The sequence below is a fragment of the Juglans regia genome, chromosome 13 (assembly GCF_001411555.2).
Source record: "Juglans regia cultivar Chandler chromosome 13, Walnut 2.0, whole genome shotgun sequence".
Lineage (NCBI taxonomy): Eukaryota > Viridiplantae > Streptophyta > Magnoliopsida > Fagales > Juglandaceae > Juglans > Juglans regia.
This window is the reverse complement of record NC_049913.1, coordinates 13,837,739-13,909,827: the sequence shown is the minus strand read 5'-3', so window position 1 is coordinate 13,909,827 and position 72,089 is coordinate 13,837,739. Positions and strand designations below refer to the sequence as shown.

The window sequence follows — 72,089 nt, the reverse complement described above, 5'->3', positions numbered from 1 at the left end:
TGAGGTCTTGAATTTTTCTTTCTCCGTCATTGGCCTTGAGAGCATTCGCATTCAGTGTCGTAGAGGATGTTTTCCCCTATATTTTGAAAAAAAAAATTAGAATTATGATCTCAAACCCTCCTCCGTCGTTGGTCACACGTCTCCTTCTTTTCGACCATTGGGTGCCCTCGTCGTTTTCGCCCTTCCTTCGCATTGTAGCCACTATCGACGGCAGCCTCACCATCGGAAATCAATGTAAGTCCTCATCCCCTCTCGATTTCCTCTATGGTTGGATTCCCCCTTCTCTCTTGCACATACTGATCTGTTTGACTTCCTCCATGTCTTGACTTTGTGAGAATCGGGATCCTCCATGAATGGCCACCGAACTTCTCTATTGCACTAATTTGTTCTTACTTGTGTTGGTTTTCATATTTCTCTTGCAATTTATAGAGCTCAGAGATTGGGATTTGCTATGCACTTATTTGGAACTATTTGGTGCACTGATCTATGAATTGCTTGCTCGAAGAAAAAAAAAACCTAGCTTTTTATAATCATCTGCTGTTTGATTGAGATTTGCTATTGCTGTAATTTTGTCTATTTGATGCACTGATATGTTCTTACTTGTGTTGTTTCCAACTTTTTGAGGAATTTACAAGCTTGTGATGTTGGATTGAGATTTGCTATTACTGTGATTTTGTCTATTTGGTGCACTAATCTATTCTTGCTTATGTTGTTTTCGAATTTTTCTTACAATTTACAAATTTGTGCTCAGAGATTGAGATTTTATTTTTGCTGTGATCTTGTTTTTTTCATGAACTAATTTGTTCTTACTTTCTCAAAAAAACCCTAACTTTTTACAAATACTGTCATCAGCTAATTAATTTGTGGGTTTGATTTTTAATTAAAAATTGATAAAAACTTCAATTCATAGCTTTCTTTGTTCTTTTTTATTTGTTATTGCTAACTCAAAACCCTAATTTTTTTTAAGATTGAGATTTTTGTGCACTAATCTGGTTGGGTTTTTAGTGCTCTGTTTGCACTAAAATTAGTTTTGACGGTGTTATTTTTGCATTGTTTATACTATTGTTGTGCTATTTTTGCGCTATTGTCAAAACTGTTGCTATTCCATAGTGCTGTTTTTGCATTGTTGGTGTGTTGTTTTTGCACTAAAATTGGTATTCAATGGTGCTATTTTTGCACATAAATTGGTATTGGTTTGCTATTTTTGCATTGAAATTGCAATCGAGGGTGCTTTTTTTTTGCATTGTTTGTGCTATTACTGTGTTGTTTTTGCATGTGTAGTGCTATTACCAAAACTGTTTTTACACTGAATTTGTTATTTCACTGATTAGAAAGTTGGCAACCAGTCTAGTGAGTATGTTTTATAATTTAATTCCTCAAAGAGCATGATTTATACTGATTTCCATGTCCTTTAACACATTTATATTTCTTTTCATTCTGAATTCCACCTTTCTTAGGTCTTTTGCAACATTTGGTATTGATCAATAATTATTTCTCTAGAGAGGGTGCATGTCTATTATAACTTATAAGACTGTGATGATGGTTGTAATTTCTATTTAGGAGGGGATTAATTCATAAATATTAATGGACCTGATCGATATGACAGGGCTTAAAATTATTAGATATTAATTTGGTTAAATCTTTTAACCCTGAATATAGATCATATATTCAATGGTCAAAAGGAGACTTGCAGTGAGCTTGAGCATTATGTTCTGGGTACTGGACAGTGGATATCTCGGTATAACATGGCTCGGTCCCGCGTGAGAGAACCTGTCAGAATTATGTAGTAGTCCTAATTTGTGTGTCTTTTCTGAAGACAGCTTTCTTTGAAGATTTTATATACCAAAGATTCTCCTTAGTGAAGTTTGCCTGATACAGCTTGACTTGTGCAGAACGTGATTTCTGTTGCTCAGAACTAATGGGACACCACCAATTATTGTGAACTTCATCAATCGGCTAGCTCAGGTAAAGCAAATGTGTATTCAAATCCAGAAATTATATTACTACTCACTTATAAGTTTTATCAAATCAAGTGATTTACATACCAATACACTTGAAAAATGTCATATTGGCCAACGTCACGACTATGAATAATAACATATATTTAAAATAAAGAAAGAATATTAACATTTTTTATAAAAATATAGATCTTATTATAAAAAAAAAATGAATAATTTCTTTCTTAATAATAGTAATGATAATAAAACTTGAGGCTACTATAGATTTTTAAATACAAAAATTGCCTCTCTCTGCTGTGCAATACTCCATCTAGATATGTCAACTATCTCCACAAGGTTTATAAAAATATATATTTATATATTATTATTATTATTATTATTATTATTATTATTATTATAAGAATAATTGAGTAATCATTGGTTGGTAAGCTTGCATTCCACAAGGTTTAGTGCTGACAACCAAAAGAAAAGAATACATACCTATTTCAATGATCTGACAATTTAAAATTAAATAATAAAATGTTAAATTATTTGTTTATTTCTGAGCTTATCCTTTTTGTATAGTTTGGTCACAGCAAAGCCAAAACCACAAGCCATCTGCATTTACAAAAAAACCACTGACATCGCATCATTGTCACCTTCTAATTTAGAATTTAGATCTGCTGCTTCATTTGACACAGAAATTTGTTAATTCCTTTATAGCCTTCAAAAATAGAAAAAAAAAAAATTGCTATGGCGCCAAAAACCAGTACATGATTGTTCTGAAACTTCCATGTGGAATTATGAAGGCTGAATATGATTATGTTATGCTAACACAACACTGCGACATGTTCCATATCAGAGTCGTGACAAATGCACCACTAAAGAATGGGCCCACCTCCAGGGCCCCACTTGCAGCGCTCTAGGACAGGCCCACCACATTCAATAGCCTATGTCATGCATGGAAACGATGAAGGCTTTTGTTATATATTCTTGAGAAATACTTTGGTTCCAAATTTAAGACTCAAAAAATATCTTGAATGAAATATTTTTTTTTTACTGAATAATTAAGAAAATATTTTTTAATAATGTTATAAATTTTTTATTTTTTTAAAAAATATTTATAATAATTAAAATATATATATATATAAAAAAAATTATACTATTTAAAATATTTTTTGAATTCCGAAACCGTAACAGTACTCTATATTCTTTATCCCAAGGAGTTTCGTAAAGAGGTCGCTTCTCCTTCATCGCATTCGTCCTTGCAATTGTAATCTCTCTTATTTTATTTCTTTCGAGTAGGAAATACACCTTGTCTACACATTCTCGTACGCATGAGTGTGACATTAAAAATCCTTAAATTGGAAATAATGAGTAATATTATTTTTTATTTTATTATTTTTAATTATATTGACTGACTTTATATATCAACTACTTGTATAAAAAGTTAATTACTCGCATTAACTAATGTACGTGAATGAGGAACGTAATGAATTGAAATTCAAGATAAGAAAGCAGTAGTTTTTAATACACAATACAGTTGTACCTAAAAGCTAGCAAAAATGTGTCTTTTGAGGTTTTCATACGATATCAAATTAGTATTCAATGAAAGAAAAATACTTCTTGAATGAGAAGAAATTATGAATTCAATTCACTTAATCATTATCCTTAATTTCTTTATATCATCATGCATGCATATACATGAAAACTGTTGCATTCAACGTTGAAGTAATTCCTAAGAAAAGGAATCTTGAAATACACATCTCCCGAAGAATATACTCATCAACATACCATATTACATATATCTATCCAAACATCCAAAAAAAAAAAAGAAAGAAAAAAAGAGGAGCTAGCTAGCACAGATTATTCATTAATCACGTTCATGAATCATGAACACGACTTAATAGTTTTTTGTCCCTCCGAATATGCGGGCAGGAACGTGTGAAGTTGGGTATCGCGATGGCGAAACCTCACAAAACCAGGTACATCACTCATCACGCCAAGAAGCAAGTGTATGGGGACTCTGAGAGTGACGCATGATCCAATTCAATCGGACCATTAGCCAACTTTCACGTGGCAACAGGCGTCGGCGAAGAACTAGGGAATGTTTTTTTTTTTTTTTTTTTTTGCCTTTCTTTTTTCGTGTATCATGCATGGCCTCCTGATGATCTGTACGTACGTAGTTCAATGATCAATCTTCCCTAGAACAAGACAAATAGCGCACCCCATGCTATGCCATATATATTGAATTAATGGTTCCAACCCAACCAAAAACGTACACAAGGTGGCATGCATGCATGTGAGGGTGTCGCTGGAGAAGGAAATTAACACACATGGGGAGGGGAGGGGAGCAGACAGATGCAATGATATTAACTACAGTTCGATGGTTTTGGTCTAGATTTCGGCCTCCCCATGTGAAGGCCTAGCAATCCAACACCAAGCTTATCATATCATCATGCCTTATCTGTCTCTTAGTCAAACAACATGGAGATGGACCATGATCTATACATGACCTTAATACGTACATAACCATTAATTAGGTCCACCTACACGATCTATTTATTTGCCTTTTTCCTCATCTTTCTAATTTGCCTATATATATGCATTTATCCTAATCTGTTAAGGAATTGGTTTTAAATCTTTATACTTGCCTCAAGTAGTAGTACTTGCTCTGAATTTGACAGTATAAAACAAGTCTTGCGAATATTTTGGTGTTTTTTTTTTTCGAACAGTCTGATCAAGCCCTCTCTTTCCCGAATTGTTGGAAGATTAACTGAACAATATCATCATGCATGTATTCAAGTTAGCATGGTTAGCAACTTCTCTGGTGATGTGAAATTTTCCCACTTCTTTTTGTCCCTCTACTTCTTTCCCATTAAATTTCCACAGTGGAAAAGATCGATCCGGCCTCCCTCGATAATAATTTTCTGATCATCCCTTGCTAAGGGAAATAAAAAGAAAAAGAAAGAGAAAGAGAAGAAAAAGCTGCAGTAAGTGTGTGGAATTAAAGCGTATGTAGATTCTTCTCAAGAGCACAAATTGAAATTGCAACTTCCTTTTAAAAAAAAAAAAAAATTCTGATCTTTAACGGCATAATATACTAAATAACCCATCATCTCTTTGCCATCATTCTCACGTGACACTGAAGAAGAAAAGTACCATCATGTGTATATACTTTTGTCATTGTAGATTCTCGCGCAACATTAATATTATTTAAAAAAAATGGAGTTATTTTAATGACAAGTACTGAACAACAGAAAACCTAAATTCATGGGTGTTATAATATTTGCCTTCTTCGTTTAGAATCTAAACTCATTTAAACTCATTATTAAATTTTAATACAAAATATAATAAATAATTTAAATTTTTCAAATTCTAAAATAATAATAATATTTTATTATCTCAACTTATTTAATTTTGAAATAAATCTCATTTCATCATGTAGTACTTTGAAGGTCCACTGGATATATACTTGATCATTCGACAGAAAGGAGGAACTAACTTTGCACATCAAAGTACTCTGTTTTTTTACCTTTTTTTAAATATGATTTTGCCATTAATCAGAAAGTAAATCTTTATAACCTTTTTTATTTTAATGTAGAATTTCAGTCTTAGTGGTAGTTGATTCTTATATATCCAAGTATCTAACATCAAGAAAAACAATAGAGAGTTTATATTAATGAGTAATGATATTTGTAGTTTTAAGATGTATAAATTTTAAATATTTATTTTTAAAAAAAGTAAATATAAATAAAATTCAAATGAAAAAAATAAAATTTAATAATGAATTTATATTTTTTAAAAATAAAATATGCAAAATTTAACTACTCTAAAAATATATTTAGCATCATTATGGAGTGAATAATTCAGAATCAAAAGTTATACAGTAAGCTATGGTTCGCATCCAAAGACTCAAAAGTAGAGGCATATTCGTTAGCCCATGTTTTACACAAATCAAGGCAATAAAATGGGGGCAAAAAGCTGTTGCCCACAGTTCTCAATAGGTTAATGCATCTAACACTTTAAAATTGTTGCTCTGTGCCAAAGTAAATATTAAAAGGATTCTGGTACAATTCTCAACTGTTTACAAGGACTTGAGGGTTTTCTTTTCTTTTATTATTCCCCTTTCTTGCAACTCTAAGGTTTCATTTGGAAGTTGAGCTCATCTCAATTCATCTCAATTCATCATTACAATTTTTTCAAATCTTAACATAAAATATAATAAACAATTCAACTTTTTCAAATTTCAAAATAATAATAATAATAAACAATAATATTTTATCATCTCAACTCAACTCACTTCAACATCTAAATCCACCCTAAATAAATGTTAATAAATATTTCTCACCTATCAAACACTCCATGTGAGCATTCACATTCACATTTGCATATGCATATATAAAATAATATTTGTATAATATAAACTTAAATTTTTTTATATTGAATTATGTATTTTTAAATATTTATATAATTATTAACAGTAACTATATAAATTTGAAAATTTATTATTTACTCTATAAAATATATTTTACTAATCAATGTAAAAGTTTTACTTAATGATAAAGTGGATCTCTAAAAAAGATAATTTTACGTATGTATATGCATAAACTAATATAAATACTCTAAGATAGGATCTACATGAAGTGTTTTAAGAGCTAAAAAAAAGGAAAAAAAGGCGTTAAAGATAATGTGTAAAGTAACTAGTTTGGATATAAACGTTGATGCGGCAATCTGATAACAACGGCACAAGGCGAGAGATCGGAAACTGCCAAAAACTTTTGTCATAAAAAATCAAAGAAGGTCACATGGGGGGGGATTTTCAGGCCTATTTATTGTCACCATGTTACCCTTCGATTTAGGGGGGAATTGGATATCATATGCCATTATAACACACTTTTTTTTTCTCTAAGTTTCTATCATTATTGCATTTTCACTTAATTCACGGGGGCATCTTTATTCTTTTACACCAGATTGCTCTTTTCCTCCAACCTTTCATCAAAAAAAGGGTCTAGAGAGATGCTGTAACGGTAGAGTAGTAGTACTGCAATAAGTTGGTGGGTAGATGGATAGAAGAGCTATATGGGCGCATTTACAACAATAATTATATATCTAACTGGCCTTTGCAATATTAATTTCATCGTGAGCTGCGATTCTGCATTGCAATTTGCATCTTGATATTACAAATCTGGATACTGTGCCCAATTCTTCCACCGAAATGTAAGTTGGTCGAAGGTGGCTGGCTGGCTGTCTAGCTTATGGGAAACCCTAGTCTCGGTCTAGCCTTTAAACGGCACCCTTTTTTGGTCACCCAGTACTACTGTCACGTGAAACTTAACTGTGCTTAATTACGCTATACAGTACTAATTTTACACTGTTGACTTCCCTAGACCCCTAATCACATGCTCAAGATTTAGGTCATTCCTTGTTGGATTTACTACCACGACGTTAACGTAAAAGGATGAAAACGGGAAAAGAATACGAACAAAAAGATTCTGTTTCTCATGTGCAGCGTTCTCGTCGTCTTAATGCACACCATGTTACAGTTCATGTTTATTATATATTTATGTTTTTTCATTTCATAATGGATAGCCATTGTTTCAAGCTTTTGATGATAAGTAGTTACGAATGAATCCGAGTCAAACCCTCCAGCTTTAATTAGATCTTCCCGGCCTTCATGTACCCACTTGGCATCTAATCATTTCATTATCTATTATCCGTGTCCACTATATGATGAGTCTAGTAAAAAAGAACATTTGTTATGTATTCTAAAAAAATAACACGTGTCCATACTATCTTTAACGAAATGATGAAAAATTATGTGTTCTTCATCCATCCATCGATCCATGTTATCCACCTCTATCAACGTTACAATTAGATGTAATATTTTTTTGAAACTCTCTCTGTTTGTAGAAAAAATTACGAGATATTTTTTTAAAAAATTATGAATTTTATTTTGATTTTTTTAATTATGAAAATCGAAATAAGAAAGAATTATTATTAAAATTATAAACTTGGATTCAAGATCACATTTCTAATTAGAATAGTGAGTTTTTGTTTTTATTTTTGTCTAAAAATATTTTGGACTCTCCAAATAATAGGATACCGAATAAACTCTAAAAAAATGAGGATTTTTAAAGTGCCTCCAGGAGGGAGAGCTGCTCTTATCAATCATGTTCTAAAAAGATTTTGGTTGCGTTTGAATGTTGAAGTGAGTTGAGTTGAGTTGAGTTGAATTGAGTTGAGATAATAAAATATTATTAAAATATTATTTATTATTATTATTATTATTATTATTTTGAGATTTGAAAAAGTTAAATTATTTATTATATTTTGTATTGAAATTTAAAAAAATTATAATGATGAGTTGAGAGGATTTTTAGTTTCAAACAAAGCCTTTTAAGTGATCAATCACTGTAGAAAGGGTAAGATGTTTGATAGAATGTGCCACCAAAAACCGCGGTTTACAGTTGGCTTTGGCTCTCTCTCGGAAGTTGAACGACAAAAAAATAAAAAAAAAATACCTCAACATTTAAAAACCCCACTGATCAATGCCATTCTCGACAAAACTTAACTCTAAAGTCCCATTCACGAACGCACACTTCCCAACCTCTGCCGCCAAATTACTACACGAAAGAGCAAACCCCACCCAACGCACGACCGGCACCGGTTGGATCAGTGGCTCCGACTGCCACCTAACCAATGCTCAAACTCTGATCGCTTAAGAAAATGTCTCTGAACAAACGGTTCTCTTCGAGTCCACCACAACCCGCCGGGTGGACTCACGATCTGAAGCACCGAGTAATCACCTGCCTCAACAAGCTCTCCGACCGAGACACCCTGGCACAGGCCACCAACGAGCTCCAGTCGATCGCCCGAGCCCTCAGCCAGGACTCCTTCTCTCCCTTCCTCAGCTGCCTTCACAACACCGACGCCTCTTCCAAGTCTCCGGTGCGCAAGCAATGCGTTCATCTCCTGACTCTCCTCTCTCACTCCCACGGTAACTCCCTGTCTCCCGTTCTCTCCAAAATGATCTCCACCGTCCTTCGACGTCTCCGTGACCCCGACTCCGCCGTGCGATCCGCCTGTATCGATGCGGTCGCGGCCATGTCCTCACAAATCACGAAGCCGCCATTCTCCGCGCTCTTTAAGCCATTGATGGACGCTGTCACTCTCGAACAGGACCTCAACTCGCAGATCGGGTCCTCTCTGTGCCTCGCCGCGGCGATTGAGGCCACACCGGACCCGGAGGTTGAGCTCTTGCGCAAGAGTTTGCCGAGGCTGGGGAAACTGGTGAAGAGCGAAGGGTTTAAGGCCAAGGCGGCGCTGTTGGTCCTCATCGGGAGTGTCGTTGGAGTCGGCGGGGCGTCGAATCGAGGAGTGTTGGACTGGTTGGTACCGTGTGTGATTGACTTCTTGAGTAGTGAGGATTGGGCGGTGCGGAAGGCCGCGGCGGAGGCGTTGGGAAAGGTGGCGGTGTTGGAGAAAGATATAGCTGCGGATTATAAGGCGTCCTGTTTAAATTCTTTGGAGAACCGGAGATTTGATAAGGTATGCAATAACTTATAAGGTTGATTCTGTTTAGTTGCTGAGAAAAGGTGGGCAAAGGAACCAGTGGAACTTTAGTCATATCAGTACATGGGAGTCCCTTAGGCTATAGAAGTGGTTGCCTGATATATGACATTTTGAAGATAAGGAAATTACAATAAGCTAAAGCAGAACACTAAAAAAATATGGTCATTTCTCAAAATTATTTTCTTCGGCTTCTCGGAAAATTAGATGGAATTATAGTGGATACTTGTTTTATTTTTTTATTTTGAAACTTTTGATCTGATTAAATTTTGTGTAACAGGTGAAGGTCGTACGGGAGACCATGAATCATACCTTGGAGTCGTGGAAGGAAGTTCCTTGTGCGCCTGAGGAGGTCTCTGTTTCATCTTCTAAATCATCTTCAACAGGTAAGAACTAGTGGCTTTAAATTGTTTTTTACCTGCTTGAGAATCTTATATTTCAGAAAGATCATCACTTAATTGATTGCAAAACAGCTTCCTTGTTCAATCCTTCAGTACTGCTTGAGAGACAATTAGATGGATTATGACATAAATTTCGCATTTTTAAAACCCATTTCAACACGGTATCTAAAGAGTTTTGTATTCTGATATTTATGTAGCAAAAAAAAAAAAGAAAAAAAAAAGAATCATTTTGCGTTCACAATGATTAATCTATGGATCAAATTGCAAAAATGGGAGTTTTCACATAGAAACATAAAGGTTTTGCAATTAATTTGTCAAATTATAGTATTCTAGTTCTGGGTTACAGTCACCGGTTCTCTTCTTCTCTTTCAACTTTAGCTGTTGAAATTGACCCACCACTGCTCAACCTATCTAAATATCAATTGCATGTTTTGGGGGTTTTCATATGGGGGCAGATAACAGTACTGGCGGATGCTTCCATCCCATCTCCCAAATTCCAAATAATGACGTCTTTAAGACTCCAAAACCAAAGAAAACAGTCCCCACAAACAGGTCCCAGCCCTCTGCTAGTTTTGTGACCTCCACCAACAGAGACTGTCATCAGAAGAGTAATGACAGGCATTCAAGTGCAGACATGTTTTCTAAGCTGGATCACAAGGAAACCTCTGGTTGCAAAATTGAAGTTGCGGTCCCAAACTCTTCCTCGTCGAAGTTGGCTTGTGAAGATGGTATGAGGAGGAGTTTTGTCAGGAACTTGGAATCAGGAGAGAAAGAGAACGGTGGGAATTCCAAGCCAGAAACAAAGCGTATGCTCTTCAGCAAGCCCTGTGATGAAAAAGTGCATAAATTTGGTAGTTTAAGATCTGGGTCACGTGTGGTACCGTTTCAAGATGATGAGAACCATGACTTGAATGCTGTAGTCAGCGACATAGTTGAAGAGTTTCATGAGAATAATAAAGATGTTGAGGACCTTTCTTTAATCCGTGAACAACTTCTTCAAATTGAACACCAGCAATTCAGTTTGTTAGAACTTCTCCAGGTACGATTCCAAAGGATGATTTCAGCTCTTTGTCCTCCGGTTTTTAAAAACCCGGAGTCATTTCACTTGGCATATTAATTGCTTGAATGTCATTTTAATTAGAAGAGCACATTTAAGCCTAGGCTGTTATTTCCTTTTTACTGTGAATGAGATTTACAGGATGTCAACTGAACTTGAGCATGTTGTTTCTTGCCACTTCTAAATAATTATGCTACTTGTGAAGAATGCCGTCAACATGCTTATTTCTGTTACAGCCTTGTTTTTTCGTTTTCTTCAAGATTAACATATAATTGCGAGAAAAGTAAGCTACTGAAGCAAAGCCTGCCTTTCACTATGGTTTTTTCTCCTAACCTGTTTTTGCAGTATCATTTGGAACATACAATAGAAACTACATACCCCAACCCCAACCCCCCCCCCCCAAAAAAAAAAAAATTATAAAGGGAATCTACGTTATATAGCTGGCAAAATCTTTTCGTATAATGAAAACATACAACCTTTTTTACAATCCTTTATACAACTATGTTTTAAACGAGGGACATTTTATTTTTGTAAAGTAACTTATAAAAGTAACATCACTTTACATAAATACCCTCATCTTAAAACATGGTTGTATAAATGATTGTACATGTATCAGTACTCATGAAAGAATGGATAAAAAATAATCAATCTTAAAGAGTTCCAAAGAAAATGCCCAACATTTCACAGAATCCATTGACAGATACAAGTCGGTTTTTCATTATAGTTTCTAGTCGTTTGTCAGTTTGTGCATTTCATCTGCCTTCCTTGACTAGGGATAGGTTGAAATCAGTAGTAATAACAGAGAAGATATTTCTACTCTGCCGATTAATATCTTTTTTCTTTAATCAAATCTAGAGATTCATGGGAAGCTCTCAGAGTGGAATAAATTCTCTAGAGACACGTGTACATGGCCTAGAGGTGGCACTGGAGGAAATTTCGTATGATTTGGCAATATCTAGTGGAAGGATCCCAAACATTGACTCTGCAGAAAACACGTGTTGCAAGCTGCCTGGTGCAGAATTCTTGAGTTCCAAATTTTGGCGGAGAGCAGAAGGCCGGTATTCTACTTCAAGGTTCCTTTCTTCCGATCCAGAAAGTCGACGATTTCAACCCGAAAATAGGATTGAAAATGTTGTGAAACCATTGGAAGATGGACATGAAGACTCGAGGGGGAACTTAAGACGTTATTCAAACAGTAAACCTAATAACATAATCCAAGATGTTGAGAGGGTACAAGTTTGCAATGCCAGTAGATTCAATGGGGCTTCACTTTCTAGTTTTACCGCACATTGAACCTGAGCGACAGGTAATCTTAATGTTTGATTCTAACCTCTGTATTGCAATAATTCTTGTCTACTGATCTGTTTGGCATGATAGTTGACTCATTTTTGGTTAATATCAGCTGTGTTTGGAGGGGGAGGGAGTATATTATGCATTTTACATCCTGAAATTGGTATTTCTGTTGAAGAACATTTCCATTGTTTTGATTACTAAAGATTAATCTCTCCTTTTAGGATGTATAGACTTATTGGTAACCATACTGTGATAAAATAACACTACGGAAGCTATTACATATTTTAAATTTTGTCAGGGTTTGTTTGTCTTGTGAATTGCATGTTACACCCAAAAGAACTTGGCTTTGAAATCAATTTGATTGACTGCCATTGCAGATAATGTGCCTAGTTGGAATGGAGTTTAAATGGCCAATCTCAGCTGAGGCGCAGGCATTATGGGTCATCAAAATCTCAAGATGACCAAGGAAAATGCACCAGGCTATTGATCAAGTCTTCCGTAGAGGTGCATGAGTGCAACATTTCTGATTCGATGAGGGGGAATTGGGTTTTTTTTTTTTTTTAATTTTTTAGATGCAGCATTCAGTTTAAAATGCCATACTAGAGTAAGTCTTCTTTGCATGTGTGAATTTATATCGTATCCGTGCCATTGCCCTACCCGTGGAAAGGATTAATTTGTACATAAATAAATGCTCACACATCACACATATTTCCAAGGCTTCCTCTTTCTTGTTCTATGTAGTAAATAAGCATCAATATATTGGGATATAGAAGGCCTGCTGGGAGTATGCTATTTGCTCAATCTTAATGTCTTTTCCCTTCATATGAAAATGTGAGACAAATCTGACAAGATTTCAAAATTCAAATGCGATGTGGTGGTGCTGGAAAAATACAGCGAGCAACATCTCTAGAGGCATGGAGACCTGTGTTGATTTGGTGACTTGGCAAAGGGTGAGAAGACTCTTATGAATGTTTTCTTGTCTTGTCATATATGATGAACCTGATAACCTGACCCTCATAATGGCCCAGTTCGAACTGGTACTCAAGTTATAACCGAACGAGGGACTTTTGGAATTTATAAAGGAGATTCAAATTACACTTGGGTGGCATTGAGACCAAATATAAAGAATCTCCAATAATATATCGAGTTTCAAATTTACCCTAATGTAGGGTCTTTTGGGATGAGCCATTGATTCAAATTTCATGTGTGAGAGAGAGAAGAGAGAGAGAGAGAGAGAGATGTGTAAATTGAAGGCGATGTTGCAGTGGAAGGCAGGGACCACGAGTATGGGTCATGCTAAAACTATAATTTGTGTTAATGGTGCATTTCGATTGTTTGTTGGCGTTGGAGATCATCAAGGACTGGAGGGACGGTGTTGCAACCATAAAAACATCGATGATGACGGCTGGCTAGCGAAGACGGATGGCAAGCATTAAACTTTAGGTTGCGTTTGGATGTTGAGAGGAGTTGAGTTTTTTATGAATAGTAATGAGTTGAGATTGTTGAATGAGTTTAGTGGAGTCCACTTAAAATGAGTTTAAAATATGTTTGGATGTTAAGATGATTTTAGATATATTTTTATGAAAAGTTGTAAAATAAATGGGACGCACCAATATTTTATACTGTTTATGTTACAGTAAAAATGGAATACTGCACGAATCTGGTGCCAAGAAACTCCGGTTTTTAATTTGACTCCATTGGCACTGTAGCCAAATGCCGCCAGCCTTGACCATGCAGGCCATGGAAAATTGCCACGGTTTTTTTTTTTGAATTGTGAATAGTATCCGTATTCTTTGATTATTGTTATTTTTTATATTACTTTTTCTTTAATTTTTTTTTTATCCGTTGGATTTTGAATGAAACGGTAGTTTTAGGATTGTTGGGGAAGAAGGACGGGAAAGAGAGAGGGAGAGACAGTAGAGGAGTTGTAACGGAATGAAAAAAAAAAATTCAAATGTGCAGACGAGTCAGGAATCTCTACAAAGTAGGAAAATGTCACTTTCATCTACAGTGTAGAAATGAGTTACGGTTTGAAACTCGGCTCAAAAGTACATTTGGATGGCAGACGAAGTTTAAAAAGGAACTAATCTGAGCTGCTTTCAGCATCCAAACTTAGTGATCTGATTCTGGCAGAACTTGAGCAAATTTGAGCCCAGAAAAAAAAACAAGCACAAAAATTAAGCTAGAAGATCCATGAGTTTGATGGGAGAGGGACACCGGATACGGGGTGATGGAGTGCTGCAAGCTGGAAACTTCCTTAGAAGGTATATAAATAGAAAATTCTCTGGTACTTAAAATGGAACAAAAATGAGCTATGTAGGTAGTTGCCAAAAAGGAAAAAAGTGACGAGGGAAAGAGAGGAGGAGGAGGGCGTTGCATGCTGTCACTATTCACTCTTACCACTTATATTTATACTTTTTTTTTTTTTTAAATGTGGAGATTTTTTTATAAGATGTGAAGTGCAGAATAGTAAATAGTGACTAATAATAACAATTTTTCTGGAATTTTTCATCCATGAAATGTACTTTGATTTGCTTAAAGGTATACTTTCTAAATTCCTAATTTCCATATCCTATCAATTTATTGATTTCTAAATGACCATTAAAAGCGCACTACTATAAAAAGGTTATACCAAATGTGACAAAAAAGAGTTCACATGCGAAGGATGCTCACCCACAAGCCAACATGTACTCATGCTCTAAAGCCTAATCTCTTCCTACTCCTACCTCTGCCTCTGTCCACGGTATTATTTTTACATCTTCCTTTTTCTCCTTTGGTTCGCATGATTGCCAAATACAGTAACTTGCTTACAAAATAAGTTACGAAATATAGTAACTTTTTTTTTTTTTTAAGAAGAGCCGGAAGCCACCCACATAGCAGCTCCGTCCCAATTTTATTAATAAACCCTCACTTGTGGCGGAGGAATACCGTGATTACAACCCGAGACCTGGGGCTACAAGAAAACCAAAACCAGGTCCCCAAAAAACCAAATAAACTCAACCACAATACAAAAGGCAACAAGAAACAAAATAAAGCAGAACTACAAGACCAAAACCTGCAAGAGAAACCTGCACAAACATAGAGTAAGAAAAATTAAACTGATAGCAGAAGAAGAAACATACCTGGAGAAACCAACGCTTTTAATCAACTAGCAACGTCTTCGAATTTTCCCGAGATAGGGAAGACCCCCTCTATCCAACCGGATATTACCTCTAATAGGAACAGGCAGCTCAGATAAAGAAAACCAAGAGCCAGTGTGACCCTTAGCACCCATTTTAGCAAATCCATCAGCAACCGAGTTACATTCTCTATAGCAGTGCACAATAGAAACATTAAGACCAGCTATACGAGTCTGAATTTCATCCCAATAATCTTCCATATACCATAGGCCACATCTCTTATTCCTCAACCAGTTAAGCACTAGCATGGAGTCAAGTTCTATCTCCACAGAAAAAAAACCCAACAAACCAATGTACCGAATCCCATGAAGAAGGCCCATCAGTTCAGCATAGTTGTTAGAATTATGCCCAGTGGCTTCAGCAAACCCGCAAAGCAAATTACCTTTAGCATCCCGAATGATACCTTCAGCACTCGAAGGACCCGGATTACCAAGAGAACACCCATCCACATTTAATTTAACCCAACCTGGCTTAGGCGGCTTCCACGTGATCGGAGAAATAAACTCCTTCCTCAGAACATTTAAAGGCATATTGAAACATTGTAAAATACCTTCATCACGCCGAGTAAGTTACTATATTGAAATATAGTAACTTGCTTGCAAAATAAAGAAAAATGATAAACGTGTAATATTTTTTATAATTATGTTTTAAATAAAGAGTATTTTTTATAAATTAACTTATAATATGTAAATATCCTCATTGTACCACTATTCTAAAATAAAATAACTAAAGTAAATTGCTTACAAAATAAAGTAAAATAAATAAAAAAGAAATCTATACAATTTCTTACTATTTACATAACTTTTATACACTATATTTTTTTAATTTTTTTAATTTTTTGTATTAAATATTAAATATATAAATAATAAATAAAAGAATTGAATTAGTTTAAAATTAAAAAATTAAAAATTAAAAAAATATAATGTGAGAAAATTAAAAAAATTATGTAGTATTGCTCCATAAATAAATGGAATGAGTACAAGTGAAGTGGACGGCCAGTTGTCGTTGATTGGAAAGTTGAGCTTAACGTGAAGGCCACTTTTGTTAGGAAACCAAGGGAGCCCATTTTTTAAAATGAAAATTAAATAGAAGTTGGGTTAGAGCTGAGTAAACTAGCTAATAGCTAGAATGCTTAAAAGGCTGCTGCACTCAGGCTTAGCTTGGGGCTGAGATTCCTTTTGAATTCCCAGCCTGCCCAAGTCCAGGGCTATTTTCCTAGCCTTTTATTTTCCCCCTTTTACCTGTTTTTTGTTTGGGCGTAAAATGGACAGCAGATAAGAAAGATGCGTGAGACCAAAACCAACAAAGCAACAGAGGCCTCGATATGATATCCACAAGAGGATTTTCTTCGGAGGGAAATTCCAGGGGGTTTTCTTACGTGTTTTTTCTCAAGAGAAATTATATTCTTAAGTCTCATACACTACATATTAATATTTTTATAATTTTTTTAATTTTATTCTTTTATTAAATGTGTAATATATAGATTATGAATAGAATAATTCAATTATTTTAAGAATAATAAAACCATTTAATGGTATGGATTTATCCCTTTCTGAATTATAAAAAGTTATTGAGATAAAAAGATTTTTTTAGCGAATCCTGGTCTCGATTCAAAGGCGAGACAATGTGCAATTATCTAAACGGTACAAAGTCCTTAGAAATTTTTAAACTTAAGCCATTTTTCATAAACAATGATACGTTGGAATTGGTGTAGTACTTAGGGACTGTGCAGGGAGGTCTTCATGACAGTAACAAAAAGAGAGGTAGTAGTTCAAGAATCTTCTGATATAGAATTGTTGGCTATCTTTAGAGGTTTATAGTTATGTATACCACTTGGATTACATCATTTGATCATTGAAAGTGATTCTCTCTTAGTGGTGCAAGAAGTTCAAGACTTACAACAATCTGATTTATTGTTGAAAAATATAGTTTTAGATGTACGACAAATGATGCAAAGATTTCAGAATTGCACAATAGAACTTGCTAGATATGCAAGATATGTTCAGGATTTAATGGTTTGGTGGGAGTTTGTTCACCCTTGTATTCAACAAGTCATTTGGACTGAAAAGTCTGTATAATTTTTCAATTTATGAAAAATGAAATTATATCTTTCATATAAAAAAGAAGAAGAAGAAGAAGAAGAAGAAGAAGAAGAAGAAGATATTCTATTAAAATATGATTGTCACTCAGAATTCTAAGACGGGTGGTCCTGCATTTAAATTCACATATGCATTAGGGTATAACATTTAATTGATTAGTCTTAATATTCTCTTTAAATTAAAGAGAATAATATTATCTTTTAACTTATATAATATAAACAATAAATCTTCCCAACCTCCTAACACTCCACACTCCACATTTTTTTTAATTTTAATTATTTTTTTCTTTTATCAAATATTTATTATATGAATAATGAATAGAAAATTTAAAATAATTTAAAAAGAATAAACTCAAAAAATTTTTTAAAAAAAATATTAAAAAATTTAAAAATTTAAAAAGATGTGGAGTGTGGAGTGTGGTGGAGGTTGTGTAGCAAAACTCTAATATAAAATCTACTGTGCCCTTTAATTTATACCACTCATTTTACCTTATTGACGTGACACCACAATATGATGCCACGTGACTTATTAAAAAAAATTAAAAAATATATATATTCAGAACAAAATGGCTTCCGTAAATACAAAAAAAAGGACTAAAACATTATATTCCATTTACTCTTTTATATTTATGTTTTTAATATTTTTTATTAAGTCATATGATACCACATTATAGTGTCACGTCAAAGAGACAAAATGAGTAATATAAATTCGAGGGCATAATAGCATTTCTCATAAAATTTCTTCCACTATACGAAAATTGATATAATACCAGAAAACGTTGATATAATAAAGGTAGCTAAGATGAAATCTCCGTGTCAAGATGCAAGTATGCTTTGTCAAATGATTAGAAAGCAGGGATTTGGACGTGGCCACAACTCAATATAACTGACAAATCCACCTCCAACCAAATCCTTGCCTCTAATTTGGACGTGGCCTAGGCTGCTGTTGATGATAAAAACGTATTTTTAAAGCCATGGAGTTTTGTTCTTCTGAAACTACATCGTCCATTGTTTTTTTTTTTTTTAAATTTTTTGTAAATTAAGAATTAAATAATATATGCAAGAAGGTATGCTTATTAAGTGAATAATAATAATAATAATATCTATTTAAATCTCTAGTTTTTATTTAAAATTAAACTTATTAAATGAGAAAAAAAAAACATGTTTAATCAAGTTACTAATTATTTCTAGTTTTAAAACACATATTTTAAAGAGAGAGATAAATCTGAATAGAAGAGATAATGATCACCAATTTCATTACCACCCGGTGAGATTACAAGAAAAAGAAATTGAGTTCACAAAAATGGAAAGTTGCCTAGCAGATTCAGATGCTTGAAGCAAATCTTCAACCTTTTTTCTTGGATTTTGATAATACATACTATAAGAATCTTTGATATATCTTTAAAACATTTTAAACTCAAGAATATTTAAAAAAACTATGGGTATATTATATATATATATATATATATACATATATAGCTAAATATGTTAACCCCATAATTTAACAATAAGCTACTCGCCAAAAATGATAAAATATTCTTTATATTCCCCGCAAAAAAAGAAAAAGAAAAAAAAAACTATATATAATATTGCAAACATAGAAAAACCCAATGATCAAAACTAAGAAGAATAATGCTAGAGTTCCGGCTGGGAGCTTCCGCGGGGAGCTCCTGCTGGAGCTCTAACATGTGTTTTTAGATGTTTTTTTATATAGATTTTTTTTAATAATTTCAAAAATTTTAAAAAAATAAAATTTTTTTACAATATTATTAAAAGATACTTTCTTAATCACGTAGTAAAATAAAAAATATTTTTTTATTTTACTTTGTGATTAAAGAAATATTTTTTAATAAATTTTTTAATTTTCTAATTAAGGAATTATTTTTAATGATATTTTTAATTTATTTTATTTTTTAAAAATAACAAAAAATATTAAAAAATTTATATAAAAAATAATTTAAAAAAATACATAAAAATACGGGTGTGTTTGGATATTGGAATGAGTTGAGTTAAGTTGAATTGAGATAATAAAATATTGTTAGAATATTATTTTTTAATATTATTATTATTTTGGGATTTGAAAAAGTTGAATTGTTTATTATATTTTATGTTAGAATTTGAAAAAGTTATAATGATGAGTTGAGATGAGTTGAGATGATCCAAACTCACCCGTTAGAGCTCCCACCAACCACCAACTAAGAAAGGCTCCATTTGGGAGTGAACTACGTGGGCAGGCAGCAGGCTTATGACAACTCAAAAGTCAGAAATTATTATTTTTTTTTTCTTTTAGAATACTTTTCTGTTTAGATGGATTGGTATGTTTCAATTATAAGGCTATGAAGTAAAGGCAAGTGGCATGCCACTCTATTTCAAAAAATTATTTTTTTTAAAAAAAGCTGTTACTTATGTCATATCGTTTTCAATGATTAAGAGAGGGTATTGCACGAAATAATCAAAGAAGATTCCGCTGATCCACTTCATATCGATCATAATATTCTCGGAAATTATTATTTAAAAAAAAATACTAATAACACAAATTTATCCATAAAATTAACGAAATGTCCTTGTCTACCCAGAAGCTCACCTTCTCCCTTCACTTTATATAGAGGTGGACCCATGCTCTGCAGTTGCAACTATCCTAGCTCATCCATTTCCAGAAAGAATCTATTCATTTATTTTTTAGAGAAAATATATTTACAATCGTGAATTGCATAATCGCTACATAATCATTTTTAAAAAAATAAATAAAATATAAGACCTACATGAAAAAAATTAATTTTTTAATAGTAGACCCCACTCTTTTTTAAAAAAATTATTCGGAGATTACGCATTTCACGATTGTATGTAGAATTACTCTTCATTTTATCATCATATTTTCGTGATCTCATAACGTGATATTAGATGATAAATTCACAAATCAAATATAATAAATAATTTACAATTATTTAATACCACATCATAAAATGATAAAATAAAGATAAAAATTGAAATAATAAATAACATTACTCTAATCACAATCAACCACTTAATTTTATATTTTTTTTCTATTTTTCCTCTCTTTTATCTTTTTAACATGTTTATTAGCCCCTAATACCTTTTTCAGAAAGAAAGAAAAAAAGGAAAAAAAAAAAAAAAGAGGAGAGACATAGGAGAGTAAGAAATGCCTAAATTGTGGGTGAAGAGTTCAACAGTACCATACTTGTCTAATAATCCTCCTTTTGAGTTGTTATGTCCCAATAATTCCGTGAATGTATGCGGAGTGGTGGGTTAAGATTATACGCCTCCAAGAGATTAATCAGCAGATTATTTAAATAAAAACAATTAAAAAGAAAAATTAGAAATGCATAAACCTCCCCAGACATGCAATTTCCACCATATATGAAGAATATTCTTACATGTGACCACAGCACTAGCAGGGTCAATTCAAACCATTAAAGAATTAGAAAAACAAAAGGAAAATAAGGAATTAATGATTTAGGAAAAATATTTGCATCAGCCTACTATTCATCACACACTTAACACACTTAATGTATTGAGGTTTAAAAAAAAAAAAAAAAATTTGAATGCATGGTGTGTGAAGTGTGTAGGTTGATGCATAGAATTACCCAATGATTTAAATCTACTATCTTTCTAAAAATGGTGTGAGAAAAGTCATCATTTAGTTCCATTTCCACGTCTTGCCATACTTGTTCCTAAGATTTTTAGGTTTAAAAGCATCCATTTTACATTGTAGACCTAAAATGTTAGGCTTATTTCATTTACGCGTTTTGATAGACTCTTAAAATGTTAGGTTTAAACTTGGAAGAGTTTTTTGTTTTTGAAAAGAATATTATATGTACGTATAACCTTACGTATTGTGTGATAGTTTTATATTTTCAATTTTTTTTTTAAAAAAAATTGAATTTCAGATTTTAAAATTTTCGTCATTTCAATAGCTGACACGTCAATACGTATGAATTTGTATATAAAATTGTATATATAGATGACATTTTCCTTCTAGAAATAGACATGAGATGGAGAAAACTCCATTAACTTTGTGCAGAAGTCATTTTGAATCAGCCGCCTCCACACGGACCACACGCATGATTCTTAATGACCTTCGCACAAAATCAACTTCTCTTATTTTACTGAGAACAAAACGCACGCATGGGGGTGGGTGGCTATTAGCTAGGGTTTATTATTATTATTATTATTTTTCTTTTTTGTTGGGTGCAAGATGGTACCATTGCCAATATTTTAGAACCCAAAAAGAAAGGGAAAAAAAAGGAGGGCTTAAACTGGACGTTACCTAGCTAGCTAGCTAGCTAGAGACATTAAAAAATATAAGAAAATGCATGGGCCATACCTACGATTTAAAGGGTTTAAAAATTAATAGATTGACCAACAAAAGCCTATGTCACTGCGTCTATCTGCCAGTGAAGTTTTTGGCCATTTCAATGGAGGCAAAGATGAAAGATGCCAGAAATGCTATAAAATAGTGGAAAGCTTATGGACAAGACAAAGGAGTTGATACCATACTTCTCAAAGAGAAACAAAGACAGCTTAATACATGAGTGGTTTGGCGCTCTTGTATGGACATAGATACCTTACCCCATCCTATATGCCAGCTATATTAATATTAATACTAATATATGTATGCACCAAGTGGGAGTTCCATTTCACCAGCATTATTTGACAACATATGAACTCCTAGGATGAATTTGGGTGTTATCTACCTTTTTGTGCTAAAGACTACACAACTCATAATCATTTACTAGAATAATATTGTTCGACCTACCTTTTATCTTACAATATTTTCTCTCTCTACAAGGACACTATCAAATATTACTAGAATACTATTTGCAATTTGGTTTTATTGGTAAAAGGAATAAGATTAACTTGGAATATACATGAAATGAACTAAAATGTGCACACCTCCAAAATTGGGTTTTTTTTTTTCAAATTCCATTTCACTGTTCTTAACTTCTACCCACGTCACAAAACCCAATACCCACCCTCACGGCGATACCCACCCTCAGTTGCCACTGTAGTTACCCTTAAGCTATGTTTAGGTGTCAAACATATCTCAAATCAATCATTGATAGAACTTACTACTTTTTTAAATTTCCATAAAAGTTAATCATATCTTAACCTACTTTATACATTCAAATGCATATATCAATCTAATTCATACATTCAAACACTTCTCAATAAAATCTACAAAACAAATCTATTTATAGATAAACTCGGATCATCTAAAAATACCTTAACACCCAAACGTAGCCGTTTTAGAGGTAATGACACACTCGACATGGTCTCGCAACCTCCTCACTTACCATCATAGTTGCCGATACTCTCAGAGATAATGACTTGCCAAACATGTTGATTGTTTTCATCTCTTTTTTTTGGCTCAACGTTTTTGTCTCATGTTTGATGCTCTTGTTGGTTCGAAATTCCATTTAATTCTTATTGTTGTTCTAAAGAGCAATGCCTCCGGCAACTCCTAAAAACATGTGCGACACAAGCAGATTCATAGATCGAAAATCGTTCGGAGGAAAGTGATGGTTTTGCAAAAATCATCGCATGTGGTTCTCCCGTGCCGCCCACATCTACGCGTGGTCCTCACGCGCCACCCTTTCTAGTAGCTCTTATCGACACATGCGTCAGATCACCGAACTCACCGCCACCAGACCTTTCAGATCTGACATTTGTGGCTGAAAATAGACAAGTGTGTTGCCGTTGCAAATTCCAAAGTCTATCGGAGTTAGTCCAAAATATAATTCATCATTTTTTGCATATGTCTTACTATTTTTATTTCCTTATTGTTAATTAAAATAATAATAAAAAAAAAAAAGAATTTTTCTCCCGGACGTTTGAGGTTGAATCATCTCTTTCTATGAAGGGTGATGTTGAGTTTTTGTTTAGACAAAGAGTGTTGCCTCTTAGACTTTTGTCTGTAGAGGGTATCATTAATGGTGAAAACTATACTAGTCACAAAAAAAAATAGTATAATGATGGAGCTCCAAATGTATTATTTTGATTTATGATGTCATGCTTGATATGGAAACATTCCAGAATATATCCGATCATGAATATAAATTTATCTAATGAATGAATAATGACAGTTCTCCTTCGAAGAAAAGAAAAGAAAAGAGCAATGCCTTGATTTTCTTAAATTAATAAAAGAGTAATAAAATCCTGCTGAAAACCAATAAAGAAATCAGGAATTTATAAAAGGCAATAAATCTCATGGCAAAGGAAGATGTTTACTTCCTTCCAAGCCGATAAAAGTTAATGCCACGAAAAATTGGCAAAACGAAACCAATAGGTCCAAGCAGCAAAATGGAAAGATGTTAATTACCATATTCGTTTTTATAATTTCTCTCAACTAATCTCATTTAATTATTATAATTTTTTTAAATTTTTATATAAAATAAAATAAATAATTCAGCCTTTTGAAATTTTAAAATAAAAATAATATTAAAAACATATATTTTAATAATATTTTATTTAATTTTTAACTTTAATCTCAATTTATCTCATTTGTAAAAATAAATTATGCCTAAATTTCTTTTCTAAAGCCAAGCAATAGAATAAAAAATTTATCCAATCTGGCTTTGGCTTCTCTTATATAATAATGGCTTTATTGGCAATTATATATATATATATTTATAGAAAAAAAAAAAAAAAAAACAACAACAAATAGGTGTAAAGTCAAAGTACGCACCTTCGCACTTGGTTGGCCAGTTGGGTTTGGACTTGAACTGCAGCAACTCATTGAATTAACGAATACTCAACAGCCCACACCAAGCAAAATCTTTCTTTCCTCCACCAATTAACGCGTTCCAATCCGACACCCAAGAAAAGAATATAAATCCCTGTCGGCACGGCATCACATTTCCACATTCTCTCTGTATTCTTCTTTTTCTTTTTATTATTCACCTTCTTCTTCTTCTTAATTACTTCTTCTTCGATTCCGTTTAGCGTTTGGGTTCCGATCAAGAAGAGAAAGAGAGATGGATTCGGAACAACGCCGCAAGCGAAAGCGTATGGGCCGGTCGTACTCGCAGGGACACTACTTGTCGCTTAGATCTTTCGTTCTTTGCTTGTCCTTCTTTGTCTTCCTAGCCTTCTTGTCCTCCGATCGCTTCTCGATTGGCGCCGTGTCGTTTCGACCGGTTCTCAGAGCCTCCTCCACCTTAACCCTCTTGTCCTCGTCCCCCAGCAGTTCCATTCTTGATTCTTTCCACGACAAATTCTTGCCCCTGAGAGTAGAGGATAGGGTTTTGTTCCCTGATCACCTGCTCCTACTGGTGTCTAATAAACTCCATGAAAGCGAAGAGTTGGAGTGCGTTTACTCCACATTCTTGAACGGTTCCGGCGAGCTTCTTCGAGATAAGAGGAGCCAAGAAGTGGGTATTCGACCTGTGCTGTCCACTGAACCGTACGATGCGCTTCGGTCGATTGTGAGGTGTCCGCTACCGCCGGTGAATTACTCGACCGCCGCCGTAGATCTGCGGAGGCTTCGGAGCGGCGAGGCGGGCCATTATGAGTGGTCCGTGGGGGCTAACCAGACGGTGTATTGGTGGGAGAAGTTGGCTTATGAGGCGGTTTTGGACGGAGATACGGTGGCTGTGTTCGTCAAGGGATTAAATCTTCGGCCGCATAAGAAATCGGATCCGACCCAATTTAGATGCCATTTTGGGTTTGGGAACTGGGGGAGCGATGAAGGGTTTGTGTTCAAAACTCGAGCTGTTTCGGCTGCACAGGAAGTTGTTCGGTGTCTGTTGCCTCGGAGCATTAGGAACAACCCGGAGAGGGCTCAGGGAATTAGGGTAGCCATTAGTCATGCCAATGCCAGAGCTCATCATGTTCATGAGCCTATGCCTTCTGTGGCCAGAATTCACGACACCAAGTCTGAGGAAAACAAGCAAAATCGGAGCAAGTATGAGCTCTGTGTGTGTAGCATGGTATGGAACCAAGCGCCAGCGCTGCGAGAGTGGATTATGTACCACGCCTGGCTAGGGGTTGAACGCTGGTTTATCTATGACAACAACAGCGATGATGGCATTGACGAGGTGATTAAAGAGCTTGACTCTCAAAACTACAATGTTAGTAGGCAGAGCTGGCCGTGGATTAAAACCCAGGAGGCTGGTTTTTCACATTGTGCATTGAGAGCAAGAAATGAATGCAAGTGGGTGGGATTCTTTGATGTTGATGAATTCTACTACTTCCCTCGTTCGTTTCGTCACCCAAAAGGAGATGGTCTTCCTGGTCAGAATTCGCTCAAGTCCATGGTTGCCCATTTTTCGTCTTCCAATTCAATCGCAGAGATCAGAACAGCTTGCCACAGCTTTGGGCCATCTGGGTTGAGTTCACCTCCAATACAGGGGGTAACCGTTGGGTACACTTGCCGGCTGCAAAGTCCTGAGCGGCACAAATCTATTGTGCGTCCAGATTTGCTTGACACTTCTCTTCTCAATGTGGTGCATCACTTTCAGCTTAGGGAAGGATTCAGGTACTTGAATATGCTAGAAAGCACTGCCGTTTTAAACCACTACAAATACCAGGTGTGGGAGACATTTAAAGCCAAGTTCTTCAGAAGGGTTGCTACCTACGTTGTTGACTGGCGGGAGGATCAAAATAAAGGATCAAAAGATAGAGCACCTGGGTTAGGGACTGAAGCCATTGAGCCGCTGAATTGGAAGTTACGCTTCTGCGAGGTTTGGGATACTGGCCTGAGGGACTTCATTTCGGCCTATCTTGTTGACCCTCTTACCGGTTTGCTGCCTTGGGAGAGGTCTTCTCTGTAACACGGATACATAATCAGGGTGCTTTCAGCTTAGCTCCCCATGTAGACAGACATATACGAGAGCCGCCACTGATTCTTTTCATTGTTTTGGTCTTCTGTTCACTGATTTTTTTGTTTTTATTTTTTAATTTTTTTTATACATGCCACGAATTTATTATAGGGATCACACACATGTAAATTTGTGACAACATGAAATGAAAGTTTTTTTCCATTTTTTGTCTATAATCTTGTTGAATGATTCATCGATTTATTTCTCCATTTCTTTCTTAACGTTCGAGATTAGGACTACTGATGGTACTACTGATAGGCAAGATATATAATCCACCGAATAGTTGGGCGAAAAATGAGTGAAGCATGTACTGGTAAGTGGGCAATTAATGGACTAGTTTCACATCATGAAACGTTGAGGAGAATGGTCAGGATATATGACCTATTATGCAATTTCAAGTGAAGGTGATGTTTAAAGCATACTTTTCAATACTTTTCAGAAGTACTTACAAATGAATCTGATTTCCTTATCGCCCAAGTTTGGAAGTGTCTTCATAAGATAAGGTTCGCCAGAAGTTGAAAGATCAGTTCAACTTCTAGTCAGTATAATCACACAGATAAAAAATGAAAAACAAACATGTTTTTATACCAGAGATACATAAGAATGTTACTTGCAATTCTTTAAAAAAGGGGATAATTAGAATAATTCAACACTTATTTATCCTGTCGTGTTGGAACGGGGAATGCATACTTTTTAAAGGAATCCGGCCCTTAAAACTCACTAGGATGAGCGTATTATTGAACCAAACAAAACAAGAAGCAATAAAACCAAATACAGATAAGGAACTAAAAACTATTAGACAAGTAAGCCTCTCCAGACCATACAAGTGCACAGTGTGCCATGCAAAAAGTTCGGTTAAGACAATGCCAAATCGCACCATGTATACAAATGGAAACTAACCATACATGCTCTGAATTATGCCTTCCAAATTGTCCACACTAACAATCCATTCATCTCCTCCAAATAGAGATTTTAGAAAATGTCCAAATTAACACTTGGGCTGAGGGTCAAGTTACTGTTGCTCGCAACATGAGAAAAAGCAAGATGCCTTAAAATGAGAGAGAGAGAGAGAGAGAGAAGGTGAGGATAAGAAGAGTAACCCAAATAATTTTATGTTCTAACTACAAGATAGGTGGAGCAAAATTAGATCTGGTGATCACAAACCCTCGAAATGGAGGCACAATTAACTTAATGTGGATATGAGTCTTAATTTTCCTTTCCCTTTCAGGAGGAAACCATTTATATCTATCACATTTGGGGTAAAGTTAGTCATGCAATAAGCCACAATAGAAAAATAATTTTAAACCTATGTTCAAGCTTAGGGATTTGACGTTGAACTGAATCTCTGTTTTGCCGCTGATGTTCCACGCAAGCTATTCTGTTATAGGCACCTCCAGACATGGAGCAAGGGGAAAGGACAGGGTCAAATATATACATTGCTAACTTTCAGACTACAAATCTGTGGTACATAGAACGATATACCGGAGTTTAAAATTTTGATATCAAAGAGATGTTTTAAGAGAATTAAAAACTGTACCCAGTTGAACGACACTAATACCCAACATCTATCATGCCAAGCATCCTCTGATAGCTAGAATTAACAATTCGAAAGAAGGGAATGAAAAATAAAAGGAAGAAAGCAGCTACACAGTTTAACTCTCCTCAATCAATGATGAATTACCAGAGTTTAAAATTAGCAATCTGAGAGAGAAGCGCCTGACCAGAAGTAGTAAAACCCCTAATTGTGTCACCACCAACAATTGCAATTCCTTTCTTTCCAAGTGGCTGCATAATTACCGCCAGCAAAGTGAGGCTGGTATAAGTTTCTCTTTGAAAGGAACATTTTTAAAACCTTGCACTTGCCAAGAAAAGTCAACTTCAGTCCATGCATGATACCTGTGTATTTGAAGGCTGAAATGGCAGCTTAGACTTCCCAGGATAAAGAGATAGGTTGGCCAGGTAGCTCTCTGCAAAATCAGGTAAAATGATGGTTTCCAGATGATTTGTTTTGGTGGAAAACTTAAGAGTTTATGACACTGTCAAATACTTGAAAATTCTAATAGGAAGTTCGTTTAAATAACTTCAAAGCTCCAGATTTCATAAGATTCTGCTAGAGTTATCCTTGCATTAGTTTATTGGCATCCACAGCCACAGCCTCATCACACCAATAAAAGATTTAGCTGTGAAACCAACTTGAAGGATACAGTGTCTATCGTAAACAACAACTAGCGTCCTGCAGCATGACACATCTGACAGAGATTCCCACACCTTGAGAATGAGCAATGAAAAGCAAAAATTAAGCAGACTGAATAGTTTCTATACGTGCCAATTACAACAAAGGTTTCTTCCCCTCTCCTTGACAACCAACAGGGCATAACTATTCTGTATATTTGCAAATGATATTTAGACAACTCCCAATTTAATAAATAATTCTACCATTATATTAAAGGAATTGGGGCTAGTGGCTCTGAACTATAATGTAAAATTGAGACATCCATTTTATATTCAACTTGAACCAAACTCCATCTTTTGAAACTTAGCATCGTAAAGATTACATTGTCTCTCTGTATGCATCATCTTCCATTTGACAATCTGACATAAAAAGAGAGGTTCTCATTATTTTGTAACACTAAAAGGTTATGAATCTTGCGAGAAAGTAGAAACCAGCTGAGTTAAAAAAATAAAGCAGGTGCATAAAGAATAAAGATCACTGTGAACATCGTAGGAAAGGCGATATAATGCGCATTACCACATTAATTAAGAAACTACAGAATCAGGGAGATGAGGGCATATTCTCTGGCATTTAACTCCTTCAGGACTTACCTGAAATCAAAACATAACCAATAAAAACGAACCCTAACTTGGAAGGGATAGAAATTTTTTTTTTGATAAGCTGGAAGGGATAGAAAAATAGACCTGACCAACCAACTAAAATGAGAGAGAAACTAGGTTTCAAAAGCATAAGGGAAACCACCACAGATATTGACTTTGGTTGGATTGACAGCCATACGAGACAGGTTAGGATATTGGTGACAGCCAATCCAAGTGTCAAAAGATCAGCTCTTGACTGTGAACTGCAGGGTGGATAAATATCACATGAATATGACCATTGAATATTAAAGTTTTAATCTATAAGTGCTTGAGAAAAATGTAAGACAGCAATGATGAACTCAGAACAGATTAACTTTGCGGGAGTTCCATAAAAATAAATCCTATGCTACTTGAAATTCGAAATAAGAACAAAAAATTGAACTTATAGACCTCCAACAAAGTAAGCAGTAGGCACTAGCTAGACTTCAACTCCTCCCCCCATGTCAGTGCTTTGTGCACTATATTAATACACATCCCATCCGAAGCCCCCAGAGAAAGGAGGAAGGTTGTGATGGGTTGACAACCAGTGTCAAATTTGGTTACCTTTCAAAAATCTTATAGCTTGACTTTGAACATGCTGGTAACGTAGTCATACATTCAAGTTTCAGAAAGGTAGTAAGTTTGTAGAATCGTATCATGACTCTTGATACTACTCTCTCTCTCTCTCTCTCTCTCTCTCTCTATATATATATATATATATCAGAGAACTGGCCAAAAACCTAGAAGCTGATAAGTCTGATAACAGCACTTGTAAATCTCACGTCCTGTTTCTCTATTATATCTTTATTATTTTATTTGGAATACCCTAATTTAAAGATCTTGGAGCCATCGCTAAACAGGTCATGCGACCTAACACTATACCTGCAACACAATGACGTACATGCGCATGAATTCAGCGAGATGGCATTAGCTGAAAACTGAACAAAGACTTCCAGGTTCTTTTTTTTCCCCAGCTTCTCTAAGCCCTTTTTATGGAAATCAAACCATGTTCCCGTCAAATGAAGAAGTTACACAAGTACATCTTTTTTTTTTTTGATAAGTAAACTGTTACACAAGTACATCTATTCATGAAGCAAAGCGGATTTAGGGGAAACCAGCAGTTGTATGCTCCAGTTGGTATACATTGTGGTTAATATCCACCAAGAAAAAGATAATCGGGAACACAATTACATGCAGTGGACGACTTAATTGGTTAGGGATCTTGAAAATAAAAATAAAATAAAGTATAGAAAAGATAAGGGAGAGAGAGAGAGAGAGAATGAGGGAGAAACTTTGAGGGCTACATATAACATATGTCCAAATGATGCTAGAGAAATAATGGAAATCAAATAAATCAATGATACTGATTGATTTACACAATAAACTAAATATGGTAGAGAATAAGTCATATTTTAACATCCTCCCTCAAACTTAGGATGAAAAATTTGGAAATCAAAGTTTGAAATTTGAGTGTAGCCTTCGTATCCATTGATTGATAGCAGATGAGATGGTCAAAATGGTGTTGGGGATGAAGTGTCTCGCAACTGGAGCAAATTTGAGTGTTGCCTTCATATCTATTGATTGATAGTGGATGAGATGGTAAAATTGGTGTTGGGGACGAAGTGACTCGCAACTAGAGCATCAAATCTAGAGTTGTGGCCAACAATGGATTGTATATAGCCATGGTCAACTATAAGACCAAAATTAGAAGGCTGAAACCCAATAAAAAATGAGAAGACAGCTAATAACGATACTCCAAATGCATGGATATGACGGCAAATGGGATCAGACTTTCACAGTTCAAATGATATGTACCATGTGAACTTAATTTTGAAAATTTTTTTTTTTTTCCAGAAAAAGCAACGTTGAAGATTGGATAGCACCAAGCGGCGATAGGCTCGCCGGAAAAATACCATAGCGTTGGGATCGGGTCTTTCACAGATCGGATGATTTGTGCCATGCAATCTTAATTCTGAAGTTTGATTTCAGAACAAGCAGTGTTGAAGGTTGGAAAGCACCGAGAGGCTACAAGCTTGCCAAAAAGTGACGGCAGAAAAATACCCAAGTCACCATTCTTTTTACATATCATCTTTTCATGCAGTGGAACAAGATCAAAATGACAAGAACAATAAGAGAATCGAGGCCACCAACGTACAAATGAGATGGTGAAGGGATTTGTCAATGGACGTGTAAGGTGAAGGAGTGGCTGTGATTTAGCTCCAGACTTTTGGCCGCACCATGCCAGAACCAACTTTTCAAAGACCTTAACAAAAACATTGTTGCCAAAGAAGTCAATCCACCATCGGTAATTAAAGAACATCCTTGCAAATTCAAAGTTCTGATAGAACCTGCCCTCCCAATCGCTGCAAGAGCTTTATCTGTAATCAAATTGCACCAACTCAAATCCAAATACGTCAAAGCTGGAGCCAAGTTAATAACTGAAACAACTCCAACATCCCCAATATTCTTCCTCCTCCGTCGTAAAACTTTCAACAATTTGTAGAAAATAAAAATAAAATAAGGAGATGAGGAAGTGACGTAACTGAGAAAATTTTGTAAGAGGTAATGCTAGAGGGAGAACTATAAAATAAACGGTACATAGAATCGAGCCTGGCCTTAGCCAAAGGCTCTGATACAATGTAGAAAATAAAAATAAAATAAAATATAGAAGAGAGAAGAGAGATGAAGAGAGAGAGAGAGAGAGAGATTTTAGTTTAAATTGTACTTAATGCATAACATATGTTCCTATTTACAGGAAACGATGCTAGAGAAATAATAGAAATACAATAAATCAATAATACTAATGGATATTGATTGATTTACACAATAAACTAAATATAGTAAAAAATAAGTCATATTACCAAACATACTAGAATATTATGAATATATTATAAGTAGTGTTCTTACGTAATATTCTAACAACGGAATCTTGAGGTTCAAAATGACACTAATTAATCAATTAATAAAAGCAATTACCGCCAATGTAAGTTGCAAGATAACTCAGAATCCCCGAACTATAACACACAATGGCCGGAAGCAGATAGCATATCAAGTTCATTACCTGATACTGTTGAAAGGAATATTAAGCTGGAATTGAGCAAGTAGTATTGGAGCCAAAGCATGACCAACAATACCAAAGTAAACGCTCAAAACTACAAATCAAGCACAAATTTAACCAAAATGCTGACAATTTCTCGTTGAGATCATTACCTGCTCGCATCAGCAACCGGAATGCCCGAAATAGTGCGGTTAAGGAGAACAGCCAAGAGCTACGCCCCTCCAATATAAATCGATAAGCTCTGGACAGAGTCGTCGTTGTTGGAGACCAAATCTGCAATCCAGTCCCTCCTAGGCTTTGACAGTTTGACCTCTTGTAATGTCCCTGTGAATTTGAAGAAGAAGAAATCCCTAAAGAAGAAGCACGGGAAAGAGGGCTTAGCACGACGATCGTAGTGGCAGTTTGGGGTTCCGTGGATTGGGACTACGTAGGAGGATTCCCGCTACCATCGGAATAAATAAGACCAAAATATAAAAATGAATACTATTTAAAACACTAATTTATTTTTTTAATATTATAAAATATATAAATGAAATTTAAATTTTATAAAGTAACGTCCGTACAAGCTTATAAGTTAAAGGACAAGTTTCGGAGAGCCATTTCTAAAAAAAGTGACTATATTAGATATAAAAATGATATTTTATTATATAATTTTAGTGTGGAGTCTATTTTTTACAAAGAACTCATGCGAAACTTGTATATTTAAAATTTGTATAAATCATTGCTTATAATATAATTTGAGCTTTGCTATTCATAAGCCACATATTCCACACACCACAATTTCTTTTATTTTTTTCAATTATTTTTAGATTTGTTTTTGTTTTATTCTTCTTAAAATAATTGAATTTTTCTACTTATCATTTATATACCACACATTTGATAAGAGAAAAAAATTAAAAATAAATAACAAAAAGGGTGGTGTGTGATGTGTGAGACTTATGAATAGAATTTTTTTTATAATTTACATATTTCATCTTACTCTTAATTGCACAAAAATATTTGAAGAGAATAATCAAAACTCCTTTCAATTCATTGTTGAAATTAAATTATGAGAAATGATTTTTATAAGCGTCAATAGAAAAGTTCTTTATAAGTCCATTGTAAAAAAGTAGACCACAACATAAAAATGTTAAAAAAAAAAAATACTTTTTGAGTGGGATTTACATTTTTACAAAATGCATGTATGAGATGATAAAACAGAGGATTCATTACCTATTATTCCTGTTGGAATCATGTATGAAGATTCGGGAGTTTCAGTAAATACACATTTGAAGATCAAGTCTACAGATCAATCAAATCCTTGTAAATAATTTTAGTGTGATAGCAGCCTTAAGTTTAGCAATCCTTGTAAATATTTCTAGCATGATAACAGCCTTGAGTTTAGCCTTTCATCTTGTAATTATCCTTTTGTAGAAGATAGAAAGTTATATAAATATATATGATCACACACTGTTTTGAGTGTGGTGAGATTTCTTCATCTGTTCTAATTTACCAAAATTATTTTTGGTATCAGAGGAATACAATGTCTTCCGCTTCGCTAAATGTTAGTAATTTTGTTACTCTCAAGCTCAAGCCTGAGAATTACCCACTCTGGCGTGAGCAAGTCCTTACACTTGCTGAAAGCCAAGAGCTCATAGACTTTTTCACAGGAGAAAGCCAATCTCCAGTTGTTATACTTCCAACAATCGATGGAACTCATATTGCTTTCAATCCAGAATACAAAAAATGGAAAACGGCAGATCATTTACTGCGAGGATGGATCATTGGCACCTTAGTAGAAAAAGCTTTTGGTCATGTCATTGGTTTTGATACCTCAGCACAAGTTTGGGCAGCTCTCAAGGAAACCTATGCCCAGTCCTCTTAAGAACGACAATTTCATCTCAATCAACAACTCACATACATGAAGAAAACTCATGAAGTTTCTCTCATTGACTACCTTCGAAAGTTTAAGGAGGTATGTGATAGTCTTGCTGCTATTGGACACACGGTTAATGACAAAAACAAAGTTTTTTCATTGCTTACAGGACTTGGCGCACGGTATGAATCTTTCACTACCTTAATGCTCAATCCACCAATGTCCTCTTACAATGAAGTAGTTCCCCTACTTCAAAGTTATGAGACTCGTCTAAACCTTCATACACCAGATTCCTTTCAGTATACTGCTTTCTATGCAGAGAAAAATGTTGGAAAACCTACCAACAAGACTTTCAAGCCATCAAATCATTTTTCCTCCAAAGGCCGAGGCTTTGCTCCCTCTAATAATCAAAACAAAAACTTCAAACAAGGATCCTCTTCAGCAAATTTTTCCCGTGAAAGCAATCATGATCTGACATGCCAGATATGTGGCAAGAAAGGACATCCTGCAATTCGTTGTTGGCTCGTTTTAATCACTCAGTGCAACCAGATAATTTACCTCAAGCCTTCACTGCTCTTCAACTCGATCTTGAGGCACACCATGAGGAATGGACTTGGGATACTGGTGCATCTACACATATGACCTCTCATGGAGGTAACCTACATAATCTTCGATCTTATAATGGTCATGATCATGTTATGCTAGGTAATGGTAAATTTTTGAAAGTAACGCATATTGGTGATGCCGTTATTGGTTCTGGTCCTTCTGTTATTATCTTACGAGATGTTCTTCTAGTTCCTGAATTAGAAAGAAGCTTATTGTCTGTAGGACAACTTACCTCTGATTATCCAGTGACTTGTGAATTTTCTAATCAAGATTTTGTGATTCAAGACCAATTGACACAATAGGTATTGATGAGGGGAATAAAGAGGGGTAACTTGTATTCCATCCATGCTCATCCAGTGGCTCTCTTCTCCACAAGGTTTCAGACAATATCAGAAGATATCTGGCACCAACGCCTTGGACATCCCCAGGCTACTGCAGTAGCACATCTTCGCAAGACAGATTTAATCAAGGCTAGTAGCAATAAAGACACCATCATATGTGAAAATTATCAATTAGGAAAACTTTCTAAGTTGCCATTTATTTTGTATGACTCTAAGACTTATGCACCTTTTGAAAAAATTCATATTGATTTATGGGGTCCAACCCCAGTTATCTCCATGCATCAGTTTCGGTTTTATGCAGCACTAGTGGATGATTTTACTAAGTTTGTGTGGTTAATTCCATTAAAACACAAGTTTGATTTCTTTGACCAATTTATTCTATTTGAGAAATTCGTCAAATGACAATTTAATGGTTTCTTTAAAATAATTCAAACTGATGGAGGAGGAGAGTTTGTCAACCAACGTTTTCAAAGGCATTTAAAAGAGTCTGGGATTGTTCATTAGCTTTCATGTCCTTACACACCCAAGCAAAATGGGATGGTCGAAAGGAGACATCATGTGATCCGAGAATTAGGCATTACCATGCTAATTCATGCAAATATTTCTAAACTGTTTTGGGTTGAAGCATTCACAACAACAGTTTTCCTTATTAATCGTATTCCCACAGCCACACTTAAATGTGACTCACCTTTCCATCCATTATATGGAAAACATCCAGACTACTCCTCGTTACGAATCTTTGGTTCATGGTGCTACCCTTACTTATGAGACTCTGAGAAATAAATTTGATAACAAGTCTTTATCTTGTGTGTTTATGGGTTACAGTGACAGGCACAAAGGATATTGATGCTTCTCACCCTCAACAAACAGATTTTATATATCACGACATGTGGTATTTAATGAAGCGCTTTTGCCTTACAAAAAATCCAGTAATACACCTATCTCATCCATTGAATCTCAAACCACTACTTTTCGTGAATTTGATTCTTGGACCACTCTTTCTCAAGATAAGTCATCTGCCAGTTTTATACACTCAGACAACGATGATAATCCTCTCACTCTAAATGTACCATTGAAAAATTTAATTACTATGACTGAGCTTACCTGCCATGAGGATAGTGTGCCACTATCTGCATCGAATTTAAGTGAAAATCCCAATGTCAATGATCTCTTGGTTTCACAGGCTCCCTCTATTGCTTATTCCTCCTCTATTGAGTCATCTATTGAGCCTTGTGTTGAGCAAATCTTGAGTCCTGCTGCAGTTGATAATGCTACATCTACTGGAACAATTTTAGCAGGTCAATCTAATTTTGAAATGGCTATTCATCCCATGGTCACACGCAGTTAGGTAGGAGTTCGAAAACCAAATCCAAAATATGCTCTTTTACATGATTTTGATTCTATACCAAAAGAACCACGATCTGTTAAAACTGCTTTATCTCATTCTGGTTGGAGAAAAGCCATGCAAGATGAACTCGATGCCTTAAACCAACAAAACACATGGACTCTAGTTCCTCATACACCAGTAACAAATGTTGTTGGATCTCGATGGGTGTACAAAGTAAAGCTCAAAGCTAATGGCACAGTAGAACGGCTCAAAGAGCGGCTTGTTGCTAAAGGGTATCATCAATTACCTGGAATTGATTTCATAGAAACTTACTCACCTGTTGTCAAACCAGGTACAATTTGGCTAGCACTCTCACTTGCCACAGTTAAAGGATGGGATGTTCGACAACTTGATGTTAAGAATGTATTTTTACATGGCTCTCTTACTGAAAAAATATTCATGGAACAACCACCAGGATTTCAAGATCCTACCTCTCTTGATTCTGTTTGTCACTTAACCAAAGCCATTTATGGCCTCAAACAAGCCCCAAGGGCTTGGTTTGACAGATTTTGTTATCATATTTTACAATCTGGTTTTCAGTGCAGCTCAACAGATCCTAGTTTGTTTGTTCACCATTCGGACCAATGAACATTGACACTACTTCTTTATGTAGATGACATAATACTCACAGATTCCTCTTCAACTCTTATTCAGGAATTCATCAACAATCTCCATAGTGAATTTGCCATGAAAGACCTCGGATCACTACATTATATTTTAGGAATCCAAGTATGCTCAATATCAAGTGGCTTGTTTCTTCAACAAACATGATATGCAGTAAATATCTTGGAGCGCAATAGCATGCATGAATGAAAACCTATCAAGACTCCCATGTGTACCAAGACAACACCTGATCCTAATTCACCATTGCATCCTGATCCTCATTCATATAGATCTCTCGTAGGTGCTCTACAATACTTGACCTTGAGACGTCCTGATCTCTCATATTGTGTCAACTTTGTGTCTCAGTTCATGCATGCACCTACTGAATATCGCTTTGGTTTAGCGCGAAGGATACTACGTTATGTCAAAGGTACTGTCAAGCTTGGTCTTCACATTCAAGCCTCTAGTTCTCTCGATCTTTATGGGTTCTCGGATGTTGATTGGGCTGGATGCCACCTTACACAAAGATCAACGACTGGTTATTGCACTTACTTAGGGAGTAATATTATTTAATGGTGTGAAAAAAAAACCAACAGTTTCTTGATCCAGTTCCGAAGCTGAATATCGTGCACTTGCTCAAGTTGCTGCTGAAATCACTTGGCTAACATCCATTCTACGTGACCTTCATGTCCCTTTGCCTCAAGCTCCTACATTATTCTGTGATAACATCAGCTCTCTATTCATGACAGTAAACCCAATTTTTCATGCACGGAGTAAACGCATTAAAGTTGATTATCACTACATCCGAGAGTGTGTCTCTCTTGGTTTGCTTGTTACAAAACATGTCTCCACTCAATTTCAGATTGCAAATATCTTCACAAAGCCACAATTGCATCCTGCCTTAGAATCTTTGCGTGACAAATTGTGCATCTCCACTATGCTCAATTTGTGGGGGGATGATCAAACAGATGATTCATTGCCTATTATTCCTGCTGGAATCATGGATGAAGATTCAGAAGTTTCAGTAGATACACATCCGAAGATCAAGTCTACAGATCAATCAAATCCTTGTAAATAATTCTAGCATGATAGCAGCCTTAAGTTTAGCAATCCTTGCAAATATTTCTAGCATGATAATAGCCTTGAGTTTAGCCTTTCATCTTGTAATTATCCTTTTGTAAAAAGATAGAAAGTTGTATAAATATATATGATCACACACTGTTTTGAGTGTAGTGAGATTTCTTCATCTGTTCTAATTTATCAAAATTCTTTTCGAGACTTGTCTATTTGAAACTTGTACCTAGCATTACTCTTAAATTATGTAAATGTAAATAATAATATTAAATATTCTTACAAAGTTTGTTATTCATAACCTTCATGTTTTATAAGAACCATGTACATAAAGGTTGGACCATGATTGTTGGCCATTGAAGCCGATGGCTGGTTCATGGCTGTGGTCCATGGCTGGTTCAACCTGTTAGACTAAAAACGATTCTATAATGTAGAATAACACTTTAGAAACAAGAATCGATAAGTTTTAATGCCAAAAATAATACCTTCAGCCATTGATGCTATTCACTGATTTGCTGTGTTTCTCACTGTGTTTGGCACTTCCAAACTCTTCTCCACTCTATTTAGATGGTGTAAAACTGAAGTGAATTGAGTGAGTGAGTTTGGGGACCAAACACTGTATTTATAACCGAAACCTCCATCAAGCTTCGGTGTTACGTGTCCCACGTGATCCTATTTTCATGGGATCAGTTATGAATGTGATGAATAAGAGTGGTGGACCACTTCAAGGACTCTTAAGCGATAGAATCGTTCTCACGAATGGTTCCGTGAGAAACGGTCAACATTCTCCCACTTGGTCCACACTTCTAATCTAAGATTTCATCTTAAACCCATCGATAATATGTATTTAAGTAATAAATATATGAATCATGGCGATAGGTCCTCTAATGACAAGTATTACCTTCCATGTATTACTATGTATTTATTCTTTAAACATTATAATTTATGTGGGAACAATTTCTTAATAAATAAACCCTATGTTTATTTTTGGTCCAACACAGATGAATTTTTCTTAAAAATTAAATTAAGGTGCACATCAATATGAGAAAAAATATCAAAATATATAAGAATTTCATTAAAATAACATTGTTCATATGATGAAAAATTTACATAATAGAACCAAGTCTCATGTTCACTACATGATCATTGAATTTCAACGGTGGCATGCCCTTAGTCAAAGGATTAACGATCATTAGTTTAGTACTTACGTGCTCAATGATCACTTTATTTTCTTTAACACGTTCCCTTATGACTAAATATTTAATGTCGATGTGTTTACTCTGACTCCTACTTTTATTGTTCTTAGCTATAAAAACAGAAGCCGAATTGTCGCAATACATTCTCAATGGTTTAGAAATCGAATCCATAATTCTAAACCTAGAAATGAAACTCTTAAGCCATACACCATGTGAAGTAGCTTCAAAACAAGAGACGAACTCGGCTTCCATAGTGGAAGTGGCAGTCAAAGTCTGTTTGGCACTTCTCCATGATATAGCTACACCGGCCATAAAAAATATGTATCCTGATGTTGATTTGCGTGAATCAATACAGCCAGCAAAGTCAGAATTTGAGTAGCCAATTACTTCCAGATTATCCGTTCGTCTATACATAATCATGTATTCTTTAGTTTCTTGAAGGTACCTCATTAGTTTCTTTGCAGCTCTCCAGTGTTCATAACAAATGCAATGTTAGGTCTTGTACAAGCCTGAGCATACATTAGGTTTCCGACAGCAGAAGCATATGGAATGTTATTCATTTGTTCCATTTCAAGGTCGTTCCTTGGACATTGGTTCAAATTGAACCTATCACCCTTCACAATGGGAGCTACACTTGATGAACAATCATTCATCCAGAATTTCTCTAAAACTTTATTAATATAGTTTTCCTGAGACAGACCCAAGATATCTCGAAATCTGTCTCTATGGATCTTAATGCCAATGACATAAGATGCCTCACCCATATCCTTCATATCAAAATTTTTAGAGAGGAATTATTTCACCTCATGCAGAAAATCCTTATCATTGGTTGCTAGCAAAATGTCATCCACATATAAAATAAGAAAACAGATTTTACTCTCACTGAACTTCTGGTATATACATTACTCCATAACGTTTTCTACAAAACCGAATAAAGAAATTACATTATGGAATTTCAAATACTATTGGCGGGATGCTTGTTTTAAATCGTATATGGATTTCTTGAGCTTGCAAACCAATTGCTCACCATCATTAGAGGGGAATCCTTCAGGCTGTTTCATGTAAACCTCTCTAGATCTCCATTGAGAAATGTTGTTTTCACATCTATTTGTTGCAACTCTAAGTCAAAATGGGCTACTAATACCAAAATAACACTCAATGAATATTTCTAAAATACGGGTGAGAAAGTCTCCGTGTAATCGATTTCTTCTTTCTGAGTGAATCCTTTAGCAACGAGTCTTGCCGTATATCTCTCAATGTTGCCTAAGGAGTATTTCTTAGTTTTAAAGACCTATTTACATCTAATGGCTTTTACACCATCAGGCAACTCAACAAGATCTCAAACTTTGTTACTCTTCATAAAATTCATCTTTTCCTTCATGACATTGTACCATAATTCTGATTCTTTGCAACTCATGGCTTGTGAAAAGAACTTGAGATCATTTTTGGCTCCAATGTTATAGTCAAATTCTTGCAAATATACAACATAATCACTAGGAATTGCTGATCTCCTTGCTCTAATAGATCTTCTTAATGTTGCACCATCATCTTCCTGAGAAGTATGTGGTTCAACTTGTTGTTCAAGAGTTGTTGACAACTCTTGAACTACCTGATCTACTGGAATGTCGTCAGCAGCTTGTGGAATGTCAATGATTGGTTGTTCAACACCGGTTTGTATTTGAGGGGTGTTGTAAACAATAATCAATCTATCACTTATGGTGGAAGGTTGAGATTCTGAATGATCATTCTCAGAAACTATGTTTCTGGTTTGATCGCTCTCACTGATCAAGTCATTTTTAATAAATTTTGCATTTCTTGATTCCACAATCCTAGTACTGTGAGATCGACAATAAAATCTATAACCCTTAGACCTCTCAGCATATCCAATGAAATACCCACTAATGGTCATTGGGTCTAGTTTCTTCTCTTGTAGATTATAAATTCTCACCTCAAACGGGCATCTCCAAACGCGCATATGTCGCAAACTCGGTTTCTAATATTTTCATAATTCAAATGGCGTTTTAGGAATAGCCTTGGTTAGAACTCGGTTTAATATATACATTGTAGTCTTAAATGTTTCAGCCCACAATGATTTAGGAAGATTGGAGCTGCTAAGCATACTCCGTACCATGTCCAATAATGTTCGGTTTCTTCTTTCTGCTACACCATTCTGATCCGGTGAACCAGGCATGGTGTATTGGGCAACAATCCCATGTTCTTGAAGAAACTTTACAAATGGCCCAGGTGCTTGTCCATTCTCTGTGTATCTACCATAATATTCTCCACCCCTATCTGATCTCACGATTTTATTTTCTTACCGCATTGTTTCTCTACTTCAGCCTTAAAGATTTTAAATGCATCTAATGCTTCGTTCTTGTTATGAAGCATGTAGAGATACATGTATCGTGAGTAATCATCTATAAAAGAGACGAAGTATTTCTGACCATGTGAGTCCATGTCTGGACTACATATATCAGTATGTATGATCTCTAATATGTCTGAACTCCTATTGGTACCTTTATTTGACTTGTTAGTCTGCTTTCTTTTTATGCAGTCCACACAAATATCAAAATCAGTAAAATCAAGAGTATTAAGTACCCATTCATTTACTAATCTTTTAATTCTATCTATGGAGATATGACCTAATCTGCGATGCCATAATGTAGAGGAATTCTTATTAATAACACATCTTTTAGTGCCAGTGTGAACATGCATTGAATCATAAGTAGTATTATTTTGTAAATTAATGCAGTAAAAACCATCAGACAAAGTATCATTCCCAACACAATCAGATTTATAAAATAAACTGAATGATGAATTTGAAAAATTAAAGGAATATTCAAAAGGTACTAGTCTTGAAACTGAAATCAAGTTTTTAGAGAAACTTGGAACATAAAAAGTCTTTTCCAACTTTAAAACAAAACCACTAGATAAAATTAAATAGCAAGTTCCTACAGCTTCCACATGCGAGCCCATCTTATTTCCTGATAAGATGTTTCGCTCACTTCCCACTGGCTTTCTTAGGTTTTGCAAACCCTGCAAGGAATTTGAAATGTGGATTGTTGATCCAGAATCAATCCACAATGTGTTAATATTGACATTAACTATATTAGATTCATAACAAACAAGTGAGGTTGTATTACCTTTGTCTGCAAGTCATTTCTGAAATTTGGCACATTCTTTCTTCATGTGTCCTTTCTTTTTACAGAAGAAACACCTGGAATCTTTCTTAATACCACATTGAGAAGGTATTTTGCCTTTCCCTTTCAGTTTGGCTTGAGATTTGCTCTTTCGATGCGTTGCCAGTATTGCACTTTCACCCTGTTCCATCATCAGTTTCCCTTCCTCTTGAACACACATGGTCATGAGTTCATTAATTGACCATTTATCTTTATGTGTGTTGTATGAGATTTTGAATAGTCCATATTGATGCGGGAGAGTGTTCAGGATGTAGTGCACCAGGAAGGATTCTGACATTTCAACATCGAGCTTCTTTAATTGAGCTACATTGTCCCTCATTTGTATGATGTGCTCACGCACACCTTTCATACTGGTGAGCCTTAGGAATGAGAACTTCATGATTATGGTACTTGCTAGTACCTTGTCTGAAGTGATAAATTGTTCATCAATGACCTTTAGCAAGTTTCAGATATTTTTATGCTGATCGACAGAACCACGAATACTAACAGAAATTCTAGCCCTAATGAACATCATGCTGAGGCGATTAAATCGCTCCCATCGCTCATAAAGTGCGATGACTGCTGCATTGCTGGTATCAATGAGTGCTGGTGGTTCGTCTTTCCTAATAACATAGTCTATGTCCATCCACCCTAAATGAAGAAGAATTCTCTCCTTCCAGACTTTATAGTTATCTCCCTTAAGTTCATGGATATCATAAAGAATATCAGAGAAATTTGCAGGTTGTGCAAGTGCATATAGATTACATGCTTACGTTAAAATTGAGGCCTAAATAAATATTCATGTTTTACCAATGTAAATCATGCTTAAAAAATTGAATCTAATGATATAAAATTGCCTGTGGGCAAAATTTTTAATTCAAGTAGATTCAATTAATCTTTATGATAGAATTTTATCAAATTATTAACTTAATTCATAATTCTAAAGGGTATATTATGATTTGATGTATATTCTATCTACTTTTATGATAAAACTATCAAATTATTTACTAAATTCATAATTCCTGTGGGTAATTTATGAATAATTTGATATTTTATCCTAATTAACAATATAAATATAATAAAAATTCCTAAGGGATAAAATTTATTATATTAAGTATAATTAATTACAATTAACGCTGATATTCTTTATGTGATCCTAATCAATCATAATAATTTTACTTAATTAAAGACGCTGTGACTGTTCTCTAATTAACATAAAATTATATGGATCACTAGACATTTAAATTACAAAAGATTAGCTTATTATTATGAATTACATAATTTTAACTAATACTAACATGTTATTATTATGCACAAACTATTCATAATATAAGCATAAAAATTGCATAATCAAAACTATAATATTATGCATAACTTTTAATTTCATGCTTTAAACTATATACTTATCCAAAAATTGCATGTATTAATATAAAGCAAAATTAATCAATTCATGCAAACTAAATACGAGTATAATAAACAAATTTATACTACAATTATCCAAATTGCATATAATTAAAATAAAGGCAAAATTATAAGCACAAAGGGCATGGGCCTAAAAATCCACTTTACAAACCATCTATAAAAGTGGAGAAAAGAAAAAAAAATTATTTATTTATTTATTTTAAACTGACCCATATAAACGACGTGTAGTTTTCCTTATTGTTTAAAAGAAAAACAGGCCACGTAAACGATATGTTGTTTTTATTAAACTGATAAACGACGTGTCGTTCTTCTCTACGGAATGATTGTGACACAACTAAACGACATGTCGTTTTACCGAAATTGAAAACGACGTGTCGTTTATTTTGCTATACTGAATGAATGCTGGCCCAACTAAACGACATGTCGTTTTTCACAAAACTGAAAACTACATGTCATTTATCTTCATACTGGATAAATGACTTCTTAACTAAACGACATGTCGTTTTCATCAAATTGAAAACGACGGGTCGTTTATCATTATACTGGATACAGATTTTTGGACTAAACGACATGTCATTTTCATTAAATTGAAAATGACGTGTCGTTTATCATTATTGAATGAATGACTTCTCTACTAAACGACATGTCGTTTTCAATAAGGCTGAAAATGACATGTCGTTTTGGTCGTCTTCAACCTCCAGACAGTTCGCAGGTTTGAATTTTTGAGACCATTTTCAAGTCAAATGTCACGTTTTTAATCACATAAAGTTTAGAAAAACTATTTCTTTATGATTTCTAAACTTCTTTCAAATAAAAAAGGTCCAAAAATGAAAACTCAAAAATTTTTCAAAATGAAAACTCAAAAATTTTTCAAAGTTTCGGCCAAAAACAGAGATGAACAGAGTGATGATTTTAAACACCAAGGTAGAGATAAACGGTGCTCTGATACTGATTGTTAGACTAAAAACGGTTCTATAATGCGGAATAACACTTTAGAAAAAAGAATCGATATGTTTTAATGCCAAGAATAATATCTACAGTCATTGATGCTATTCACTGATTTGTTGTGTTTCTCACTATGTTTGGCACTTCTAAACTCTTCTCCACTCTATTTAGATGGTGTAAGACTGAAGTGAATTGAGTGAGTGAGTCTGGGGACCAAACACTGTATTTATAGCCAAAGCCTCTATCAAGTTTCGGTGTTACGTGTCCACGTGATCTTATTTTTATGGGATCAGTTATGAACGTGATGAATAAGAGTGGTGGATCACTTCAAAGACTTTTAAGCGATAGACTCGTTCTCACGAACGGCTCTGTGAGAAACGGTCAAGACCTCCATGATTATGTGCAATATGCTATCCTTTTGTAATTTTTTGTTCACGAATTTTTAGGTCCATCATTAATATCTTGCAAGTAATGTCTAGTTAGATTCTCACATGCATCAGACTTTTACTTCATTCAAAAATATCCAAACAGGGCAAGAATCTAAATTCTATGAGGTTGATTTGTTTTTAGAAAGTATCTACGAGGTAGAATTCGATAAATCTCAGTTTCCTTTTTTAGATTTTTTTTATACCATACTAAGATTCAACTATTTTGCACTTAAATGCTTATTACTTCTACAACAATTAGTCGATCTGAATTAGTAAGCGATCAAATACTAATTAGAAAAAAAAATCTATCATTAAATTTGGAATCAATAATTGAGATTTTTTTAAATTCCCCTTCCAAGAACGAGAAATGTTTAAATTATATAAAAATCTCATAAAAACAAACTCACAAATTAATGTAGTTTTATATGGTATGTTGAATTACAAAATTATTTTTATTGTAAAATAGATATAATATATCATATAAAATCATGTCAGTTTGTAGATTTACTTACAAAATTTTAACCCACATTTGCTCAGATAATGATTCTAATTAGGTGCAAATCACACGTAATTGGAAACCCTCCACTGGTTAGCAATGCTCCAAAAGGAAGGATATATTCGGCCACCATAATATTTTTCTATGGATTCATGCACAAAATTTTAAAGGGTTCACATCACTCTCATGCATGCACAATGAGTTGGAGAACATATTATTAATATTGACTTTGCAATTTGCATGCAAAGTGGATGGACCAATATTTTAAGAATCGATCGCGAAACAGTATCTCTTCCGAAGAGTCGACATCACTCAGTCCCTTAAGCTAAATATGTGTGCTACTGTATGGAATGTTAAATTAAACGTGGCCATGCAAAACAAAAGCAAGAAAAAAAAGGACGGTCCTGATCGCTTGACTGGTCCAGATCGTCATGAAGATTTTCTGATGGGTTGGTAACAGCCGTCCACTTGGGGGTGGCTTTGATTTGAGGGGATATATATAATATCATGTCTTCAATCAGTCTGGTTCAGAAATGGCAAGACAAAATGCATCCCATCAAAAGATTATTGTAACTTTCAGTGAGATTGCCACATGGACTTGTTGATTGGATGCCTATCGATTTCATTAATTTCTTGGATAAAAGCATCATCCCCACTTAACCCTTTTTTACTCAGTGGATATGAGACGCATCTTATCTTTTTCTTTTGTAATACTAATAATCAAATCACTTGAATATTTAATACTACTTTAGTCTGATTTGTATTATTGTTTTTTTTTTTTATTTGTTTCGTCCCCAAATTATGATTATTTCTCAAAAATTATTAGTTTTTGACAATTTTGATGATCATTTAGTACTATAAACAAACGTGGAATTGTATAAGGAAATTGCTATATGAGGTCAGATCCGACCATAGAAGTTGCTGAGTTGTTGATTTTGTTTTAATTTGCTGTACGTTTGATCATGTTATGATTTTGGATGAACACGCACGCATGCAATCTGTCATCATTTTTGTATTTTATCTTATGACATTAATGAATGCAAGGTTTAAACAGATTAGACATGCTTTGTTTTTTACTTTTCAAAATTTTTAGATTTGAGAGTCAACCTATTAGATGGTTAGGATAAGAGAAATTATGTTTTTAGTATTGTCGTTATTCAGAGAATAATCAGAATCGCAGTGAAGAAGAAATTTTAGAACTTTGAAATTGGCATCTCTTATCAATCATTGATCCAATAACTAAATAAATAATATTTACAATTTAAAAATATGTAAATTCACATACTTTAATAAAAAATTAAGGTCTCGTTTGGATAAAAAAATAGTTTTATCTTATTTTATCTCATTATTATAATTTTTTTAAATTCTCACATAAAATATAAAAAATAATTTAATTTTTTTAAATTTTAAAATAATAATATTATTAAAATATAATATTTTATTCAACTTTTAACTTTTATTTAAAATATTTTATCTCATATCATCTTATTATTTTAACTTTTAACTTTTATTTAAAATATTTTATCTCATATCATCTTATTATTTAAATGAGATTTAAAATCTGTGACTCAGTACAAGATTAAATTTATTTTTTTAAAGATAAATTTCACATTTTTTTTTAAAATTAATGCACGAAATTTGCATCACCATCTGGTCCTCCAATCTTATCATAATAATAATAATTATTATTATTATACTATTAATTATAAATTATATCACGATGGCATCATCCTATCTTGGAGTTGAAGGAATTAATTTTTTAACTTTAGAGAGTAGGAGGAGTTATTGTTTGCCGTCAAAGATGCTTGAGGTAGAAGTGGCCGACGTTAAGTATTAAATTAAAAAAAATGGGATAAAAAAACATAAAAAGAAGGAGAAGATAGAGTGATGTTGATTTGGATTTAGAGGGGCTGAAAGATGATTGGGTGGAGAAGAGTGTGCAGCCATGGAACATTGGCCGCCACACAACATCGTGTGTTTCAAAGTGGCTTGACGACGTACGTACAGATTCGGGAGGAGCATGTGACAAGACCGATCCACAACAAAAACACCGTAGACAAATTGGACAGATCAATGGCATCGATGGCGGCAGAGCAAGTGACAAACACGTGCTTCACATCGAACAAATACAATCTCACCCCCAACTTTCAACCCCGGTGTATAACAGCCTTATTATATGCAGACAAGCACTCTGTTACTCCTACGCGGCTCAATGTTATTGGGCCTTCCGGATTTTATGTCTAGAGCTGTTAAAAAAAATCAATTTGTATGTTAAATAAATTTTATTTGATAATAAATCATATATCAAGATATTTCAACTTTTCTTTGATAAAACTTGTCAGTACTCAGTAGTCTAAGGTACTGTTTATATTCAAAAAATGTTTTTTATAATTATAATTTTTTTTAAAATTTTATATTAAATATAATAAATAATTTAAATTTTTAAATTTTAATTCAATTTTTTTAAATCTTAAAATAATAATAATATTAAAAAATAATATTTTAATAATATTTTTTAATTTTTATATTTTATTTAAAATTATCTAATCTTATCTCTAAATTTAAACGATGCTAAACATTTTTAATTAATTAATATTAAAAACAAATATTGTAACTTTATATAATTATAAGAAGACCAATAACAAGTGATGAATTTACACTTGGCATATTTTTACGGATATTCGTTGAAAGGCAGCGAAAAAGAAAGAGAGTAAAGAGGCAATCAGATTCAAGTCATAAAAAAAAAAAGAAAAAAAAGAAAGGAAAGCAAAAGGCATCCACCCATTATCCCACCACTCACGGCCACATACAAAGGTTGAGGAAAAGCGATGTGTGTTTAGTGTTAGTGACAAGTGTAGGTGATGGGTGGGCTCCACCAGGTTTACCATCGTCCACAACCATACACCCCACGGATGAACGCAGAGACAACCAAATCTTCCCCAAACAGACAGCGAATATGCTCATCTGACGGTGCACAGAGGCTTCCCTTCTCCACCATCCTACATTTATTTATTTATTTATTTCTCTTATACTCCATTTTTTTAATATCAAATCTAGGTACCATATTTGCCAACCAGTTTCCATATAAATGCAGACAGTTTCAACGTCGAGATAACTTAAAAAAATTAACACATCTCAATCCCAACTATATAGACCTCATGATCTCTTGTTGTATACCACCATTGGTCATTGGATTTTGGAGGACTATGCACGTGATTCAAACCTGGACCACCCAATTACAAAGTTGGTGGAAGCCTGCGAGTAAGTAAGTACCTCTGAAATACAAATTAATATCTGGGAAGGAAAGAAATTATATATGTTATTGTATATATATATATATATATTATGTTGTTGGACGGTAGAGATAGTAATGACTAACATGATCATGGGATATTACTAAAACATTTCTTCTTGTTTACACCGAGGAGGTGTGACAAAAATTGGACGGTCCTGGTTCATGATCTGGAAAGTTGCCCTAGGTATATGTAAATATATATATACAATGCTATCTTCTCTCCAGCCAGACCCAGAGCCAATCTAATATATATTTCCTTCTAAACCCAAAAAGTCCGTGCCCAAAGAAACACCCAATTAGCAAGAGCAAGCGCCTTCTGTATACTGCTATATCTATCTACCAAAGCCAGCCAGCTCTCTACCTTCCAAATACTGCTCTTTGCTGGAATATTGAAGCCGATCTTCGACGAGTGAATAGGAGGAAGATGTCTCGCACATGCTCGCAGTGTGGGAACAACGGCCACAACTCGCGCACCTGCACGGACTCCGGCGGGGGAGAGAACGGAATCATGCTGTTTGGCGTGCGGGTCACTGAGGGAAACTCGTTCAGAAAGAGTGCCAGCATGAACAATCTCTCGCAGTACGATCAGCAGCCTCAAGATTCCAACGCTGAGGCCGGCTATGCCTCAGACGACGTTGTTCACCCATCCGGTCGAGGCCGCGAGCGCAAGAGAGGCACGTTTCCTATCTTTGACCTGGCTTATATGTTACACATGATTCGGTGGCCACCATCGGTGGATATAGCATCATCCTAAATACTTTTCTTTTTCGGTTTTTGGGTTTTATTTCTGATTATTTTTGGATTGGTTTCTGTATCTGTGTGTGTAGGAGTGCCATGGACTGAGGAGGAGCATAGACTTTTCCTGCTGGGATTGCAAAAGGTAGGAAAAGGAGATTGGAGAGGGATTTCAAGAAACTTCGTAAAAACACGAACTCCAACACAGGTGGCGAGCCACGCTCAGAAGTACTTTCTCCGCCGCACCAACCAGAATCGGAGACGCCGGAGATCTAGTCTCTTTGACATCACTGCTGATACGGTAATGATATATCCCGATAAAGAAGTTATATTTATACTTGGAATATTAGGACAACCCAAATAATAAATCTCAACCAATATTTACTTCCCAATTTCCCCTTTTGTTTGGTTTTATGCGACAGTTTTTGGGTTCCTCCATGGACGAAGATCAAGTGCACCAAGAAACTGCGCCGCTGCCCAAGCCACAGCTACATCTAAGCCATAATCATGGTGGGTTTCCGTTGTCAAGTTTTCCCGTAGCGCTCGCTCCGGCTGTGGTACCAGTACCACTTGCTGTTGAAAACCCGCTGGAAAAACTCTCGTTAGGACCCAACAATCACGTGAGGATGTCAAGCAAGCCCATCAGGCCGATACCTATGCTACCAGTCCCTCCATCTTCAAAAATGGCCGATCTTAATCTGAATCAGAAAACGCAAGCGGACCCATCGCCTTTGTCACTGAAGCTCTCTATAGCATCGTCGGGTGAGCAGTCACCACCGGCAACACACTCGTCAGCTTTTCAGGCTATTCCCGGCAACTTCAGCAGCAGTGGAGATAGCATTATCAGTGTTGCGTAAAGAATATATGCTAAAGACCATGCTGTAAAGGCTGCAGACCAAAGTTGGGATTAGTTATGATAAAATTTAATTCAATTAGGCTGGAAAAAAAAAAGAATCAGGTTATTAGGATAGTAGGTGATTAGTTTCTTGTCTGTACAGATTTAGAGAAAATCTAGCTAGGGGAAATAGGATGTCGTGTTCAGTGTGGTGGATTCTTGTTTGAATTTGTCTGGTTGCTTTTGGAGTGAAATGATAAGGGCATCAGATACCTTCCCTGTTATCTGGTCTGCTCTGGTTTGTTGGAGCTTCAACTAGGAAAAGTATCTGAAAGTTGAATATTCTCTTTATCTGATAATCCTATCTTTCTTCTTTGTTGCTTTTTGGTGCATGCTTAGTAATTTCCAAGATTGGAGAATGATTTCGGCTGTTTGCTGTAATGAGTAAGTAGAGAAAATACCGTTGACCCAGGAAAATTAGTCGAGAAAATGGTTTGTTGTATTTCAAGGCAAGAAGCTCTCACACTGAATAGGTGGGTACGAAATTCCTGTGAAATTTCTATGAAACTAGGACGTTGTCTCAACCTTTGCTATTATTTGATCGTCTAATTAAATGGGAAATGGTCTTGGCAAAATCATTTGACTGCCTGTAAGTTGAACAACCCAAATTACTAATTGGATATAATATAAAAAACAAACATTCTTTTTAAAAGTTGCTTTATTGATATATTAAATACATTATTGATGTGGGTTTATCTGACTCCCACTCTAGTATTATAGTATGTTTGTATGTATCAAAACTACTTCAGGTGATTTTATTTTTTCTCATGAAAAATGAGTGAGGTCAAGTCATTGGCTCCATATCTATTTGTTATGATTATTTTTTGTGTTGTATTTGTTGATTTGGGATGAATATTGAGATTTTCCATCATGTCAACTATTGTATCTTGTAACTGTTAAATATATCAATAATATTTTTTATTTGAAAAAAATACCTTATTGATGCATTAATATGAATTAATATAAAAATATTTTATATTCTAAATTTCTAATTTATCACCGATGCAGTCTTGTAGTGAGAATTACATAGAAAACTAATATACAGTTATTCTATTTTTAAGTCAGTGCCTGTATAGAGCACATTATCTACATCACTTAAGTGGTAAAAAATTATTTGTAACATTCAAACTATAAAACTTTTCTTTTTTTAAGATTATCAAATTATGTCATGGAAGTAATTTATTATGTGTAATTATGATTTATACCAGCTTATAAATAGAATTTTTCTATTTAATGTGTTTCTCTTTTAATGCAAATATTGGTAATTAAGATTAATATTTCCTCACAAGTAATTTAATTTACACAAATTAATTATCCCGAAACATGTAAAGATTATGAGTTTAAAATACTCTACCAAATATCCAATCACCCGGCTCTGTTTAGATAGTGAAAATATTTCATGTCATCATTACAATTTTTTCAAATTTTTACATAAAATATAATAAATAATTTAACTTTTTCAAATACCAAAATAATAATAATATTAATAAATAATATTTTATTCAACTTTTAATTTTCATTTTAAACCATCTTATCTCATCTCACTATCTAAATGGCTAAGTGAAATATTCAATCAACAAAGATCAGAAAATGTTAAAACTTAACATTTGATGCCAATTAGTTTGTATGAGGTACTATACTAATTTCTAACCTAACAAACACATTAATTAGTGATTAGTAACTTATTTCGTCTTCACTACATCTCCTAATTAAAGCCATCACATCCATCAACATTCCTCCCAAAAATATTATTGGCATAGTTTCTTTTTCCTCATGATTCAATTTCAAGAAATTAGGTCTAAGAAAAAGAAAAACTTTTGACGGGTCAAACTAATTTCTAATAAATCAAGATAGTTAAGTCTCCCCTTAATCTGTTTCTTTTTCTTTGACTAACTAATTATTAGATTCCCAATCACATCAACTCAATTGATGATCAAGCAATGAGCTGACTGCCCATTAGTTTCCTGATGCTAATGTAGTTGCAATGTCTGAATGGGATTCTAAATTCGAGTAGTAGTTAACAACCCCTACAAACTTACATATAGCTAGAGAGGTCATGCGCCGCCAAACAAATCCAGTTCTTTTTGGCTTCTCTGATGCTGACTGGTGGTGATCTTGACGATCGCAAGTCTACAATGGCTTATATAATTTTTCTGGGTAATAATCCTATCAGCTGGCACACTCGAAAGCAAATTAAAGGCGGTGACTCGATCCTCAATGGAAGCTGAATATCGGGCCCTTGCCACTGCAGCTTCAAACATTGCTTGGATTCAATCTCTTCTTGATGACCTTGGTCTCAAGCTACGTGAAACTCCACTGCTTGGGTTCAATCTCTTCTTGCTCTTTGCTCATGTTCACACGGATGATCAGCTTGTAGATTTACTGACAAAGCCTCTCGCTCGGTCTCGCTTCAACTTGTTACGCGGAAAAATTAATGTTGCTGAAGAAACGTTAATTTTGAGGGGTCGTATAAGAGGAATCTGCATAAATCATATTAATCACGGATTTCCCTCTCTGTCAATCAATCTGTATAGCACCTCTTTTTATAGTTAGCCACGGTCTTGTATTATATTAAGACAAGTTGTAATGTAAATATTCATTGAGCATTTTGCCAAATTACTTGAGTAATCCTTATAATATATAGCTAGAGAGGTCATGTAAGAAGATGAAGCGACGTTTCTTAGCATGCAACGATGTCAGCAACCTTGTCGATGATAGTCGAAATATGTACATGCAACTGATGTCGACCTTATTCTTGAAATGATGGTCAATACGTACAGTACTAGTTTGAAGTAGTATTGATTTACCTAGCTAATTGCTTAAAATCATTCATTGTCACATGAAAAACAAATCATTCATTGTCACATGAAAAACAACATACCTGTGATCATTCACCTAGCTAGATATAAAAAACAATGCAAGTTGTTGCTGCATATCTTGAATACAGTACTAGTATACCGATTTCAATTATAAGTTAGGTTGCTTCCAGGAGTAGTACTGCATTACAGGACGTATATTTATAGGCTGATTGGACAATTGTAGGGCCATTCTGCTAGTTGTATTTTATAGTATATACACAACACGGATTCAATATTGTGTATGAAAGGTTCATGTGCAGAGTACAGCAGGATCGATACAGGAAGATTAATTAAAATATTTATGGAAGGTAGCGCTACGTGGAAGTGCATTAACTTCAAACAAAGTACGTAGAGGCCGTGTTTATCAGCTTTGAATATCCTGTCAAAATTAGATTATTAGGATCGAGCACTAGTGTTTCTTACACTGCAATTGGAGCACTGTATCTTACACTGCAATCGTCTCTCTCTCTCTCTCTCTCCCTCCTTGCTATTCAATTGCTTCACGAGAAGTTCAAACTTTCATTTGATTTTGGCAGATACGCCTCCGCGTCAGTTAGTAAAATAGAAACACCTAGCTAGCTTCTGGGCATGCATGCAAGATTCCTAACTGATCCTTTTCCTTACCCTTTTTATTTATTTATTTATTTTTTTTCTCTTTAGCTTTGCTTAATTTCTAGCTCAATGCTTATCTCCCCACTGTTTATCAGAATCTTTCAGAGTGCTGATATTAAATGATATATATAATGTCTGCAGGTAGTAATTTACATTTGCATGGTCCCAAATTCTTCGTCTTCTTCGTCGTTATTCATGTCTCCAACAACTGCATGTATGCCCCAACTCTAGATTTCAGCTTTTTCTGTGCATATTCTGTGCTGCTGTATGCCTCGTTTTCTTTGGTCAGATTCTGCAGCTGAACTACTTTTGAATAACTGAACATATATCATTATTATTAGCATCTCAGTCAACCCAAAACGTACGACATGTTTCTCTTCCGAAGCTTACTTCAGCCTGCAAATTAGAGCAGTGGATTACACACCCTCGCCACGGGCCAGACCTGAGGATTTGAGTCCGATTTGTAACCTAAAATCCTGGGCTTCCGGACCCTTGAAGGCGCTAAGCCCAGTTACGAATGACAGAAATATATACATATTAATGCAGTTCATTTGTTTTTTTAATTAGAAATCCATTTGTGCACAAATAATGTTGCAAGGACTGATGTGACAATGTCATGTTAACAAAGTCAACCGATTAATGTTGCTTGTGCTGGCAATGTCTTATTGGATGAAGGATAAAGCTTAAGATTCCATGGGCTATGGTTTCTATAAATAATTCTTTGAATAAGGAAAATTATATGCATATTTATTAATAAGTTTTTAATAATTATATAACAGATATAGGAGACCAGTTCCAAGCCCAAACCTCTCACAATCAATCATAGAATTAATTAAGCAAGTAAACGAGGTACAAACCTTCCCTGATAGAGAGCCCAATTAAATTGGTAATTACCCAGCTTTCAAACTTCAACCCTCCATCTTTTTAGTGAAATATTATTATTAATAATAATACACGTTGAATAAGGAACAACGTGTCTATCACTAAAGTAAGATTACGTTTGAATGTTGAAATAAGTTGAGTTGAGTTGAGTTGAGTTGAGATGATAAAATATTGTTAGAATATTATTTTTTAATATTATTATTATTTTAGAATTTAAAAAAGTTGAATTGTTTATTATATTTTGTATTGAAATTTAAAAAAATTGTAATGATTAGTTGAGATGAGTTGAGAGATGTTTAGTAACCAAACGAAACTTAAGATCTCAAAAAGGCCTATGTAACTGCATACGTGTCGCTCTCCGCCCGCCTTGAATATTAAACGTCGTCGCTTTTATATTTCTCGATCCTAAAAGAAATTCAAACATGCAAATGAAAATCAACTGGCAGTCAAAAGCTGCATTCTCTGTGTGTTTGTGGGCGCACACCGTCATACCGTACCGAACGTAGTCGCTGGCCGCCATATCTCTATCGTCTCACCCTTATTCGCCGGTCTTCGCTACCGCCGCACAGCTGTAGCTCACAGAGCTAAGAAAGTGAAGAGAGAAGGGAAAGTCTAGACGAACCAGGTCACTGTAACTCTTTCAACTCTTGCGCCATGAAGATTGTGGTTCTTTTTTTAGCTTCAGTCTTGCTTTTGTGCTCGTTCCCGTGCAATTCCATCGAAGAAGATGTGATGTGCCTCGAGGGCGTGAAGCGCTCGCTCTCGGACCCGACGAACAAGCTCGATTCTTGGACCTTCACCAACACCTCGGCTGCCATAATTTGCCATAAGCTGCAAGGGGTGACCTGCTGGAACGACAAGGAGACGCGCCTGCTCAGCCTCGAGCTCCCGTCGATGCAGCTTGCTGGTGGGTTACCGGAGTCCCTTAAGTACTGCCGGAACCTCCAGAAACTCGATCTGTCCGGTAATTCTCTCTCCGCCCCCATCCCTCCTCAATTCTGCCAATGGTTGCCTTACCTCGTGACCTTAGATCTCTCCTCCAACCGCCTATCTGGACCGATCCCTCCGGAGATAGCCGATTGCAAGTTCCTCAACAACTTGATTTTGAGCGGTAATCGTCTCTCTGGTTCGATCCCCTACGGCCTCGGTCGCCTGGATCGCTTGAAGAGTTTCTCCTTGGCCAACAACGATCTTTCGGGTTCTATACCGTCAGATTTGGGGAAATTCGACGAATCGGTCTTTGATGGGAACAGTGGGCTCTGTGGAAAGCCCCTCGGGTCCAAGTGTGGTGGACTGAGTAGCAAAAGCCTCGCTATTATCGTCGCCGCTGGTGTTATAGGTGCCGCCGGGTCTTTGTTTCTGGGGTTTTTGACTTGGTGGTGGTGCTTCGTCAGGACTGGGAAAAAGCGAGGCTACGGTGTCGGTAGTGGTGGTAGGGGTGATGGTAGCTGGGTCGAGCTGCTGAGGTCACACAAGCTTGTTCAAGTTTCTTTGTTTCAGAAACCACTCGTCAAAGTCAGGTTGGCGGATTTATTGGCGGCGACGAACAATTTCAACTCGGAACACATGGTGATCTCGACGAGAACGGGGGTTTCTTACAAGGCCGTGTTGCCGGACGGTTCGGCCCTCGCGATCAAGCGGCTTAATGCTTGTAATTTTGGCGAGAAGCAATTCCGGTCGGAGATGAACAGGTTGGGGCAGCTTAGGCATCCCAATTTGGTGCCGTTGTTGGGTTTTTGTGTGGTGGAGGAAGAGAAGCTTTTGGTGTACAAGCACATGTTTAACGGGACTTTGTACTCTCAGTTGCATGGAAGTGGCAATGCCAATAGTCAGTATGGTTTTCTGGACTGGCCGACGAGGCTGCGAATTGGTGTGGGTGCCGCCAGAGGACTCGCCTGGCTTCACCATGCATGTCAGCCACCGTATATGCACCAAAACATTAGCTCCAACGTGATTCTCCTGGATTATGACTTTGAAGCTCGTATATCGGATTTTGGTTTAGCGAGGCTCGTGGCTTCTCGTGATTCTAGTGATAGCTCGTATGTGAATGGGGATTTGGGGGAGATTGGTTATTTGGCTCCCGAATACTCAAGCACAATGGTTGCGTCGTTGAAGGGTGATGTCTTTGGTTTTGGGGTGGTGCTTTTGGAGTTGGTGACTGGGCAGAAGCCTCTTGATGTCACCAATGCAGGGGAAGGATATAAGGGGAATTTGGTGGATTGGGTCGGTCAGTTGTTGGTCACTGGTAGGAGCAAGGATGCCATAGATAAAGCTCTCGGTGGAAAAGGTCATGACGATGAACTTCTGCAGTTAATGAGGATTGCGTGTACTTGTGTAGCATCTAGGCCAAAGGACAGACCTTCTATGTACCAGGTTTATGAGTCATTGAAGAACATGGCTGAGAGTCATGGTTTCTCCGACCAGTATGATGAATTTCCGGCTACCTTTGGCAAACAAGATCCTGCCTAGACCGAGTAGCCTTGGTTGGGAAAAGATGAAGAAGCACATAAGACTCCCTTGCGTGCTTTGAGAATTGCAGCATTGGGACGCATCTGCATTCTATGTTATGATCTGATAGGTATTTATAGCAATTGGTATGGTTTCCACTTGAAGACCATGTTTCCCTGTTCCAATGCATTTTTTTTTTTTTTTTGTATAAAACAGGCATTATGCACTGTAGCTTTTTATTACAGAAAATCTCTGTTTCCGCTTTGGATAAAACTAGCCTCTGAATCATTGTGGTTTGTAGGATGCAGTTCTAAGACTTTTACCAGTTTAGTTAAAACAGAATGGTGTGCCTAATGCCTTACCCGCGCAAGGAAATTCAGCATTTAACCTGGTTTTGTTCCACACATGATCAAGGATGACTTCCCCTTAATTTTCTTCAATATATATATATATATATATATAATGGATCCCTTTTTCCCTGATGAAAGTTTGTTAAGAACAAGTAGTAGGAAAATTATTGCATTAATTTAACTCGGAGTGGGTCACAGAGCTGCTTTTTAGGTTGCGCATGAATGTTGAACTGAATTGAATTAAATTGAGATGATAAAATATTATTTTTTAATATTATTATTATTTTAAAATTTTAAAAAATTAAATTATTTATTATATTTTATATTAAAATTTAAAAAAATTATAATGATAAATTAAAATAAATTAAAATAAGTTAAGTAACCAAACTTGATTTGGAAAATACTACTACCGAGAATGTTCACCGACTTTTTGTAACGTTTTGCTTTTTATTTTTATGTTTCTTACTTAACGGTTTAAAAAAATATTTTTTAATAAATTTGTATTTTTTTTTTAAATGTTTGAAAGACGAGAACTTTCGGTGGCTTCTCTCGGTGCGTGTAGCATCTCCTCAAGTTTTGATAGAAGTTTCTCTCTCTCTTAATTGCCTTTTTGGTGAATATGATTTCATTAACCATGTGTGCTGTACATGAACTCTATAATGTATTAAAACCACAACGCTACGCATAGAAGGCTTGTCAATTTGAGAATTTGGGTAGCCAACATCCAAGGAAAGATAGTGTTCAATCACTTCCAACTCCCAACTTTTTCGGTCATAATTTTAGTTGCCAAGGAAAGACACAGGTATTCTTTTAACTTTCTGAAAGATATCAAACCGCAAATCTCAGCCTTCGTTAATAAATTTAAAATCTTTTTATAAGAATGTAATACGCTAATTTAACCTCTAGGAGTAGTGGTAGAAAGTGTCTGTCTTGGCGGCATGCTCCTTTTAAGTCTAAGAATTAAATTTTTTTTTTATACAAAGAATTTATAGGAACTATCGTATGGGGAGAATTTCCCTTCAATGATTTAGGGTGTACTTGTAAAAAATTCTTATTGAAAAATATGCATCCCTACGATTAATCGGGTCTTAGGGTATGTTTGGCAAGTGATGAGGTACTATCACTACTATTCTTTACTTTATTATTATTTTTTATCTATTTTTTTACTATTCATTATTTTTTATATACTTTTTATTACTATTCAATATTTTATTATTATTTTATTATTACTTTTTCACTACTATTCACAAACATTCTCAACACTTCTCAATACTTTTCACTACCCAAACGCACCCAATTAATGCCAACTAAGAAAAAAAAAAGGAATGTTATGCCAATTTAACATACAATAAACTTATTTTGTTTTCAGCTATATTTTTTAATCCTTCGTACCTAACAAACATTCATGATGGAAAAGTATCTTCCTTTCCATCTTTGTTGTTTGAGTTCTGCTACACAACCTCCACCACACTCCACACTTCACACTTTTTTAAATTTTTTAAATTTTTAATATTTTTTTAAAATTTTTTTTTGAGTTTATTCATTTTAAATTATTTCAAATTTTTAATTTATTATTCATATAATAAATATTTAATAAAAGAAAAAAATAATAAAAATTAAAAATAATGTGAATAGTAGGAGGTTGTGTGAATAGTAAGAAGTTGAGTAGATTTTTTGTTGTTGTTTTCCTGTTTTCCAGTCTCAATCTTTGCTTTTTCTCAAACAAAACTCGGATGTGCAATGATTCCACTATAAGTGGTTAATCCCTGTTTGAAGAGTCCAGCTCAAGCCCCACTGCTTTTTATACCTTTTGGAGGCGTTGAAGAATTTAAAGTTCTCTGGTTGAATCAAATCGGCATGAACTCTAGCTTTTGTGCTGTATGCTTTATGCATCTTTATGCATCGAAGTTGTCTTGTTAAATCACATGGATTCTAGCCCTTTTTTATACTTTTTGGAATGCATGTGTGACTAGTTACATCGAATGAATTATACTAATAGACAAATGGTGACAACTTCAACTGCAAGAGGATCTTTATGTTTTTTTTCTTAAAAAAATAAAAGAAAGTATAAAATTGGGAAACATGATTTGGTGACAAAAAGGTGACATGATTGTTGTCTAAAGCACTAGTATAAATAGTGTTATTTTTTTAAGAATAATATACTATACAATCGTGAAATACATAAATACTATACAATCATTTTGAAAAAGAGTAGGATTCACTATTAAAAAATTAATTTATTTTCATATAAATCTCATATTTATTCATTTTTTTCAAAACGACTGTACGACATTTACATACTCACGATTGTAAATATAATTTCTTTTTTCCTAAACAGTCAAATGATTTGCCCGGAGAGAGAATGTCTTCAAACAAAGTACCAATACTCTTGCAAAAAATCTACTCAACCTCCTACTATTCATACAACCTCCACACTCCACATTTTTTTTTAATTTTTATTATTTTTTTCTTTTATTAAATATTTATTATATAAATAATAAATAAAAAATTTAAAATAATTTTAAAAAAATAAACTCAAAAAAAAATTTAAAAAAAATATTAAAAATTTAAAAAATTTAAAAAAGTGTGGCGTGTGGAGTGTGGTGGAGGTTGTGTAGCAAAGCTCACTCTTGCTGCTGCCTAACCCACTCTCGAACCATAATTGCGTAGAGCCTAGACTCTGAACCATAGATATTCTAGACATGCCTTCTATGTTAACCTCTCTTATACACGTACGTACCTTCTCATGCATGTATATACGTACGTACCTACGTATATAAAAAGCGACGGTCGACAGTATCTGGATTTGATCGACTTGTGCCATAAATGGGATTTAGGATAGGTTTGGGGGGTGAGATGAGAATTTTGTGTTTTATTTTAGTGTTTAAAATATTATGTTTTAATATTATTATTATTTTGGGATTTGAAAAATGTGTATTGGGATTTGAAAAAGTTGAATTATTTATTATATTTTGTATGGGAATTTGAAAAAGGTGTAATGATGAGATGAGATGAGATGAGAATTTTGTGTTTTATTTGTGTCCCAAACCTGCCCTTAGACCCACTTGGGCATGGGAGGGAAATGTCAAATGAGCAAGTCCTAGTAGTACATATGTTTGACCAAAAATTCAAAAATCTGACTTTAATTTTGGCTCCGTTATAACTCCGCGATTTAAATAGAAATTTTTAATAATTAATAATAACAATTAAATTGACTGATAAAAAAATTATAAGAACTATAAATAGAAATCAATACTAACAAACTATAGTATGATAATATATAATTAGATGCTGGTGAATTAATATTTACTAATAATCAATGCTAACAATTATAAAAATCATAAACAAAAAAACTTAGGGTTATAAAAACCATAAAAAAAAACTTAGGGCTAAAACAAAAATTTAAGATTAAAATTAAATTTAGGGTTTAAAAAAGTGATAATCTACTCTTAAGCCGGTTGATTACTCCAACACCACACACTGAACCCGGTCTGGTTGCCATGTCACGGCTTTTCACCCATTGCTCAAATCTGCCCCTCACGCAGAACTTAGAATGTCATGACTTCTCCTACACGCAAAATGCAGAAAGGTTGAGGAGTTGATCTTCCCCTCCCATCTGAATAGCGAAATCGACCCTTCTAAGTTGATGTTCCCCTCCCGTCTGAATCTTGAGTCCTCTCTCCCTCTCCCACTTTTGTAGACCTCTCTCCCTCTCCCACTTTCGTAGACCTCTCTCCCTCACTTGTTTATTTTTTCCCTCCCGTCTGAGTACGCCCTCTCTCCCTCACTTGTGTCTGTCTATTCTTCCTCAGTGCATTTGTAGCTGCGAAGGAATGTAGTAGGTTTGGTCAATGTGAGTCTTCCGTTTCTCTTTTTCGATTTCACTTCTTCGAGTTTGAAGTTTCGACTGGAACCCATTCCTTCACTTTTACAGGTACAAGAAAAAAATTTATATTTTCTTCTATTCCAGTTCCGTAGGGTTCACTAATTTGAATATTTTGGGATTTTCTTTTTCTATTCATACTGGATTTGTCTAACTCAAGATCAACACAAGAATTCAGCTTTGTATGAAAATCATGGGTTTGCCTTTTCTTCTTAGAGATTTTGAAACAAATAATGGTTGTTGGAAGTTGGGTTTTATCTCAATGCTGGAGTATAGTCATAGAAGTAACGATTAGAGCTAGAGTTTTGTTTCAAAGCTCAGTGACCGAAAGCTTCAGTTTTTGTACTGTAAGAGAATAGTGTGGTTTGCTTGCATATTAAGCCATCCACCCCAAGTTTTGGGTTTTAATAACTAGAAGACGTAGAAAGATTCAGCAGATCCAATTTCCTTTTGCCTTCAATTAGAATTTTGTGAAGATACTTAAAACATTGTTGTGCATTCCCTCATGTCATCTTGAAAGGCTTATCAACAATTTCTTGCTCTGAAAACAATGAATTGGTAGTAGGAGGTTCACTCAATTTTGTGTAGAAAGGCAATTGCCTTTCATGCTTTTATCTTTGATTGAAACCGATGTTTATGTTTCGTTGCAATAAATGGTGATTGTAATGAAAATAATATGTTTTGCAGATTTTTCTATTACAACATTCATTTTCACATGATAATTCTTTTTTTGGGGTGGGGTGGGGGAGGGTTGTTCACATGATATGGAAAATGGCTCATCAATTTAGTAATGTACATTTTAGAATTAGCTTTAGAAGTAGATAAACCTTTCAAGTCCTCTATGATTTCATGAGCGATCATTGTCTTTTTAGACCATTCAACCCAACTTGAAATACCTTTTATGTTCTTTCAATTAGATACATATGGTGCCGCTAGCATGTCGTCTTGCAGTTATGACTCCAGGATTTCAAATGTTTTCTTTGGGTACTCAGGGTTTTAATCTTTTGGGTTTTTTACAATTATATTAAAGACTTTGACTGCACATTTTTTTTCTTATTTGGTTATGGAAAAACTAGTGGTGTTCCTTTGGCTCTAAACTGCCAATTTTTTTTTCAAGTGATATGCAGGGAGAAGCAAGATATAGACAAATATCCTTCAACTTGTAGAAAAGAATTCTAACAAGAGAAAATGCAATTTGGAAGAGGAAAGATGATTTATTGTTGCTCAAATATGAAGTTCAAAAAAAGAAAGATAAACTAATTGAGAGAGTGAATGCTATTCACAAGCAAGAAGATGAAGTTCAAAAGCGGACTGTAGAAAATAGATGTGCACGTGTATTATTGTGTATACTGGATGTTATCTATGGTAATAGTTTTTGGTTGGTTTAGACTATAAATGTATCATTACTGTTAATTGTAAATGGATGGTTCAAACTATGTTTTGGACAGATACTGCTAATTTGGTTATATGGTTATGGTCCATTAATATTCTTCATTTTCTAGTAACACCTATATATAGAATTTTAATGGGACAAGGTGTCCACGACAATTATCTTCCTGCCTGGAACTAAAATGGCACAACAAGTATGCAATTATCAACATGATTTAAATTCTCAGTTCTTTAAACTACATATTAGAAATCACAACAAGCAATCATTCGTTACATTCTTTACAACAAATTCTACGGTCTAACATTAAGAGAAATTCACACCCACAACATATTTCATTACAAAGCCTCACAGCCACAACAATAACCATAGTTACAACCATAGCCTCACACTTCTTCATTGCCCGATGGCATTGGTAGTGTGACATTACTACAATGTGTTCCAACAATATCATCGATGTTAGCACCAAGTTGAGCTTCCGAGACCTCACCATGTAGGTAGAAAGGAATCTACCTGCACAGTTGTTAAACCCGTCCTGACTCATCTGCAATATTAAATGGAGGGTATAACATCATGGGTCCAAAAGGTGGCTTCGAGGGAGGCTGTAATTAGGCACAGTGTTAGAATGGCTCAAATGCACGTAACAAAAAATTTTTAAAAAGCTTAGAAAGAATCTACGTGACTACGCCATGCATATGTATATGGATTTGGACATGCATTTGGATGCATTATAAATGACGGGTAGTACGAATTTCTTGGACCATAATATCCCTAAAGTAAACGAATAAAAACATTAACTAAATGGAAATATCAAACACGACGACATTTCTAAATGACCAATGTGTATCATACTCGAGTTGGTGAAATCGATGTAGAAGGCTTGGGTGTCCTTTCATCGACTTTAAAAAGGTTGACAATTAAACAGTTAAATAAATATGGAGGAAAACAATGTCCCTAAGATAAGCTGTCCAGAACCTTTCTCAAAAAATCTTAATTAAAAAAAAGATAGCCTATACGGAAAATGCTTCTGGTGAAAAGGAGGAAGTGTTTATCGGGTATATCTGCAACTAATTGGGGAAAAGTTATGGACCGGACATTGAATAATCTAAAAAGCTAGAAATATAAGGGCTATTATATGCAAACTTGCATTGGGTGCCATGGCATACCACATATGGTTGCAAAGGAATTGCAAGATTTTTGGCGGCCTAGTTCGTTCCGAAGAGTGCAGATTCAAAAACCATCTCACTGCATGTAAAGACTGTCTGTATTGAATAGGACCTTTTGTTTTTGAGTAGATTTACTCTTTGTTTTTTGTGGTAAATTCCCCTTTCTGTACTTAGCAAATGAGGTTTGTTTATATCCCTGCTTAAGGTTCATTGTCTCTCTTACTGGTAGGTTGACTGAGTCTGTATAGCTGTGTTTTAAACTTCCATACTATGGAATGACCTCATTCATCCAAAGAAAAAAAACAAAACATAAAAAAAAAAAGCATGGAAAAAGGTGCTTCGTGTTTTAGCAGCTACACATAATGGATAATGCACTATTAAAATCACCTAATGTTTTTAGATTATAGACATTCCATCCCCAATATATTGATATGCATATATAAATAATGGCCAGCAAAGAATAACAAGAAGATCAATACAAAAAACATAAGAATGGTAATGAACGCACAGGAATGCTAATGCTAGATTGGAAGCGGATGGATATTATGCTACACAAGCACGCTTAATGACTTCTTATTATCCTGCAAATTTTCAAGCAACAGGTATATACATGGTTAATATTTGTTTTTTCAATGTTTGGCATTCAATCTGTATAGAGAATAATAATAAATATCGTGGTTGAGAGATATCTTGCCTTCTCAATCGAGAGAGCTCATGCTCTGCAGTAGCATATCTTGCAGCAGTTTTACATTCATTTCTCCTTCACTGTAGCTACAGAATCAAAGAAGAAACCCAATTCTATTTTCCTCAATAGCAAGTAGGTTTTTCACATTCATTTTCTCAATTTTGGAAACACAATAGATTCTCAATTAAAATGACAGAGAATATACTACATTTGGAGGTCAAAAGGACAAAATATATAGATTGTTGAGTGTTAATGCCTGTGTGCTGCAAATTCTCGTGTGTCATTGTTAGATATTGCCGCATAGGCTACGTTACCAGATCAAAAGCATATGCCACATACAGTTGAGATATCTCATAAAATCTTAATTTAAATTGTACCAACTTTTGTTCAGTTGCCTTTAATCGATCAGTAATAATAAAAACAACCATCACCCACCATCGATCTTTAGTAATAATTAAAAACCCTAGGAGGAAAACCCAGAGAAAAAAATGGGTCAGTCACCTCCAGCTTCCAGATTGCACAGAAAAAAATTTAATCTTTCTATATAGAGCTACGAAAGAAATCTATTACTTTGTATTTGAGGAAAACCCAAACAAAGAGGAAATAGTTGGGCCATAAAATCCGCCATGTTCACGATAAGAACTCAGCCATGTACAAACAAACACAAACGCATCAAAGAAAAAAGAGAAAACCTGTAAAATAAGTGTAAAAATAACTCAGCCATGTACATCGAGAGAGAGCCCAACCTCGGTATGAGTTTGTTCGGTCGGTCGGTTGTCTTCGGCTGGGCCATACGGTGCCAGACGTTATCCAAGGACAAGAAATGTGACCTGGACGCCGTGGGTGAAGGAGGGCATTGGGGCGAAGCGGGAGGAGGGAGAATGCAGGGGAGGGGAAAAAATTCGAAATGGGAAGGATTTGGAATAGAGTTCGAATAAAACGTGTGTTTTACTGTGTAAGAGGGAGGGGAAAAAAATTAAAAAAAAGCCATGTCACCACGGTGTGTGGAGTAGGAAAAGGACGGCAGATGAGTAGATTTACTCTTTAAAAAAACAGGATATAGTTTTGGGTTTAGAGAAAAATAAAAAAAAAGAAGCCCAAAAAATGGGAAAAACTTGGTTTAGAAGTCCAAAACTGGGGGCAGCCTAGCCTAAATTCAATCAAAACAATGTTGTTTTTCCTAAAAAAAGGGCGCCATTTTGACTACTTCTTTAGTAGGTTTCTATGCTTCACCCTCTCAAGCAAAACGACGTTGTTTTTTATAGGAAAAAGAGTGCCGTTTTGACTACACATACTACATTTATACCTAACCCCACCCCCTGCGCGACCTTGCTTTCATTTTCATCTCACTCAAATTCTCTCTTAGCCCTAAGTCCTAACTCAATCTATCGCCTCTCTCTATCTTCTCCTGCCCTGCGGTTGTCAATCGACTCCCCCTCGCCGTCCCACTCACTCACGCTCTCTCACTCACTTATTAACTATAACACCCCGCTCTCTACGTTTCAAAATAAAGTTACTTTTAGAAGAGTGCTAATCCTGAACCTGACTTAAAAATATTTAATTTTCTAACAGAAGTGCCAAATACAAATATTCTTTATAATTATAAAATTGTTTTGTATTATAATAATGAAATCATAAATGAAAGTGCGTGGAAACATTTATTAAAATTTATCAAAGTATGTGCTATAAAATCATAACTTAACATTTGTGTACATGATTTAAGCCATTATCACGCCTCCCTAGACTAAGTCTCATCCTACAACTTTACCTTCATAAATATTTTGACCTGAGGTGGTTTAAAAATATAAAAATAAACTAAAATGAGTTGATAACTCATCAATAAACCTATCATAACGTAAATATACTTATAATGTTTTTAAAACTAATCTATTGAACATTCAGTCGTGATCATCTAAGAAGAGAGTTTGAATTTAAAAACATGATCTAGTAGTTCATTTAATGTATGATTGGTAGTGAGTCGTGACTGAAATTGCATAGGAGATTTCAATCAGTAATGATTTTAAATTGAATAAATCTCTAATGGCCGATCTTTAAATTTTAAAAGGAGTCTAACTCATTCAATAAATAATAAATAGGATTTAACCTAATTATTGAGCCTAATTAAAACTCCTAATCAATCTCAATAATTTATCGCTAATGAGTTCATCTAATATGGCTCATTACATATAATTTAGGCACAATAAAAATTATCAATATTCCGACTTTAAAATTATTGGGCAAGATCGTTACATTCACTCTCAAAGTTATGCGATTTCATTTAGGATATCATGACATCAAGAACCGTTAGAGCAACCAACAACATTGAGCGCAACCAATTGAATGACGAAGCACACGAATATGGAATCAGAGTAACCAACACCCTCTGCCTCTCTATGTCTCTCATGTCTCAATCTGTGCTAATTTTTTTGGATTTAATTTTTTGGTTTTAATATGAATTTACATATGCATTTTGTTTTTATTTTTTGGGTGATTGGGTGGTTGTGATATGTGATTGGTTGGTTGTGATTTGTGATTGGGTGGTTGTGATTCTTGTGATCTCAAATACGTGATTGGGAGGTTGTGGATCTGACTTCACCTTAATTTCAACTTGGACTTGTCAGAGATAAGTCTACAGTGGTCAAAGTCGGAGTTGGAGGTTGAATCCGAACTCCGGCAAAGTCGGAATTGGAGTTAGTATTAGGACATAGCGACACCGATTGAATCGGTGCTCAAGCATGCTAGCATAGATGCATCCATCCCCGCTACTAGCCCAGTATGGCCTTTCATTTCCTTTATTATTTCAGCCTGTGGTTGTTTCTTTGTGTACGATTGCTTTCGGGCTTTTAGTTTCAGCGGACTTCAAGGAATAAGTTCCGACATTCATTTAAAAATAAATGTGAAATTTATTATTACAAAAATAATTTTTTATATAAGCTTGAAATTTACCCATATTTTTAAAAAATAGTACAAGAGATTTACATATCTTAAAACTATAAATATCACATCTATTCCACGTTATTTTTATCTAGTCATTGGTGAATTCATTAGAATTAAAAAAATAAAAAATAAAAGCACTTTCGACAAAACTGACAAAGAAAAATTCTAGAGAAAAAGGGAAATGTCCAAGCATATACTTTGAGATTACACCACTTATATAAAATTCTATTAAAACGTCTCGTTAAAAAATCTTCACTAACATATTTTACTATATACAAAAGCTCCCATCATCCAACATTCCCAAACTTCGTAAACACCTAAAACATATTATCAAATATTTTTATTTGAATAACATTCTCTTAGTTGGGCAAAAAGGAAAAGAGTTATCTCTATATTTTGTTAGACAACAAAATAAAAACCAAAGAGTGAAAGGGGATAATTCTATTAAAGGCTCAATTATTGATCTAAAGTCTTAAGATTATTAGATATTAATTTTTTTAAGATTTTAACCATTAAGATCACTATTAATGAACTAGGCATTGTCAAATTTTGACCAAACTTTAGCTAATTTAATTAAAAAACATCTACATCAAACTAGCTAAATCTACAATAAATTTATCCATCATCTTCTTGGTTGGCTAAATCTAGCCACCCAAATTGCTGGTCAAATTATATTTTGACCTTAAAACATTGGCTTCTCTACAAAACATCTCCTCATGGTCTAAAAGAAAACACATAATAGAGAACTGCTTGCCACCGTCGCCACCGAACGCCTTCCAGTAGGCGATAAGCCCTGCCGTCGCCCAACCCCTTTTTTTTCTTTTTCGGTTTGTTTTCTAGGACCCTATTTACTTCTTTTTCTCTGTTTTGCTCATTTGAGTTGGGAGTTGGTTTTTTCTTGGGTTTTGGTGGGTCAATGTGATTTAGCACTACATTCTTGTCTTAAAATGCTTTCTTCACTTGAGTTTTCATCTTTTTTAAACGAGAAAGATTTCAACTTCGATGGTAATTTCTTGCTTTGAATGATGATTGAGGCCTTTGCTGGGTCTGTCAATTTCTTTGTCGTTTATAATTTGGTTTTTTGTAAAGGGCTTTTAACGTTATTTCTGAATTGAATGGAATGTAAGGTATTTTGTTTTTTAGAGTCTAGCTTGTTGATTCTCTGTATGATCTCTGAGACTTGAGAGAAGATAAGGGGAAGAAAGGATTGCTATTTGAAAAGTTACTGATGCGAAAGATAACTTGCAGAAGAGCTTAAGCTTTCAGCCTCGTGGGAGAAACGAACTCAGTAACTTATGAGTTTGGTTATTCCAGAATAAAGGTAACTACTCAGAGCATCCCCATCCGGTTCTGCATCTCTCCTCCATCCCTCATAATTTAGGGATTATTTTAGGGTTTTGGAGAAAAACTTTCTCTATCTCAATCCCCATTTTGCGGTTTGTTTATATGGTATCTACAGTCGTTCCCCATATATGGGGAACTACTATACATCCGCATCGCCATTCGGCGTCTTCTTCATCCAGCGAAACCACTCTCCATCGGTTGGCCGCACCCTCGCAACACCAACAAACGCAGCCCCTCTCCATCGACAATTTTTGTAAGTTTTACTTCGGTTTCTTCAAAATCAAAACCGTTTCTCTCTTCCCTCATTTTCCCTCATTTTCTTGGAATATCTCTCTCCATCTATGTTTCTCTCTTCCCATTTTTCTTCCTCCCGATGCCATGATCAAGGTAAGCATACAAGGTCTTCAACTTTGTCTCTGGCTCGGTGATGTCTTTTCTGTTTGGCTGCCAAGATAGTTATAGCTCACTTTCATTGATTTGCATTTTTTTTTAATTTTTCATTTGATGGATTCAATTTATGATTTTGGACTTTGATAGAGGAAACCACTTCTCATTTTTATTATTGCGTTGCCATTGATTTGTCCATATTATTTTGGCTCTCTTCAGTGTTTGGCTACCGAGAAACACCATGGAAGCGTCTACTGTTTGACTTGCAATTTTTTTTTTCACTCTCGGTTTGTTTGTGATTTTGGGCTTTGTTGAGAAAACCGATTCTTATTTTTATGACATGCGTTGCCATTGATTTTTCTCTCGAGTTGTTTGGCTACCGAGAAAGATATGAGAAATTATTTGTATTTTTGTTTTAATTACTCTGTTTCTATCATTGCTGTGCTGACTGTTGGCTGTGTTAACTGTTGACATATTGAGAATTTGATAAAAAAATCACACAGATTTATGGGGTTTTTGGTTTTGATCAAAATTTGGTGGAGTTTGTGGTTATGGAATGTGTGAGGTTTTTGATTTTGAGGAAAATTTGGTAGAGTTTGTGGTTATGGTATGTGTGAGGTTTTTGATTTTGAGGATAGTTTTAAGGAGAATTTGGTGGTATTTGTGGTTATGAATTTTGTGGGGTTATTGGTTTTGAGGCTCTCCATTGCGGTACTTTCATGAATACGTATGTATTCATCCATAAAATCTCCAGTAACCCTATACACCAATATTCTAAGTGTTGCGGTTATCTTTTGCATAGAAGATAAACCGAGTCTTCCGGCATTATCTCTTCTCTGGACGAAGTACGGCTCGTAAGACTCTACCTCATTTACAATACAGAGAAATAGGGGCGGCTCATCTGAAATCTCATTCGAAATAAATGAGGGATATACTGGATTTTTTGCGAAATAATCGCGAAATAGGCGCTCGTGCGCTTGAATATGATCACGCCGAATAAACTTACGACGTTGACGATTGGGATGATGCCTCGATGACTAACCACCGGCCTTGTCATTAAGAACAACATCCAACTCATCTTCAGAGGATAAGTATGTGAGCAATTTGCGAAAGAAGGTACGAGCGATTTGATGAAGGGAGTGAGATATCAAGGGAGACTGTTGAACTTCGGTTCTTTAGATCAATTGAGACTTGAGTTTGTGAGAATGTGAATGCAAGCAGAATGCGTATTTATAGAGGAAAAAGTTACCGTTACATATAGGACAAAAAATGTTACTGTTTGAGAAAAGACAAAAAAAGTTACCGTTGGAGAAAAGACAAAAAATATTACCGTTGGAGGCAGGAGTTCAAGATGTTACCGTTGGAGGTAGGAGTTCAAAATGTTACCATTAGAAAATGCACATATTAAAAAAAAATTACTATTTATTATAATACGGATTTTGATTTGAAAAATAATATTGTATTCGGTAGTCAAAATCGCATAGGTATTTAGTAGAATGTGATATTTGAAAAGAAAGAAGATAATAAGACAAAATAGTTAATAGTTAAGATTGTAAATGGAAGTGAGAGAAAAAATAATAAAGAAAGAATAGAGAAATATTATTTAATATGATAGAGATGGAGATGAGGAATGAGATGTAGAATGTTTTTGAAAGATGAGTAAAATTTAAGAAAGAATTTTAAGAAATGTATTTTTTAGTTAAATTATAGAGAATTTTATGAGAAACCCAATGTAAATGCTCTTAGTAACTCAGAGCCACCGCATTTGAGACTTGAGCACATAAAGATATGCCCTCCTTCCCATGCTACTCTTTTGCGGCCCTTACTCCTGATTTTATTTCTTAGTTTTTTAAGTTTCATTTTTTATTTATTTAATGTATATTTTTTAATAATAAATAAATATTTCAGTTACAATTAGAATTAAAAGAAATACAAATATTAAAATTAATATTTTAATAAAATAATGATAAGTTTGAAGAATTTATTATTTGGTGTTGTTGAAAAGTGATTAACTAAATTGATAAAAATAAATTTTCTAGCTAAAATTTGTCCAAACTTTAAGTAGGTCATGCTCTAAGATCATAATATTTCACTAAACCTTCAAATCCAACATTTGCACTGCCCACTCTATCAATACTAATTTTAAATTGTGACGTGATCTCGCCTTTAATATCAATTGTTAAACACCCCATTTTATTAATAAAAAAATCAGATTATTAGATACTAATTCTGTTAAACTTTTTAAGGCTTCGTTTGGAAGTTGAGATCATCTCAACTCATTTTAACTCATCATTACAATTTTTTTAAATTTTAACATAAAATATAATAAACAATTCAACTTTTTTAAATTCTAAAATAATAATAATAATAAACAATAATATTCTAATAATATTTTATCATCTTAACTCAAT

General features: G+C 34.8%; 4 protein-coding genes and 1 long non-coding RNA gene across 7 annotated transcripts; 4 read left to right on the top strand and 1 right to left on the bottom strand.

The window, feature by feature from the left end:
- Nucleotides 1-8,483: 8,483 nt before the first annotated feature.
- Nucleotides 8,484-13,061, top strand: LOC109008677 (TORTIFOLIA1-like protein 4). Its single transcript, XM_018988864.2, has 5 exons — nucleotides 8,484-9,488; nucleotides 9,790-9,895; nucleotides 10,366-10,949; nucleotides 11,823-12,273; nucleotides 12,638-13,061. Exons 1-4 carry the CDS (start codon nucleotides 8,667-8,669, stop codon nucleotides 12,258-12,260), a joined length of 1,950 nt encoding a protein of 649 aa, XP_018844409.1. The 5' UTR covers nucleotides 8,484-8,666; the 3' UTR covers nucleotides 12,261-12,273; nucleotides 12,638-13,061.
- Nucleotides 13,062-24,267: 11,206 nt separating this feature from the next.
- On the top strand, nucleotides 24,268-26,550 carry LOC109008679 (glycosyltransferase family 92 protein RCOM_0530710). The gene has a single exon (XM_018988865.2). The coding sequence runs from the start codon at nucleotides 24,533-24,535 to the stop codon at nucleotides 26,327-26,329; it is 1,797 nt and encodes a 598-aa protein (XP_018844410.2). The 5' UTR covers nucleotides 24,268-24,532; the 3' UTR covers nucleotides 26,330-26,550.
- A 986-nt stretch (nucleotides 26,551-27,536) lies between these two features.
- On the bottom strand, nucleotides 27,537-32,721 carry LOC109008680. Of its 3 annotated transcripts, XR_004798027.1 has the most exons (7): nucleotides 32,438-32,721; nucleotides 31,383-31,605; nucleotides 29,294-29,451; nucleotides 29,127-29,200; nucleotides 28,274-28,344; nucleotides 28,059-28,162; nucleotides 27,537-27,768 (listed from the first exon to the last, which is right to left on the bottom strand). It is a non-coding gene; the product is annotated as an uncharacterized LOC109008680 (long non-coding RNA). The 3 variants fall into 3 exon arrangements; XR_004798025.1 differs by having other exon boundaries at nucleotides 27,537-28,162; XR_004798026.1 differs by lacking the exon at nucleotides 31,383-31,605 and having other exon boundaries at nucleotides 27,537-28,162.
- A 16,464-nt stretch (nucleotides 32,722-49,185) lies between these two features.
- LOC109008681 (transcription factor MYB1R1-like) lies at nucleotides 49,186-51,062 on the top strand. The gene is made up of 3 exons (XM_018988866.2): nucleotides 49,186-49,783; nucleotides 49,937-50,145; nucleotides 50,267-51,062. The coding sequence occupies exons 1-3, from the start codon at nucleotides 49,534-49,536 to the stop codon at nucleotides 50,699-50,701; spliced, it is 894 nt and encodes a 297-aa protein (XP_018844411.1). The 5' UTR covers nucleotides 49,186-49,533; the 3' UTR covers nucleotides 50,702-51,062.
- A 4,427-nt stretch (nucleotides 51,063-55,489) lies between these two features.
- Nucleotides 55,490-57,812, top strand: LOC109019563 (probable inactive receptor kinase At1g27190). The gene has a single exon (XM_019001872.2). It carries the CDS (start codon nucleotides 55,746-55,748, stop codon nucleotides 57,558-57,560), a length of 1,815 nt encoding a protein of 604 aa, XP_018857417.1. The 5' UTR covers nucleotides 55,490-55,745; the 3' UTR covers nucleotides 57,561-57,812.
- Nucleotides 57,813-72,089: the final 14,277 nt, after the last annotated feature.

Excerpts from the sequence above, each read along its gene's own strand:
- LOC109008677 (XM_018988864.2), top strand. The coding sequence starts at position 8,667 with ATGTCTCTGAACAAACGGTTCTCTTCGAGTCCACCACAACCCGCCGGG. Across the intron at positions 9,489-9,789 it reads AGAACCGGAGATTTGATAAG|GTGAAGGTCGTACGGGAGAC; the intron begins GTATGCAATAAC and ends TTTGTGTAACAG. Across the intron at positions 10,950-11,822 it reads GTTTGTTAGAACTTCTCCAG|AGATTCATGGGAAGCTCTCA; the intron begins GTACGATTCCAA and ends AATCAAATCTAG.
- LOC109008679 (XM_018988865.2), top strand. The coding sequence starts at position 24,533 with ATGGATTCGGAACAACGCCGCAAGCGAAAGCGTATGGGCCGGTCGTAC.
- LOC109019563 (XM_019001872.2), top strand. The coding sequence starts at position 55,746 with ATGAAGATTGTGGTTCTTTTTTTAGCTTCAGTCTTGCTTTTGTGCTCG.
- LOC109008681 (XM_018988866.2), top strand. The coding sequence starts at position 49,534 with ATGTCTCGCACATGCTCGCAGTGTGGGAACAACGGCCACAACTCGCGC. Across the intron at positions 49,784-49,936 it reads AGGCCGCGAGCGCAAGAGAG|GAGTGCCATGGACTGAGGAG; the intron begins GCACGTTTCCTA and ends CTGTGTGTGTAG. Across the intron at positions 50,146-50,266 it reads TTGACATCACTGCTGATACG|TTTTTGGGTTCCTCCATGGA; the intron begins GTAATGATATAT and ends TTTATGCGACAG.